The 72,089-nt window shown below is 44.0% G+C and overlaps 2 protein-coding genes across 2 annotated transcripts; one reads left to right on the top strand and one right to left on the bottom strand.

Annotated features, from left to right (window-relative positions):
* Window positions 1-1,355: 1,355 nt before the first annotated feature.
* On the top strand, window positions 1,356-3,482 carry LOC129818647 (uncharacterized). Its single transcript, XM_055874749.1, has 5 exons — window positions 1,356-1,850; window positions 2,037-2,141; window positions 2,236-2,505; window positions 2,603-2,707; window positions 2,826-3,482. Exons 1-5 carry the CDS (start codon window positions 1,835-1,837, stop codon window positions 3,209-3,211), a joined length of 882 nt encoding a protein of 293 aa, XP_055730724.1. The 5' UTR covers window positions 1,356-1,834; the 3' UTR covers window positions 3,212-3,482.
* Window positions 3,483-22,306: 18,824 nt separating this feature from the next.
* LOC129818265 (melanopsin-B-like) lies at window positions 22,307-64,016 on the bottom strand. The gene is made up of 9 exons (XM_055874018.1): window positions 63,871-64,016; window positions 41,993-42,126; window positions 41,572-41,775; window positions 41,198-41,369; window positions 39,681-39,842; window positions 35,379-35,486; window positions 33,530-33,704; window positions 27,067-27,213; window positions 22,307-26,696 (listed from the first exon to the last, which is right to left on the bottom strand). Exons 1-9 carry the CDS (start codon window positions 64,014-64,016, stop codon window positions 26,298-26,300), a joined length of 1,647 nt encoding a protein of 548 aa, XP_055729993.1. The 3' UTR covers window positions 22,307-26,297.
* Window positions 64,017-72,089: the final 8,073 nt, after the last annotated feature.

Below are 72,089 nucleotides of genomic sequence, written 5' to 3'. Positions count from 1 at the left end.
TGGGCTTCCGGTCAGGACATCCTGGCCGGGGTGGGGGTCTTTGGGGTAAGTGTCAAGCTGTCAATGTCGTAAATCAGAAAAAGATCATGATTTATGACCCTATGTAGTGATTGATGCCCCAATGGTTTGTAGAAGGGGGGCATGCCCATATTTGGGCTTCCGGTCAGGACATCCTGATGGGGGGGTGGGGGGGGGGATTTTTGGGTAAGTAAGTGACCAGGTGTCATGTCAAACTGTTCCTGGATGTCTAGTGTTGGGGGTTGTTAATGAACATTTCAAAGAGGCTGGCTTTGCAGAAGCCTTATAAAGCCCCAAAACAATGCATGTTTAAGATTGTACAAGATAAACCCCCTGAATATTAAACAAAAATGACACATATGTCAATTTATGGTATGTTATGCTCGGCTTGTCATGAACCCAGTGAACAAAGCATTGAGGAAGTTCTGTGTGAAGCTCCAGAATGTTTTAAAGGATTTTTGGGTACGAGTGAGGGCCATATGTCTTACATATTCCAGCCGGAGGATTCTACGGTAAAGATCTTCAACGCCAGTGGCCCCAAACCCGTTTATCAGGCAAAACCTGGGAGTTTTTCTCCTGCTCTGGGCATGAGAGAATGGCTAAACATCAGGCTGGCTCTTTGTAAAATTGAACAGGTCCTGAGTGGCACAGCTGTGCCAGGCTATGCGTTGGAAGAACAGGTCTTCGGACGCAGTGATCTCAAGGCTCTAAGAATTGCTTCAATGGACTATAACCCGAACAACAAAGTGACAATTTTAGCCTATGAAGTTTATGATGCGGGTAATGCTACAAAGTCTGTCAATTCTCCAGTAGCATCCAGAGCATGCAAAGATGTCAACTTTTTTATTCCTGTGTTTAGTTTTAAATGGGTGGATTATCCAATTTTCATAACACTTATGAATAAGCTGGACATTCTCTTCAAAAATCGCGAACAGTTAAGGCGCTGGCCTCGGCTTTTCTTGAGACATAGCCAGGACCAAAAGGCCCGACGTAGGATGTACCCCTGGAGTGAAAACTTACCAAGTGTTGATGAGCCTGGCAAGAGATCCCGGCATTTTGATGACCAACTGGACACTGACAATGGGGGGTGGTTGCATCAGATCCCTGGATCTGTAAGAAAGGCTTCGTAAAATACCTTAAGAATGTAACGCTATAAAATGTATGTACTAAATATTTTGAATGAAATAAATGGTTTTAAAAGCAGAATCTCACCACGTTATGAACTCTCGCGTTTGTTCACTCTTAGCGCAGTCTATCCCTGAGAAAAAAAACTTGCGCAATGTGCGCGCGTATGGGCGTGCGTATGATGTAGTGCCTGTGTGTGTGTGTGTGTGTGTTTCAAAAACAGAAAAAGGGGGCGAGGTGTTTGTTAAAAAAAATACCCTTGCATCTGCGCTCAAGGCTCTCTATGCATGGGGGGTCGTTTGAAACCAAGGTTTACACTATCTGGCAAAACAGAGGCCTAAAAGTCATTCAGCCCAGCGCTGTCGAGACCTCCCCACCCCTAGCATCTAGATGCTAGCCCCCGGAGATTTTAGAATATCAAAAGATACCTAATGTTTAGACACCACCCAATACCCTATGTTTGAACCAAATGGCGGGTGTTTGAACCACATGCCTTAGGCTTCAAAGATAACTTTGATGCGGTTTTAGCGCGAAAAAATACGACACCACGCGAGTCATACGGCTACAAAAGCTAAGCAAAACAGGTCCCCCCTGTTAGCTTCGTTTTCGCGCATTTACCCTACAGCATTCCCCCAGGAATAGTTATCGGACGGACCCCGTTAAAAAAGATCATCTGGTAAAAACCCTCCTCATGGATATTTCTCAAGGTTAGTTCTGGAAATAAATATTTACATATGCTATATATTAGATTTGTTTGTTCTTGGGAATTGTTTGAAAACGTTGTATGTTATAGAAATATTAAACAGGCCTTAGGGCCCGGATTCTTAACGTATAAAATGTCAATATTAGCTAAAATGATTAGAGCTTTAATATTATATAATGTTTTTTTTTAGATTCTCAAACCTTCACTCAGATTCTCCGAGATATAACTGAACTCGAACCGGCCGTAGGGTCTCCGGAACAAATTGCTTACATCCCAACGCCGACCCTGAATTGTAGTAAGTAAGATTCAAGAATTCCGTAAGAATATTTATACCTTAAAAACAAAAAGTGTCGGCATCTTATATTAAAAGTTATTTTATGTGTTTACAGCGGAAATACATCCTAGAACGGGTGCCATAGGGAGTCTACACGGTTTCTGTGAAGGATATGCATACGAGACAATTGTGCCCTACTCCCAGGATGTATTTACACACAAGCCGCAAACAGAGCCTTTAAACGGCCTGTCAACTCCCCTGACCCAGGACCGTTGGACGCCCCCTATTAAACACCAACGGACAATCAGGGCCCAGATCCACAGGTCCGCTTCACCCGAACAATGCTACTGGGAGGGTATTCACGAGACAGCGTTACAAGGACAAGGTATGAATCAATTATCATTTATATATATATATTTTATTTTTATGCCTGAATATGTTTAAACATGGACTAATGCTGTTTTTTTTTTTTTAAATTTCAGGCTCACAAGCTACAGACCAGGCAGATGCTATAATTAGGGTTGCCCAAAGACATGTTCCCGAGTTCTCAGAGCTTCTTCAGAACAGCCCTCTTCAAAAAAGCCGAGGTATTTAATTAATGTATTGTTAATATATAGGCTTATATCTGAAATGTATTTTACATTTTTATCAAACATATTTTAGGGTTAATAACCTATTTTTCTGTATGTATTATTTTTAATGCAGACTCCTCGCCGGCTTATAAAGACCTCCAAGAAGCTACACATCTAGATCCCGAGGAGGCGCCAAAGACCCCAGTCACCAGAACAGCGAAGCCTGATGATTTCAAAGTTTTAAATGACATTTCTGAGGTAGACGATTTGATGTTCTGTGAAGTGGCCAACCTTATTGAAGCGGCCAATTCTGGTGGGGCAAAAGCCTCTTGTGAAATAGACCAAGCCGTGCTTTTCAAGGCTTTTACACAGGGTTTAAAATCACGAAAGGCTTTACTTCAACGTCGTATGGGTATTCTATTCGAACATCAATACAATCAGGATGTGTCATTCTGGCGTAGAGAGCTTCCCCGCATGTTAAACAACAGTAGGGTTAAAACAAGCAAATACCTCCGTTAAAAAACACATATGTAAAAAAACACAAGCACACACATCCTTAAGTAGAGAAATGGCGCCCCCTATAGACCTAAGCGAGACAATTGAAACCCTCTTAGCGGAAATCCCTACAGAGCTCCAAGATATAATTAACCATATGAATGATTCTGGGCTAATTGACATAGGGGCTATAGATGAAAACCTATTATCCCAGATTCCCTCCGAACTCATTGAAATTATTACACGTATGAATGAGTCAGGGTCTGCAGATGAAAAGATACCCGATACCCGAATCACTCATATCTTTAATTACCCAGATGAACGAGAGCCCAAGGTTTAATTCTGCACCCCCTACACCTCTAAGCCATCCTTTAACACCCTTGTTCGAAGAGGAAACCCAATACGATGTTTTTGAACAGCTGAACAAATGTCTATCAAATCTGGAGCGGGAAGGTCTTGATCACAATGTACAGAACGAAAGCCCTAGGTTTAATTCTGCACCACCTACACCTCTAAGCCAGCCTTTAACACCCATGTCTGAAGAGTCTGAAACCCAATACGATGTTTTTGAACAGTTGGACAATTGTCTAGCAAATCAGGATGGGGATGGTCTTGATCGCAGTGAACATGTTTTGTATCGAAATAAATTCCACAATATTGAGGTTCGACAGTTTTTCAATTTCGCATGGGGGGGTCAGATTCGGGAATATGCTGTGTTTTACGTAATGCTTATGGACACTTTGAATGAACTGGTAGATAGAGTTAGAGCTTATAGCCAACCAAGGGATACCTTACAGTTGGAAATTTTTGGAGACAGTCTGCAGAGCCGTGTGTCGCTTATTTTAAATAGGGGTGAAGCAGATCTTGAACAATTTGTTAACCTGCTAGAACGCCTTGTTCAGTCAAATTTAAACGTGCTAGCAGATAGGACCCTCGAACTTGTAGTACAATTAGTCCGGCCACCACAAGGGGGCGGCGGGCAGAGACGTAAACTCGATAGCCTGATGCAGTCCGAAATCATAAGCAATAAAAAGGCCTACCTCATAATCGTTCACAATCATGGTAATAAGCTATGCTTTGCCATAGGTTTGGCCCACTTACTCAGCCCAGGATGTACAGAGCGCGAAGCGTTACAGAAAGCTCAAGAGCTACAAAAGGCTGTGGGTTTAGGTATACAGGAGGCTGTGGCTTTCTCAGACATAGGCAAATTTGAAAACTTTCTGAATATCAAGATTGTGGTTTTGTACCACAGCAGGGCTAATGACGCTCTCTTGAAGTTCCAAAATATACAAGAGCCACACCCTAAGACTATGTACTTTTATGTGCAAAATGAGCATTACTATGCCGTAACTAACATCACAGCATTTTTAGGCGCCCCATATGTCTGTCCAGCCTGTCATACCGGCTACACCCGCAAGGGGGGGCACTCGTGCCGTTATAACTGTTCAGTATGTCTGGATAAACATTGCCCTATGCAACAGCTAAACTTGACACCCTGTGAGGATTGTCACCGCACATGTCGTTCGGCCTACTGTTACGAAAAACACAAAACTGAAACATGGCACCCCAAGGCCTGTAAATCTGTAAGCATTTGTGACATTAACAAGAAATGTCCAAAATGTCATTGCAATTACAACCTTAAAATAGACAGCCCTAAACCCCATGTTTGTGGAATCATACATTGCCCAATCTGTAAAGGGCCCTTGAAAAGCAGAGACGCAGAAGTTGTTCAAGAAGTAACACATGAGTGTTACATTCAGCCCTTGGCTGAAGATGAACATACAGAGAAATATGTTTTTTATGATTTTGAGACAAATCAGCAATCAGGGGTTCACTTGCCTATTTTTGTATCTACCATGACTTTCACCGGTGAAAAGTGGTCGGCCGAGGGGCCCGATTGCGCCCGACTCTTTCTAAAACATTTTAGAAAGGCCCAGTACAGAAACTTCACGTTTATAGCACACAATGCGCGAGCCTATGACTCCTATCTGCTTCTGAACCCTTTGATACAGCAAGGCGTGGCGCCCAGTGTCATTGCTCAAGGGAGTAAAATCTTATGTTTTGTTGACCACGCCTTCAAACAGAGATACATTGACAGCTTAAGCTTCTTACCCATGAGATTGGCTCAAATGCCAGAGGCCTTGGGTTTTGAAAACTCGGTCAAAGGCTATTTCCCCCACTTCTTCACATCTGAGGAGAATCTACATTATATAGGAGCTTATCCAGCCCCCGAAATGTACGGTTGTGATCAAATGTCTACCAAAGAGCGTGAGAAATTCATGACGTGGTACGAGACAGTAAGACATGGAACTTTTGATTTTCATAAAGAGATGGAATCATACTGTGACAATGACGTGGTTATACTACGTGAAGGATGCCTCAGATTCAGAGAAGAGGTAATCAAAGATGCAGGCATTGACCCCTGGAGCTGTACAACTATTGCATCCGCGTGCATGAAAACCTATCGTACACACTATCTAACTCCAGCATCTATAGCTATCCCATCGCCAGACAACTACCGACGACAATTCAAGGCCTACTCTAGTGGCTCCATTCAATGGTTGGAGTACCTAGCCCAGGATAAAAATGTTTTTATCCAACATGCTTTGAATCGGGGGGAGAAGGCTTTTGGGCCTTACCATGTAGATGGATACACACAGATTGACGGTGTTGAGACAGTGTATGAGTACAACGGTTGTTTCTTCCACGGTTGTAAATTATGCTTTGTCCCCCAGGCCATGTGTGTCCTAACCCAAAAGACTTTTGGGGAAATGTACCAAGAGTTTCAAGACAAACTGAATTCTTTAAAGGCTACATACGGGTTAAAAGTTGTGGTTTTGTGGGAACACGAATGGACAGCCCTGAAAAAGGCGGATCCTCATGTTCAGGCCTTCCTTACCCAATATGACCCTCCAGAGCCCCTGGAACCGAGACAGGCCTTGTTTGGAGGCAGGACCAATGCTTTGACATTGCGTTATGTAGCTCAACCCGACGAGACAATAGGCTATGTAGATTTTACATCCCTATATCCTCATGTAATGAGTTCCTCATGCTATCCTATAGGGCATCCTGAAATTATTCACAGCGACTTTGATGAACCCCAAAATTATTTTGGTTTAATCAAAGCGACTGTCTACCCTCCTAGGGGTCTGTTTATACCTGTGCTGCCTTACAAGGGGTCTAAAGGAAAACTTTTCTTTCCCCTTTGTCGCACATGCTGTGAAAACAACAACCAGGAAAACCCATGTGATCACTCAGATCAAGAAAGAGCCCTGACAGGTGTCTGGGTCACCGCTGAATTCTCTAAGGCTTTGGAGAAGGGGTATCGTGTGGCCAAAATCTTTGAAGTGTGGAACTTTTCCAGGAAATCAGACACACTTTTTAAAGAGTACATCAAGACCTTCTTGAGATGCAAGCAGATGGCTTCAGGCTATCCAGCATCGGTCACAGATCAAGAAAGTAAAGAGAAGTACATTCAAGACTACCATGACAGAGAAGGCATACTTCTTGACCCTGACAGAATACAGGTCAACAAAACCAAAAGAAATGTTTCGAAATTGTACTTGAACTCCCTTTGGGGGAAGTTAGCGCAGAGAAGCAATATGCTAACAACTTCGATCATTAAAGACCCGGAAGAATTTTTGGAATTTGTTTTTTCGGACCAATACGAAATTTCACATTTTTCATTCTTGAGTCAAGACATTGCCTTGGTGCAATGGCGGCGCAACCCAAAGTGGGTTCTACCCCCAGGTAATGTAAATGTGTTTCTTGCAGCATTTACCACAGCCTATGCCCGACTTGAACTGTACACCCTCATGGAACAGCTTCAGCGGCGGGTTCTTTACCACGACACAGACTCTGTGGTCTATGTAAGCAAGCCGGGGGATTGGAACCCCCCACTTAGCAACTATCTTGGGGGTTTAACTAGTGAACTCGCCGAGGGTGACCATATCACAGAATGGTCCTCATGTGGGCCCAAAAGCTATGCTTTTAGGACTAAAGACAATCACGTGGTGTTGAAAGCCAAAGGCGTGACTCAAAACTACGAAAATGCCCCGCGTGTAAACTTGGAATCAATCACGCGTTTGGTCGACGGGTTCGTAAATGACAAGAATAGTGACTTGGAGATTTTGACCTCCTACAACAAAATAGTGAGGGATAAAAAGGGGTTCCATCTAAGAAACGCCCCACTCACTAAAAGATTCAGGATAGTCTATGACAAGAGACGGCTATTGCCTGACGGTACCACATTGCCCTTTGGCTACTGACTTAGGCTACAAGCCCCAGTGTGTCTTAAAGCTTAAGATATAATGAAGGCTGTCGAGGATTTTGACCCCCGTTTAAAACTGCCCTTTTCGGCCTTAATTGCAGGCCCATCAAACAGTGGTAAAACTTTTTTTGTAAAAAGTATTTTAGAGAATTCTGAACATGTGTTATCTCAAAAGCCTGACAATATTGTATGGTGTTATTCCTGTTACCAACCTCTGTATGATGAATTATTGAAGACAATAAAAATCAAGTTTGTTGAAGGAATACCCGATTCTCTGTCTGATGATCAACTTCTCCCCCCACATATACACAATCTGCTTGTTTTGGACGATATGCTATTTGCTGGTAGCGAACATCCAGAAATTGCAAGAGCTTTTACCCAATATACTCATCATAGAAACCTGTCCGTGCTTTACTTGGTCCAGAATGTGTTTCACCAAGGTAAAAATAGCCGTACCATTAGCTTGAATGCCAACTACATGGTATTGTTTAAAAATCCTAGAGACAAACTGCAAATTAGCACTCTAGCTCAGCAGATGTACCCTGGAAGGAAATCATACTTTATGGAGAGCTATGAGGACGCTACCAAAGAGCCATTTTCTTATTTAATCGTGGATTTAAAAGCAAATACTCCAGAACACCTTAGGCTACGTACAGGTCTGTTTCCGTGGGAGCGGCCTGCTGCATACCTTCCTAAAAAGTAAACGCTATGTCTCTGCGTTTAAAAAGAAACCTGCCCCTCTTGACAAGGCTAGTTGGGTCTACAGCTAAAGGACGGAAGGCCATCTTGGGTAGTTGTTCTTCAGATCTCATATTAGCCTTATGTGAGATTGCTTTGAATCTTCTCAAAGGACGCATTCCACTCACCCTGAACCAATTGAAAAAATTAAAGAAACAAAAGACCGCGATCAAACTCTTTGCCAATAAAAGGGCCAGTCTTCAAAAGAAAAGACATAGTATACAACAGTCTGGAGGTTTTCTTATACCTTTACTCAGCATAGCTGTGCCCTTCATCACCAGCCTTATTGCGGCCAGACGTGGGGGTTGAACACGCGGTGTGATGGCCACTAAAATGTACTTGGTGCCACAACAAGAGTTGGATAGACTTAAAAATCAAATGCAGGGTCCTGAAAATATCAGACAAACAGGTGAAAATGATTTGGATACGGCCATGAAGGATGTTTTGAACCGAAAAGGATTGAACCCTTATGATAAGATCCAAAAATACACAAACCTAATGCAAAGATATTTGACTCTGGTAAAGCAAGGGGAGAGAGAGACCAACCATTTAACACTTTCCCTACAGGACCCTTTAACAGATGTCGAACCTAACGATAGCCAGGCCCCGGTAAGGCCTGTACCGGCGATCTTACCTAGTGAAGATCCTATGTCTGGTGAAGCTCAAATGCCTTTTGAAGATAAAGTTATGCATGACCTACTGACCCATGTGCCTTTACGTAACCGGAAGAATCTTAAATACATTATGAACAAGATAAAAGACTCAAAGGGATTAGCTGCTTGGAACGATTCTGGAGAGTTTATACTTCAGGGCGCTGTTGTTAGGGGTTCCCATATGGTGGACTTACTTAAAAGTACCACGGCTGCCCACAAGGTTGCTGATGACCGAAGGCCTCCCGGCTGGCGTCAGTTTCTTAAGGCCCTGGCAATCCTGAACATTCCCCTCTCGGGTGTACCCAACCATAAGCTTCGTCAACAGATTCAAGCTTTAAAACAAAAGCCTTCAACGAGATACAGCACCCCTAAAGATGCCCCAACGACACCGCCCCCCTATGAAAGCGATGATGCTAACTCATTTACTCCCATGAACGTCTCAGGACCTTTTCCTAATCCCGATCTCTCGGCGTGGTTAGACTTTTGAAAATGACTTTTGAATGACTATGATTAAATTCAATAAAATGTTTTATTTGAAAAATAAGCAATTTAACATTTGTGGCATTCTTGAAACATATGACGTGAGCATACGCCTTGATTACTCGTTCTTAAACGACACACATTTGAACACTTTTGATATTTTCTAACAAAACAAGATACAAAGTTATCATTACTTCTTAAATCATCCTTATAAAGAAACATAACATCTTCAAAAGAAACTCCCCGGGCTCTTTGGCACAGGTAAAATACACAGTGGTGACCGCATGTAGTGGAAAGGTTATCTTGCACTTGTTTGATGCTGTAGTAGATCTTTGAACCGTTTAGGGTCAAAAAATCTTTAATAGATTTAGGGAAATGTGAAAAACCGGGGGGAAAGCCATAGGAATCAAAAAAAGTTGAGATTTTTCTTCCACCTTCCTGTTCTAATGTCATAGCTAGCCAATGTTCACCAGGCATGTGTTTAGGATGGGTATTGACAATAAACATTGCAGGCCTCTCAGGCCATATCTCAATAGGTAATTCATCACAAGCCATCACTCCACAAAATTGTTTTCCAATCAAGCGGCTCATGAGCCCTTCCAACTCTTGGGTATTCATGTCTTTGCTCAAAGGTCCTTAATAATAATCCACTAAGACCTGTCTTCGGGCATTCACTTCCAAGATTGAATCAGAGCATGCGTAAACAATCATGCTAACTGTACAGGTTAAAGGTGTACGGAAACGCATTTCCAGCCTGAGGTTACCTTGGGACATCACAGACAGATTTCCTGAGGTGTCATCATCAGGTGATAAATTGAAAGCATACAAAGTGTAACCCTCTGCAAAATCATTTCTGTCAATAGGCAAAGAGAGATCTTTTAGATGCCTCCCTGTGGCCAGGAATAGATTGTAAAATTCTCGCACAGATATGTTGTTGTTAAATTGGGGTTGGAAAGCCTTAGCAGGAACCTGACGTCCGTCCTGACAGAGAGCTACATACTCTGCATTGAAGTGTTGAAAATTAAAGGGGTTTTTATCTAAACTCCCCGTATTAGAGGCGTGATCAACCAGACCTATAACCACATATCTAGGTAAAGGGCCTAGAAATAGGTTTTCTTGACTGCAGATTCTACTGCCCACAGGTATGCTAAAGGTTTTCATGGTAATTCTTTGGAGAGGGTAAAGGGCATTTCCTTTCATCAAAGCATGTGAGTGACCCAGGCGTACTGCCGGAGATACAGACACTTTTTTAATAAAAAGGGTGGCCCCCAACACTTTCAAACTAAAATCCCCGTCTTGGGGAGACATCAGGCAAAACTCATCCTTGGCCCTGGTTAATTTTAATCTTAAATCAACAGAATTTAGGAGCAACCGTTCTTGAAAGAAAATGTCAGAGTGTATAGGGCCTAGCAAATGAAACTCTCGAGATTCGGCGCAGTAGCGAGCGCGTGCCGCTAGGCCTTTGTTCGCCCCCGTGGAAGGGTCTGTCGATTCCATAGAGACTCCTGCAGTATCCTTGCTAAACAACCCGGCGCTAAATTGTGTTTTGAGAGTGTCTTCGGAGTAGTTTAGCAAACACTCCATGATGGCTCTATATGGGTATGTGGCGCTGCTTTGACTGATTAGGCGTTCACCCAAAGTCACATCCACTTGGGAGAAGATGGTGGCCAAGGGGTAATTAATGAGACTCACTTTGGCATCGCCTGCAATATTAGACCCATCTCTTTTGGTCACTTTTAGACGTAAATACACCAAGGTGTTGTTGAGGTCCAGATAGTTGTCACCGTGGCCTGGTATGAAAAATTCGATAGGCCCGTTATCTGTAATAGCCGAGAGGGGGGCTATCTCCACATAACTGGACCTGTCTATTGAATGCTGCGTTAACGGTGCCGTGAAAAGATCGAGTTCTGTCTTTATAGCTTCAGAGGACATTCGGTGTAAAAGAGCCATGTCACTTATTCTTTTAGAAAATACTTCCTAGTATTCTTTTTGGTCCAGACCTCCTCACTTTACCACGTCTTTGACTTACTGAGGTTCTTTTAACAGTTAACCTCCGCTTTTTAGGTGCAGGCCTGCGTCTTAAACCTGGGGGTCTCTTTTTTGGCCTTCGAGACAATATCATAAGACCCGAGCCTTCTTGATGCTCCACCTCTGGTGACGCTCTGCGGGTCATAGCATTTGCTACAACCTCACTTACTATATTTTTAGCCGCGGATTTTAAGTGTGGTTTGGCTATGCTGAAGCCTCTCTTCATAAACGGTAAAACCATCCTAAAGAGGTTACGAAATATACCCCCTATCCCCGCACCATACATTGTCGGTGCTCCATGATATCCTGGTAGTCCATTACCAACTTGATCCACATAGTATGAAACATAACGGTTGGGGTCGAGCTGAGGGTGCTCCATAACCCTTTTATTTGGTATTATGTTTATAAATATAATACCAAATATTATATATGTAGAGAGGTTTTGGTGGGTCTAAAGTGTAGTTTTACAATCGTTTTACCATAAGTAAATTCAATGTTTTCGTTCTGATCCGTTTTAAGCTCAACCAGAATGTTTTCAATATATTTCTTGCTGACGGGTACGTAGTGCGGCTTGTCATAATTGACAGTGACGATGTCCCCATCCTTTCCGTCTATATGAACTGTTCTCAGGAGGGGCACACATGTGTCTCCGACCCTTTGATAGGTTATGATGTCGGTATACACAAATATGTTGTAAAAGCCTGCATGGATATCCGCAGGGAATGGGAATAATTTATCTTTCACATACGTCCATTTATTGGGACCCATCCCCAACATGTAGGATAAATTACCGCTGGTCTTTATACCCCCGTTAGCAGGCCCTGAGATTTGTATCCTTTTATGGATTGGATTGTAGAATAGGAATATTTCCATCTTGTTTAGGGTTAGGTGTTCATTCAACTCTGAGACGATCCTGTCGACGGTTCTATAGAAACCTTTTTTAAGCTTAATAAGTTTCGCAGGTTCCGATAACTTTTTGCAATAAAAATCACGGTCCTTATCTTTGATATTATACCAACTATGGGGGTATGTAATCTCGCTGAGACCTACTTCCCAAGCCTCGGATAACTCTATAGGCTTTGGAAAATTGGTTGTATAATTCGAACTCTGATTATTACGATATATATGTGCAGACGCATTACTGGGGAGAGTCAGGTAGAAGCCGCTGTGTTCCATGATGCACTCGTGTGTACACGAGAATGAGGAGCTAGTTATCAGGACTGTGGGTTTAAGTTAATCCCCGTTGCCTCCACCACATCATGCTCCAATACCCAACTGTTGAACTTTTGGGGCCAGTTTTTCCAGCGGACCAGCAACCATTTTTTACCCTTTTCTCTCTTCTGATCTAGAATCTCCTCCACGTGAAAGACTTTGTCTTTACCCAACTGGACCTTCTGTAATTCCTTTTCATAAAAAGATCCCTCTATAAGCTCCCCGTCATAATCTTGTAATTTGTAGACAGAGGGTATGCGTGGCAGACATTCTGTAACGGTGAACAACTCAGAGCTAAAGCCTTGTTCGTATTTTTTGTCGAAAACACCCCTCAATTTAGATATACGCACCAAGTCACCCACGTTGAATTTAAAGTTAATTTTTTTCTTACGGCGAACGGGGAACAAACCATACAGATTTTTAAAGACTTGAAAAGAGTTTTCAGAAGACACCTCCGACGGCTTCATCCTTATACTCTTATGATAATTGTTATTGTAACCCGTTACTAAATCCTGAACTATATCGAGATATCGGTGTGTGTTGTGAGCTGTAAAATATCTCCACATCCGCTCCTTCAAAGTCCTATTAAAGCGTTCCACAACCGAAGCTTTCAAATCCGAGCCTGTAGCAAAATGTATTATTTTATACTTATTCATCAGCTTCTGAAATGTTTTATTGAAGAATTCTTTTCCGCCATCAGTCTGCACTTTATTGGGTGCTCCTCCTGCCTTCAAGATCGAGTCAAAGGCCCGGGTTACCTCGGCCCCGCTCTTATTTTTTAAAACCCTTACAAAGGCTACTTTAGAGAAAATATCTATAACCGTTAGCATGTAGCGATTTCCATCATTTTTATCGGCAAGGGCCTGCATGTCGCATAGATCCGCCTGAAATTGGGATAAGGGATGCGTAGAAAAAACTCTATTTCTTGGAAAATGTTTTCTTACAGATTTATGGAGAGTATAGGCATCCTGCTCTGATAACCACTCACTCACTTTAGCATCGCTTAACAGGCTACCTGTTTCTTCGGCTATTGCTCTCTGTAAACGCTCTTTACCACCATAAGACCCGGGGTTAGCGGGATTATAATAAATGTTTTTCAACAGCTGTTCAGCCATCCTTCTTGCCTCTCTGAGGGACAATAACGTTAATGAGCCACTTTCAAATAACGACAACATTTCAGTTTGAGAATTTTTATTTTTTTAACACCAAGTATTACGTATACAACCAATTCAGGATTTGTTGCAAGATACAAATCCCAGTTTTCTCAACAATCACATCATGCAACACCCTGTATATATGGTTTAGATTTACAGGTTTGTGTCGCTGAATTTTTAAAACACACACGTCGGATATATAAGTATATAAACAACAAATATGATACACGTTCACATTAAATGGGGGTTCAAACAAATAATGCAAAATCTTAGCCAAAGTTACTTCTAGCTCTTCAGACTCATCAACAATTCTTGATACCATTTGTGTCCATTGCAAACTACCACCCGTATGTCGTACATGATTCATGATTTGTTCCATTTTCAACAAACGCTCGACATTAGCCCAGGTATTGTGTGTCGTGTAGAATGATACATTATTCACTTTATTTTCAATAATCTGATGCATAACATTTGTAAGGTCTCTCAAAAGAAAAAATGTATTTATTCGCTCCAACATCGTAGACACATAGTTACCCATAGCTCTAAATAACAAAATGTCACTCGGTCTCTTGGGATTTATTGAGCCAGAAAAGCACCACATCAGCCACCACAGCTTCCCGGTATTTGTTGTCGGTCACCAGGGTGTGTCGGATTTCTTTGAGTTTCTCGTGGATGAAAATTGCCTCCTTCAGTTCATGTAGGAAGGCCTCGGTTACCCCGTAAACTCTAGGGATAGACGGCACAAGACCCATAGACTCCAGGGCGCTGACCAGCGATGGTATAAACCTGCGGGACCACAGTCTTTTCACCAGCTCCTCAAAATGATTGAAAAAGTAGTATCTCGGAGGGTCGTATAGGCAAGGATGACGACGCTGGCTGGGGTGATTGATCTCACAGCCGATGCATTTTTCTCTTATATAGTCGCCAATCACCAAGTCTAAAAGTGTAGCTACAGAGGCCTTGATGGTATCCACAAAAATAGTACTGACCACACCATCAAACACATCCTCAGGCTGGGTACATGTAGGGGGTGTCGCGGGTCTTGCCAGGGGTGAGTAGAGTGTAGGGCTGCGAGGCATTGAGTCCTTAGTTTCAGGGCCCCATGACGTAGCGGAGTCCTCGTAGAAGGTAGGGATATCCATGGTCTATGATGAAATGAAGAACCGGCTGCTTTTGCTTTTATTGTAGAACCCCAGCATTTGGGTATCTGGGCGTGGTTAAAGACTCCCCGTACTTAGTTTTCTTCTGAAGTTGTATCTTCTTGAGGCTCTTTTGAAACGTAATCTTCAAGATTCGTATATATTATGCACTTCTTTAAATGCACAAGGCTCTGCCTCTGTTGGCTCTGTACAAAGAGATCATCCAACGCCTTCAACATGTTCAATTCCAGTACATCCCAACTTTTAAAAGGAATAAGCAGACGCAGTCTGGTATCCCCAGTATGGCCCCCCTCCCGAAGGTTTTTGGTTTCGGATTTCCTGGGTGCCGATATAGAACTCCAAGCCGCAGGGGCGTCCATTCTGTCTTTGTATTTTCACCCTGTGAAATATTCGTCCTGAGGAGTCAGGGGTACCTTCCCAACGGGTCTCGTGCCCCGTGAACACACTATACCCCTTGGTGATAAGGCGCAGTTCAGGACACACAACCTTGCGAAAAACCGACCAGTCTTCAACACCATAGTCCAAGCCTACAGTCTGGTCTGTATATTCTTCTCCTTCAGCGACCGTATAGAGGGTCACTCTACAGGCCACGTAATCAAACCGATACCCCCACAGCTGTCCATTAGACATCAACACTTGATTTTTCAGCGCATTTGATGGAGGTATTTGGCTTCTATACACATTTAAAAAAACGTTTTTTTGGAGCATCATATATTGCGGGTTGATACTTGGCCCGTGCTCTATGAACCAACCGAGGACCCGCTTCAGTTGTTACAGTCATCACCGCTTTGCCACCGATCCCAAATTCCATGGTTATTCTTAAGATCTTGTACAGTCTTAAACAGGAATTGTTCTGGGGCTTTATAAGGCTTCTGCAAAGCCAGCCTCTTTGAAATGTTCATTAACAACCCCCAAACACTAGACATCCAGGAACAGTTTGACATGACACCTGGTCACTTACCCCAAAAAGCCCAGGATCAGGATGTCCTGACCGGAAGCCCAAATATGGGCATGCCCCCCTTCTACAAACCATTGGGGCATCAATCACTACATAGGGTCATAAATCATGATCTTTTTCTGATTTACGACATTGACAGCTTGACACTTACCCCAAAGACCCCCACCCCGGCCAGGATGTCCTGACCGGAAGCCCAAATATGGGCATGCCTGCTACAACAGGACATAGGGTCATAAATCATTACATAGGGTCATAAATCAGGCTGGGGTCATAAATCATTACCGGTTGACCTGACAACTGGACCCTTACCCAAAGACCCCCACCTAACCATCAGAATGTCCTGACAGGCAGCCCCTTAGGTTCACATAGCGGTCACATAGGCTCACATAGGGTCATCCATCAAATCTTGACGTGTGACATCTACTTTAATCTCTCTGAGATGGACCTAATTTATTGGAAGAGCTCAAGGAGGATCTTCAAAGAGGCTAATGGAGTGGAGCTGGGGGTAACCTGGGGGTAGGAAGAGAGTAACAGGGGAAGTGTTTAGAGGCGATGTGCACTGAAATAGAGAATCTGCTCAGAAGTTAGAGGAAGTATCCAGAGGATCGTGTACTGTTATGAGTTGAGATTCAGGTCCTCAGCTGATAAAGTCATGCTTTCACCCGCAGGGGTGTAAAGGGCAGCTTTCTTGTATTTCGTTTCAGCTGATTGCTCCTACAGCATAACTGATCAATGACACCCAGTGGAGAGAGAAAGAGAGAGAGAGAGAGTTCACTCAATTGGTCCTGGTCCAAAACATCAGCAGACTACTGTATATGTTAAGAAAGAGATAAGTCAAAAAACCAAAAACCTCTGCTCTAAAGGAATGGATTTATAGTTCAACCTTATTGCTGGAAAAGAGAGTCATACCCTCATAACTGTCGTACTGTACCCTCATTAAAGATCTAGACAGAGATTAGCAACAGGCACACTTACTGTACAGTATAGATGCCATAGCACAGTAATATCTGAAAATAAAAGCACTGTATGATTAGTGTTACATAATTTCTATGGTAGAGCTGCATTAGCGTCAGCAATCGTTCCAAGTAGTGTTACCTAGATAAGTGTGCTTAATCCCGAAGAAGAGCAATGATTCATGTGCACACAGCTCAACATTTATTGAGTATCGCTCAGCAGGGATTAACATTTATCGAACATGATTCAGGAACAGGTGTCTATGCCACTGAATGTATACTTTAGTGAACTGAACTAACTAAGGATAACGGAAAGCACTGGTGTCTTTGAACCCAGTCAATGGACAATTTCTACCACCACAGACACTAATACATCTCCAAGATGTCACGTTCCTGACCTTATTTCCTTTATTTTGTCTTTGTTTAGTATGGTCAGGATGTGAGCTGGGTGGGCATTCTATGTTATGTGTTTCTATGTTTAGGTTCATTGTTAATTAGCCTGATATGGTTCTCAATCAGGGGCAGGTGTTTTACGTTTCCTCTGATTGAGAACCATATTAAGGTAGGCTGTTCACACCGTTTGTTTGTGGGTGATTGTTTTCCGTGTCAGTAGTTGTGCCACACGGGACTGTTTGTCGGTTAGATTCTCTTTTGTTATTTTGTTTCGTGTAGTGTTCAGTTTATTGATAATAAAACATGGACACTTTCCACTCTGCGTCTTGGTCCGATCCCTACACCTCCTCTTCAGACGAAGAGGAGGAAATCAGCCGTAACACAAGATCAGTGAACCTAATACTCAAACCAACGTGGTAATTGAAAATGATTGAGAGCATCACAACAGATCCACACTGTGCATATAGACAGACACACACACTCACACACTTTACCTTTTGAGTAATGCATGTTGTATGGTGTGCCTCCCTTAAGCTCTTTGAGTCCACTGAGGGCATCTTGCATTCTGCTGTATGACAAGGTAGAGCTTCTCATTCAGCTGCCTCTGTGCCTAAGTTGGAAGCATTGATCTGCACAAGTCTACCATGACGGGAAGCTCTCATATAATGTATGGTGTAATTACATAACTGTATAAGCTGTAAAGCACTCAGGACATTCTGGAGCAAGAAGTTCAAAGAAGTTCAGAGAATTTAGATGAGAAGGTGCCTTGCTGTGTCATGCCTCAAATCGGTTAGTCTTGTGTACCATATACTTGAAAGAATTTCAAGGAAGTAGACATGGGTGCAATTTGAGTTTATGCAGTAAAAGTATTGCCCCGTCTAAAATTGCACATATCCTATAGGTAAAGATACCCAAACAAATATCCCTTGAGTTCCCTTCCAAAATATTAATTTAAGGTTCGATCAGGGTTATTCCGGGTTTGGTATAGAAACCCCCACCCCTCTTCTAAAGTCCATATAGCAGAAGCACCATGCTCATTTGGGGGCACAGGGGCACGTGCCACCTCAGATTTGTCCTGTTTTATAAAAAATACAGTAATTGTTGTTGATTCTCTGTAGTACTATTAACCACCGAGCAGTTTTATGAAGTTGGCTTTAGCCAGCCCAGATACACTACATGGCCAAAAGTCATGACCAAACATCTCGTTCTAAAATCATGGGCATCAATATGGAGTTGGTCCCTCCTTTGCTGCTATAGTAGCCTCTACTCTTCTTGGAAAGCTTTGCACTAGATTTTGGAACATTGCTGCGGGGACTTGCTTCCATTCAGCCACATGAGCATTAGTGAGGTCGGGCACTGATGGGCGATTAGGCCTGGCTCACAGTCGGCGGTCCAATTCATCACAAAGGTGTTCGATGGGGTTTAGGTCAGGGCCCTGTGCAAGCCAGTCAAGTTCTTCCACACCGATCTCGACAAACCAGTTCTGTATGGACCTCGCTTTGTGCACGTGGGCAATGTCATGCTGAAATAGGAAAGGTCCTTCCACAAACTGTTGTTACAAAGTTGGAAGAACAGAATTGTCTAGAACGTCTTGTATGCTGTAGGGTTAAGATTTCCCTTCACTGGAACTAAGGGGCCCAGCCCAAACCATGAAAAACAGCCCCAGACCATTATTCCTCTTCCACCAAACTTTACAGTCGGCACTATGCATTCTGGCAGGTAGCATTCTCCTGGCATCCACTAAACCCAGATTCGTCTGTCGGACTGCCAGATAGTGAAGTGGGATTCATCACTCCAGAGAATGTGTTTCCACTGCTCCAGAGTTTTTTGATGAACTGACTTGTTGGAAAGGTGACATCCTATAACGGTGTAAGGACATTTTACTTGAGTAAGGCCATTCTACTACCAATGTGTCACGCCCTGACCTTAGAGATCCTTTTTATGTCTCTATTTTGGTTTGGTCAGGGCGTGAGTTGGGGTGGGTATTCCATGTTCTATGTTGTGTATTTCTTTGTGTTTGGCCGGGTGTGGTTCTCAATCAGAGGCAGCTGTCTATCGTTGTCTCTGATTGAGAACCATACTTAGGTATCCCTTTTTTCCACCTGTCTTTGTGGCAAGTGTAACGGATGTGAAATGGCTAACTAGTTAGCGGGTACGCGCTAGTAGCATTTCAATCAGTTACGTCACTTGCTCTGAGACTTAAGTAGGGTTGCCCCTTGCTCTGCAAGGGCCGCGGCTTTTGTGGAGCGATGGGTAACGACGCTTCGTGGGTGTCAGTTGTTGATGTGTGCAGAGGGTCCCAGGTTCGCGCCCGGGTCGGGGCGAGGGGACAACGTAACGTTATACTGTTACACAAGCTAACTTTGTTTGATGGCACTTAGCGTTAAGCTTGATGGTTTGTTTTTGTAGTGTTTATTGTTTTGTTCGGCGTCAGTCTTGTCTTTTTCCCTAATAAAAGAAAATGTACGCTTACCACTCTGCACCTTGGTCCTCTCCTTTCAACAGCCGTGACACAATATGTGTCTATCAAGATTACATGGCTGTGTGCTCGATTTTATACACCTGTTAGCAACGGGTGTGGCTGAAATAGAAAAATCCACTAATTTGAAGGGGTGTCCACATACTTTCGTATATGTATATAGTGTATTTTCCCAATCTCTCAACTTCATAACTAGCTACCAAGAAGCCATTTCACGCTATCAATCAAGTTAGAGTAGCTAGTGTAACGTCCTGACCAGAGTTCTTATGTGTTTTGCTTGTTTAGTGTTGGTCAGGACGTGAGCTGGGTGGGAATTCTATGTTGTGTGTCTAGTTTGTCTGTTTCTGTGTTCAGCCTAATATGGTTCTCAATCAGAGGCAGCTGTCAATCGTTGTCCCTGATTGAGAATCATATATAGGTGGCTTGTTTTGTGTTGGGGATTGTGGGTGGTTGTCTTCTGTCTTTGTGTTCTGCACCAGATAGGACTGTTTTCGGTTTTCACATTTATTGTTTTGTTGTTTGTAGTGTTCACATATTCTTTATTAATCGCATCGAGAGTCCAGTGTGCCCTGTTCCTGCTCCCCGCACTAGCCTTGAGGTGCGTGTCTCCAGTCCGGTACCACCAGTTCCGGCACCACGCACCAAGCCTACTGTGCGCCTCAGCAGGTCAGAGTCGGCCGTCTGCCCAACGCCGACTGCACTGCTCGTCTGCCCAATGCCGTCTGAGCTGCCTGCCTGCCAAGCACCATCTGAGCCATCCGTCTGCCCAGCGCCGTCTGAGCCATCCGTCTGCCCAGCGCCATCTGAGCCATCCGTCTGCCCAGCGCCATCTGAGCCATCCGTCTGCCCAGCGCCGTCTGAGCCATCCGTCTGCTCAGCGCCGTCTGAGCCATCCGTCTGCCCAGCGCCATCTGAGCCATCTGTCTGCCCAGCGCCTTCAGAGCCGCCCGTCTGCCACGAGCCTTCAGAGCCGCCCGTCTGTCCCGAGCCATTAGAGCCGTCCGTCAGTCAGGAGCCGCAAGAGCCGTCCGTCAGTCAGGAGCCGCCAGAGCCGCCAGCCAGTCAGGAGCCGCCAGAGCCGCCAGCCAGTCAGGAGCTGCCAGAGCCGCCAGCCAGTCAGGAGCTGCCAGAGCCGCCAGCCAGTCAGGAGCTGCCAGAGCCGCCCGCCAGTCAGGAGCTGCCAGAGCTGCCTTCCAGTCATGAGCTGCCCTACAGTCATGAGCTGCCCTACAGTCATGAGCTGCCCTACAGTCATGAGCAGCCTTCCAGTCATGAGCTGCCTTCCAGTCATGAGCTGCCCTACAGTCATGAGCTGCCCTACAGTCATGAGCTGCCTTACAGTCATGAGCTGCCCTACAGTCATGAGCTGCCCTACAGTCATGAGCTGCACTACAGTCATGAGCTGCCCTACAGTCCGGAGCTGCCACTCAGTCCGGAGCTGCCACTCAGTCCGGAGCTGCCATTAGTCCTGAGCTACCCCTCTGTCCTGAGCTACCTCTCTGTCCTGAGCTACCTCTCTGTCCTGAGCTACCTCCTAAATCATGTGGGGGCCTTGGGGAGGATTCTGCCTTCCAGTCATGAGCAGCCTTCCAGTCATGAGCTGCCTTCCAGTCATGAGCTGCCTTCCAGTCATGAGCTGCCCTACAGTCACGAGCTGCCCTACAGTCATGAGCTGCCCTACAGTCATGAGCTGCCCTACAGTCATGAGCTGCCCTACAGTCATGAGCTGCCCTACAGTCATGAGCTGCCCTACAGTCCGGAGCTGCCCTACCGTCATGACCTGCCCTACAGTCATGAGCTGCCCTACAGTCCGGAGCTGCCCTACAGTCCGGAGCTGCCCTACAGTCCGGAGCTGCCCTACAGTCCGGAGCTGCCACTCAGTCCGGAGCTGCCACTCAGTCCGGAGCTACCTCTCTGTCCTGAGCTACCTCTCTGTCCTGAGCTACCTCCTAAATCATGTGGGGGCCTTGGGGAGGATTCTTAGGCCAAGGTCGTGGGTGAGGGTCGACCACTCAAAGGACGCTAAGGAGGGGGACAAAGACAGTGGTGGAGTGGTGTCCTCGTCCTCGTTCTTATGTGTTTTGCTTGTTTAGTGTTGGTCAGGACGTGAGCTGGGTGGGAATTCTATGTTGTGTGTCTAGTTTGTCTGTTTCTGTGTTCAGCCTAATATGGTTCTCAATCAGAGGCAGCTGTCAATCGTTGTCCCTGATTGAGAATCATATATAGGTGGCTTGTTTTGTGTTGGGGATTGTGGGTGGTTGTCTTCTGTCTTTGTGTTCTGCACCAGATAGGACTGTTTTCGGTTTTCACATTTATTGTTTTGTTGTTTGTAGTGTTCACATTCTTTATGAAATTATGTTGAACACTAGCCGCGCTGCGTCTTGGTCCTCTCCTTCATCCCACGAAGATGGCAAGGTTGGTAGACTTTAGAAAAGCAAGCAATTACTAAACTGAATAAGACTCACATTTCTTTCAATCTTGTACCCAGATTTTAGCAGAGAAGCATATTTAGTTTCTTTAATAAAAAAATAAACACCAGTCAGGAGGATACAGACAGCTCAAGAGGTATGCTTAGATAAAAAATAAACATATATATATATATATATATATATTTTACATAGAATTAAGCATAGTGATTATGGCTCTAGATTGTAAAATTCTCCAATTTGGGACCCACCCCCCAGCCATCATTATGTCATTTGTCCCCCTCAGATTTTTGGGGTTTATGATACCCAAACCATGTAGTAAACTCAGCAAAAAAAGAAACGTCCCTTTTTCAGGACCCTGTCTTTCAAAGATAATTCGTAAAAATCTAAATAACTTTGCAGCTCTTCATTGTAAAGGGTTTAAACACTGTTTCCCATGCTTGTTCAATGAACCATAAAAATGAATGAACATGCACCTATGGAACGGTAGTTATTAAGACACTAACAGCTTACAGACGGTAGGCAATTAAGTTCACAGTTATGAAAACTTAGGACACTAAAGAGGCCTTTCTACTGACTCTGAAAAACACCAAAAGAAAGATGCCCAGGGTCCCTGCTCATCTGCGTGAACGTGCCTTAAGCATGCTGCAAGGAGGCATGAGGACTGCAGATGTGGCCAGGGCAATAAATTGCAATGTCCGTACTGTGAGATGCCTAAGACAGCACTACAGGGAGACAGGATGGACAGCTGATTGTCCTCGCAGTGGCAGACCACGTGTAACAACACCTGCACAGGATCAGTACATCCGAACATCACACCTGCGGGACAGGTACAGGATGGCAACAACAACTGCACGAGTTACACCAGGAACGCACATTCCCTCCATCAGTGCTCAGACTGTCCGCAATAGGCTGAGAAAGGCTGGACTGAGGGTTTGTAGGCCTGTTGTAAGGCAGGTCCTCACCAGACATCACCTGCAACAACACAAACCCCCCGTCGCTGAACCAGACAGGACTGACTCGTCTTCACTGACGAGTCACGGTTTTGTCTCACCAGGGGTAATGGTCGGATTCGCCATTGCAGGCAATCTCAGGCAATCTCAGGCAATCTCAACGCTGTGCGTTACAGGGAAGACATCCTCCTCCCTCATGTGGTACCCTTCCTGCAGGCTCATCCTGACATGACCCTTCAGCATGACAATGCCACCAGCCATACTGCTCGTTCTGTGCGTTATTTCCTGCAAGACAGAAATGTCAGTGTTCTGCCATGGCCAGCAAAGAGCCCGGATCTCAATCCCATTGAGCACGTCTGGGACCTGTTGGATCGGAGGGTGAGGGCTAGGGCCATTCCCCCCAGAAATGTCTGGGAACTTGCAGGTTCCTTGGTGGAAGAGGGGGGTAACGTCTCACAGCAAGAACTGGCAAATCTGGTGCAGTCCATGAGGAGGAGATGCACTGCAGTACTTAATGCAGCTGGTGGCCACACCAGATACTGACTGTTTTTGACCCTCCCTTTGTTCAGGGACACATTATTCCATTTACGTTCGTCACATGGCTGTGGAACTTGTTCAGTTTATGTTTCAGTTGTTGAATCTTGTTATGTTCATACAAATATTTACACATGTTAAGTATGCTGAAAATAAATGCAGTTGACAGTGAGAGAACCTTTCTTTTTTTGCTGAGTTTATAAACCCGTCATGTAATAGGACTCTCTTACCTACAGGAAATACAAGATTATGTGCACATACAACAGAACATACATTACTTGTGACAGATGATGAAGACATTCTCTACAGTCCATGGGGGCTTACAAACCCAGTTGTAGACTGTTGGGGGGAAAAAGGAAGCATTAATTAAAGAATAGTCTATTCACGCACAAAATACAACCTAAACATTTCAATAATTATTGTTTTTTTCCCAAAGGTTAAATCACAGGAAATTACTAAATGTTACACAGTACATGAAATGTCACCCTAAGTGAAGTATACCATATGTAAAGTAACAGTGCTTGAGTCTAGATTATTTGGATTGGGCAGCATCATTTGGTTTGAATCAAGTTTGTCTTTTGGCTTATTGATTTCTGATGAATCAGTTGGCCCTCTACTGATGTGCTGGTTGTTTTTAGAATGTGCACATTCAGAATGACACTGGGTTGGGCACCAAAAAGCAAGTCCATCCCAGTCTTTACAGTGTCTGTCTGTATGTCCTAGTCTGGTGATGGTAGCTACTACTTAGGCTATAGCAGATAAAGCACAAGCTACTCAGTGGCCTGCTGTAGGAGACACAATTATTTGTTTGTCATAAGACATAAGATCATACATAAGACAAACACATGTACTTGGATAGAAGTGTGTCAAGATCATACAATAAATCGCACATCCTCTGAAAGTTGTGAAAAAGTTAGTAGCTGATTGGCTACACATAAAGACCAGATGATTGGCTAGCTACCAGTGGTGTAAATAAGTAAAAAAGACTTTAAAGTACTACTTAAGTCCTTTTTTGTGTTATCTGGACTTTACTTTACTATTCATATTTTTGATAACTTATACTTCTACTTCACCACATTCCTAAAGAAAATAATGTACATTTTACTCCATACATTTTCCCTGAATGCTCAAAAGGGTCCAATTCACTCATACACTTATCAAGAGAACATCCTTGGTCATCTCTACTGCCTCTGATCTGCTTCCTTTGTAAATTATGTCAGAGTGTATGAGTGTGCCCCTGGTTATACATACATTAAACAAGAAAATGGTGCTATCTGGTTTGCTTTATATAAGGAATTTGAAATGATCTATACTTGTACTTTTGATACTTAAGTATATTTTAGCAATTACATTTACTTTTGATACTTAAGTATATTTAAAACCAAATACTTTTACTTTTACTCAAGTAGTATTTTACTGGATGATTTTCACTTTAACTTTAGTCATTTTCTATTAAGGTATCTTTACTTTTACTCAAGTATAACAATTGTGTACTTTTCCCACTACTGCTGGCTACACACAGTTGCGACTGCGAGAACAGTAGTGATTACAGCACTCGCTGTTTACTATATATGCATAGTCACTTCACCCCCTTATTGCTATTATAAACTGGTTGCCAACGTAATTAGAGCAGTAAAAATAAATGTTTTTTTCATAACCGTGGTATATGGTCTGATATACCATGGCTGTCAGCCAATCAGCATTCAGGGATCGAACCACCCAGTTTATAATAATAAATATTTGGTGTTTTAAATTACTTGCACTTCTGGAGGCCTTAACAAAGGCAGCAACTACAGGGCAAAACAGACCAAAAGGACATGGCAAAATGCTCAGCCATCTAAGGTTTAAAGACGCACTATGCAGAAATCGCACCGCCATTTCCTGGTTGCAAAAATTCTAATAGTTTGCCTAATTTCAGTTTATATGACAAAACAAACAAGTATAGTGTATATAGAATCATTGTACCATCTAAACTGCTGTGAAATATATTTTCCATAACCAAAACTATTGTATTTTCAGCTGTTTGAAGCTGGTATACAAAACCGAAAGTAAAAGATTCAAAAACACAACTTATGAACAGGAAGCATATAAATAACACGCATATAACAGATCTACCACTTCTTAGACATGCTTTCAATGAGAATGACAAATCTATAACTCACATTTATATGTGAATTTGGTCAGGTTGCCCAAAAAGTTACATATTGCAGCTATAATCTGGCCCCTGTACAAATTGTTGGGACACTTAACCACATATGAGTTAAATTGGTGCAGCATTCTCACTCCCGGGTGCAATAAAAATATCTTCTTACCACACCACAAAATATGTTAATGAGACAGAAACTACAATGCCGTGCACCCACTAGTGGTCAAAAGGTTTTTGTACAGATAGAATGCTCCAAAGATACTGTATTCTGTGGGGTGGAATTACAGTACCATTCGAAATACAGCAACTCTTTCCCTGCCCACAAAATTTTCCCACAATGCACCACAATTTATAGTATGCTGCAGAAAAATGTTTCAGATTATTTTACTTTTGATAATACCCAAAATGTGCGTATAATTGACCGTTTTCAGTTACAGTGTATGTATAACCTCCTTGGACTATAACAATCCTCACTTGCTCTCGATTGTCTGTATTGTACAGTAATGTGACAGTAACACATCCACACATCATGCACACACCACAAAACCTTCAGACAGACTCAACAGGGGTGTTTCAGGAGAGGAATTTCTCTACCGACTCCAGCAGTTCAGTGGAGCAGTTTAAACTCTGCAGGCCCAGTAGCAAGTTCTTCTCACGGATCTGCGCTCCGTGCTCCTCCCCCTTATAGTCCCCCGTCGTCTCTGACAAGGGGATGATGATGATCTGGGAAACCTCAGAGTGTCTGTGTTTGTTGTGGATCAGGGTCCTGGGGGACCTGGGGGGTGAGGCTGGGGGTGGAGGGGCCTCCACCTCAAGGGCTGACTGGAGGACTCTGTCCTGGGTCTTCTCCTTGTCCTCCCCCTGCCACCCCTCTCCAGCCTCCTCTCTGGTCATAAGGAGGGGCACGGTGGCCATGTTGACAGATTCAGACACCAGGTCGTGGTCACAGCAGCTCAGTGAGCCCCTCTCACACTATGAGAGCACCAAAATAAATGGGTTGGGAATTACATTTATACCATCCTCATAATTTTCAAGTAGTGACTTCTCAACTATTTCATATTTTGAAAAACTCCTGTCTATGCCTCTGTTCCATTGCAAATGATTGCAAATTGCGTAAATAATGTATAAATAAATCAATTATGTTAAAGCACCTGTGAACCTGAGTATACCAGGTACCAGCTGTTATTTACATTTTGGATTACGCTGTCAGCCTGACAGATTCGTTTCATGTTCAGAAAAGCATTACAGTGCCCCCCAAACGTGTGTTTGAGTGACAGTTCGCCATAGAAACCGTGCAAAGTTCTACCCAGCCACCAACTCCTAGCTGGAACTCCAACCTTACCTTTTCCTGGCTGTTGCTGTTCCTTATCTTGGCCCGCTGCTGGGATGACTGTCTGCACTCCTTCACTCTCAGAGCTCCAGAGGAGTGGCTGATTCTCAGAGACTGGCCCTGCTTGTCCATGGGGTCCAGCTCGACATCACTCCTCATCTGCTGTGGAGGTTACACACAATACGGGTCCAGGTCAGCCAGGTCCAAGTCAACCAAGTCATCCAGGTCCAAGTCAACCAAGTCATCCAGGTCCAAGTCAACCAGGTCAGCCAGGTCCAAGTCATCCAGGTCCAAGTAATCCAGGTCCAAGTCAACCAGGTCAGCCAGGTCCAAGTCATCCTGGTCAGCCAGGTCCAAGTCATCCAGGTCCAAGTCATCCAGGTCCAGGTCAGCCAGGTCCAAGTCAACCAGGTCAGCCAGGTCCAAGTCATCCTGGTCCAAGTCAACCAGGTCAGCCAGGTCCAAGTCAACCAGGTCAGCCAGGTCCAATCAACCAGGTCAGCCAGGTCCAAGTAATCCAGGTCCAAGTCAGCCAGGTCCAAGTCATCCAGGTCCAAGTTATCCAGGTCCAAGTTATCCAGGTTCAAGTCAACCAGGTCAGCCAGGTCCAAGTCATCCAGGTCCAAGTTATCCAGGTCCAAGTTATCCAGGTCCAAGTCAACCAGGTCAGCCAGGTCCAAGTCATCCAGGTCCAAGTCATCCTGGTCAGCCAGGTCCAAGTCATCCAGGTCCAAGTCAACCAAGCCATCCAGGTCCAAGTCAACCAGGTCAGCCAGGTCCAAGCCATCCAGGTCCAAGTCAACCAAGCCATCCAGGTCCAAGTCAACCAGGTCAGCCAGGTCCAAGTCAACCAGGTCCAAGTCAACCAGGTCATCCAGGTCCAAGTCAACCAGGTCAGCCTGGTCCAAGTCAACCAAGTCAGCCTGGTCCAAGTCAACCAGGTCAGCCTGGTCCAAGTCAACCAAGTCAGCCAGGTCCAAGCCAGCCAGGTCCAAGTCAACTAAGTCAGCCAGGTCCAAGTCAACCAGGTCCAAGCCAACCAAGTCAGCCAGGACACAAGTCAGCCAGGTCAGCCAAGTCCAAGTCAGCCACTGCTCAGTATACTGTATGTACTGTAAATTCAGTTTCAAGAAAGTATGCATATATAACTCAAACTCTAAAATATGAACTTTTTTTTTTGGGGGGGGGGGGTCCAGTAGGTCCATATGTAGGAGGTCCAGGATATATACCTCCTGCTGTTCAGCTGTGATTGTGCAGAGTTAGCATTTCCAGACGGTCTAAAGTGGAACCGGCAGGTACAGTAGTGCTGAATCTGCCCAAGGCACCCTCCCCAGACCAGTGGACCACTGGACACACAGCTCTGAAGGGGCTCAGAAGGACACTCGTTTCCCCTACAGACCTCTCCCCATGGGTCCACAACATCAAACACACACAGCATCAGAGCATCAGACCCAGAGCTCCTGGTGTGCTGCTGGATGCATGTGTGTGTTAGCCAGTTAGTCAAGAGCCCTGGGGTGTGTCAGGAAGTTGTCTTGGCACCTAGAAGGATTTTGGTCTTTGTCCTCACTCAGCAGCTGAGCTCTAATTCAGCATGTAAACACAAAGTAAAGTTATTGTGTGTTACGCCAACGACGCATAAGACACGTCATAATGCTGGAATCCATAGCGGTGAAACGGCCACGTCTGTTTGCTACACTACAACAACAAAGTCGTTTCTTCAAACTAAAGCACTGTTTTTCTCCTCAGACATCATTACACGCGAGAAAGAACAGCAGACTGTACAACCTTTTTTTTTTACCATGAAGCAGGATGTTCATCTCAAAACAAAAACAATAACAAATGTGTCAGCCAGTGGCGCTGTTTCACCTTTCGCAGCTTTAATCAGTTTAAGAGATTACATCTTCATACTGCTCCATTATATCGTATTTGTCTTGTGATATTGTTTATATAGTAACATAGTGAAAAGATCTCACACATGTGATGGTTTAGTCCAGTTATCTCTAGAGCAGGTATTCCCAAACTGGGGAATGCATACCCCCAGGGGTACGCGCAATGCCGTCGGAGGTACACCAAATAAAAATGTGAAAGATTTTTTCCTTTTTTTTCCTTCACTTTTTCAAACAGTACATTTGTATTTTCCACAGCTGGATGAATCAACAGACGCGGCGGGCCTGGCACAGCTCCTGGTGTATATCCGTTACGTTTATGGGGGGTCAATTATGGAAGACATCCTCTTCTGGAAATATTTTTTTAAAGTACTGGACAGCTTTGTGACATCAAATGGACTTTGGTGGTCAAGATGTGTTGGTATCTAGTGATGGTGCAAAAGCCATGACAGGGAGACAAAGTGGAGTGGTAACATGCAAGCAGTTGCTCCCGACGCCACTTGGGTACACTGCAGCATCCACCAAGAGGTTCTTGCTGCCAAGGGAATGCATGACAGCTTGAAAGACGTTTTGGACACTACAGTGGAAATGGTTAACTTTGTTAAAGCAAGGCACAAGAACTCTTGTGTATTTTCTGCATTATGCAATGATATGGGCAGCGACCATGTAACACTTTTACAACATACAGAAAGAAGTGTGCTGGTTAGAGAGGCAAAGTATTGACAATTTTTTTTTTTTATTGAGAGACGAGCTTAAAGTTTTCTTTACTGACCATCATTTTTACTTGTCTGACTGCTTGAACGATGATGGGTTTCTCACACAACTGGCCTATCTGGGTGATGTTTTTTCTCGACTGAATGATCTGAATCTAGGATTACAGGGACTCCACAACTATATTCAACATGAGGGACAAAATTGAGGCTTTGATTAAGAAGTTGAAGCTGTTCTCTGTCTGCATTAACAAGGACAACTCAAAGGGCTTTCCATCATTGTATGATTTTTTGTGTGCAAATGAACAAGCTTATGGACAATGTCAAATGTGATATACACTGCAGCGAAGCACCCGAGTGAGCTGGGTGTGCAATTACGCAGGTACTTTCCCGAAACAGATGACACAAACAATTGGATTCGTTATCCGTTTCATGCCCTGCCTCCAGTCCACATCTGAACAAGAGTGCCTCATCAAAATTGCAACAAGCGGTTCTGTGGAAATGTAATTTAATTAGAAGCCACTGCCAGATTTCTGGATATGGCTGCGCTCAGAGTTTCTTGCCTTGGCAAATTGTGCTGTTAAGACACTGATGCCCTTTGCAACCATGTACCTATGTGAGTCTCGATTCTCGGCCCTCACTAACATGAATACTAAATACAGGCACAGACTGTGTGTGAAAAATTATAAAAGACAGACTCTCTCCAATACAACCCAACATTGCAGAGTTATGTGCATCCTTTCAAGCACACCCTTCTCATTAACCTGTGGTGAGTTATTCACCATTTTTGATGAACAAATAAGGTTTTATATGTAAGATGGCTAAGTAAAGAGCAAAATTATTGATTATTATTATGTTATTATTTGTGCCCTGGTCCTAGAAGAGCTCTTTATCACTTCCCATGAGCCAGGTTGTGACAAAAACTCTTATTCTTATGTTTAATAAATGTATCGTATAGTGTGTTTGTGGAAGGCTTACAATGATGGCAAAAAACAACATTTGAAAGTGCGTTGACCCTGGTGCTAGAGGGGGTACGCAGCTGACCCTGATGTTAGAGGGGGTACGCAGCTGACCCTGATGTTAGAGGGGGTACGCAGCTGACCCTGATGCTAGAGGGGGTACGCAGCTGACCCTGATGTTAGATGGGGTACGCAGCTGACCCTGGTGCTAGAGGGGGTACGCAGCTGACCCTGGTGCTAGAGGGGGTACACAGCTGACCCTGGTGCTAGAGGGGGTATGCAGCTGACCCTGGTGCTAGAGGGGGTACGCAGCTGACCCTGGTGCTAGAGGGGGTACGCAGCTGACCCTGGTGCTAGAGGGGGTACGCAGCTGACCCTGGTGCTAGAGGGGGTACGCAGCTGACCCTGATGTTAGAGGGGGTACGCAGCTGACCCTGATGCTAGAGGGGGTACGCAGCTGACCCTGGTGCTAGAGGGGGTACGCAGCTGACCCTGATGTTAGAGGAGGTACGCAGCTGACCCTGATGTTAGAGGAGGTACGCAGCTGACCCTGATGCTAGAGGGGGTACGCAGCTGACCCTGATGCTAGAGGGGGTACACAGCTGACCCTGATGTTAGAGGGGGTACGCAGCTGACCCTGGTGCTAGAGGGGGTACGCAGCTGATCCTGGTGCTAGAGGGGGTACGCAGCTGACCCTGGTGCTAGAGGGGTACGCAGCTGACCCTGGTGCTAGAGGGGGTACGCAGCTGACCCTGGTGCTAGAGGGGGTACGCAGCTGACCCTGGTGCTAGAGGGGGTACGCAGCTGACCCTGATGCTAGAGGGGGTACGCAGCTGCTTCTGATGCTAGAGGGGGTACGCAGCTGCTTCTGATGCTAGAGGGGGTACGCAGCTGACCCTGATGCTAGAGGGGGTACGCAGCTGACCCTGATGCTAGAGGGGGTACGCAGCTGGAGGTTGAATGTTTTAAGGGGTACGAGACTATACAAACTTTGGGAACCACTGCTGTAGAGCACTGTGCTTTACAATGTTTTTATTTATTTTAATACATTTTCTCAGAAACATACTTACAAAATAACGATTCCAGCCTTTGTGTATGCCTGGCAACATGAGACATCTATCCTGTGCAGCATCTACCCCTCTACCCCTACTCTCCAAACCCTCTACTTCTACCTCTACCCTCCACCCCTCTACCTCTACCTCTACCCTCACTCCTCTAACTCTACCCTAAACCACTCTACCTCTACCCTCCACCACTCTACCTCTACCCCCAACCCCTCTACCTCTACCCTACACTCCTCTACCCTCAACCCCTCTAACCCTACCCTCCACCCCTACCCTCCACACTCTCTACCCGACTCTCCAAACCCTCTACCTCTACCCTCCACCCCTCTACCTCTACCCTATACCCCACTAACTCTACCCTTAACCACTCTAACTCTACCCCCCACCCCTCTACCTCTACCCTACACTCCTCTACCCTACACCCCTCTACCTCTACCCTACACTCCTCTAACTCTACCCTAAACCACTCTACCCCTACCCTCCACCCCTCTACCCTACACCTCTACCCTACACTCCTCTACCTCTACCCTACACTCCTCTACCTCTACCCTCCACCCTCTACCCCTACCCTCCACCCTCTACCCCTACCCTCTACCCCTACCCTCCACCCCTCTACCCATACCCTCTACCCCTACCCTCCACCCCTCCCTCCCTACCCTAAACCACTCTACCCCTACCCCTACCCTACAGCCCACTACCCCTACAGCCCACTACCCCTACCACCCTACCCTCCACCTCTCTAGCCCTACCCTCCACCTCTCTACCCCTACCCCACACCACTCTAACGGTGTGTAACCCCATTCTGTACAAATGTGCGCAACCACGACATTCAAACGAGGCTACAAAGAAAACGAATGGGACTGTAGCGACTGTGTTGACTTCAAAATCGGGGGTTTGAACTAGGTTTCTATTTAAGCATTGATTGACATGGTAATGGCTCTATGGTATTGGAGAAAAGTTGAAAAAACGGACCCCTCTGACGCTGTACGTTACATCGTGATGTGTCATGGCGTAATGTACAGTACGCATAAAGCAACTAATTCTGTCTTAAAGCCTCTCTCCACCAGGTGTAGCACTTCTCTCACCGTTTAAAAACAAGAAAAGGACAAGGACAGGGTAAGGGGATACCTAGTCATTTTTTGCATCATCACTGCAAGCTATCATGACTCTCAACAGCTGTTGTTTACTTCTGAAGATCCCTTTAGCACCGCCCTAAAAACCTGATTCAAATCCGACACAAACCTTAAATAGGTATATAATGACACATTATATCAACTCTTTATAGTGTTTTATTTACATTTTAGAGGTGATAAGGTGATAAATTGGACAGATCGAGTGAAAAAAGACGTTTCCCCACACGACATCTTTCTTTCTCACTATCACGCAGTAGGTTTCGCTTCCCCACCCGCCATTTTTAAAAAGACCCGACGGAGCTCATTGTCTTCTTTAATCATGCAGAGATGGGCATCATGAAGGGCTCGTCATTGATTTTGTTGGAAAGGGGAGAAATTGTGCTTTACAATGGTATTGATATTACAGTTGATCTGGAAGTATTATGTATTTTGGCCGTTACCCCTACCCTCAACCCCTCCACTCCTACCACCCATTCCTCTACCTCTACCCTCCACTCCTCTACACTAAACCACTCTACCTCTACCCTCCACCCCTCTCCTACACCCCTCTAACCCTACCCTCCACCCCTCTCCCACACTCCTCTACCCCTACCCAACTGTCCTACACTCCTCTACCCTCCACCCCTACCCTCCACCCCTCTACCCCTACCCTCCACCCTCTACCCCTACCACCCCTCTACCCCCAACCCTACCCTCCAAACCCACAGAAGCACACTAACTCACTGTGTCTCCGGTGGACATAGAGGACACTCTATGGAACTTGGTCTTGGAGGTGGAGGACTGTCTGCTGAGCATGGAGTCCCTGAAGGAGGACTCACTGTTGGACACATAGATAAAGTCCTTCCTAGGGGTCTGGGCCAGGCAGTGCAGACAGGGAACCTTCTCTGCCAGAGTGTCTCTGTATGGGAGAGTCAACAAAAAAGAAAGGAAAGTAGATGGTAAAAGGATGAGAGTGGCAAGAGGAAGGATGGATACAACATCAAGCATATAGTACACCAAATCATCCCTATTGTCATCACCTAAGTCAGATGTAACAAGTCAGTTATACAGTGCATTCGGAAAGTATTCAGACCCCTTGACTTTTGCCACATTTTGTTACATCACAGCCTTATTCCAAAATGGATTACATAAATGTTTTTCCTCATTAATCTACACACAATACCACATAATGACAAAGCAAAAACAGGTTTTTAGAAATTGTTGCAAATGAAGAAAAAAAAACGAAAACAGAAATACCTTATTTATGTAAGTTTTCAGACCCTTTGCTATGAGACTTGAAATTGAGCTCAGGTGCATCCTGTTTCCATTGATCATCCTTGAGATGTTTCTATAACTTGATTGAGGTCCATCTGTGGTAAATTCAGTTGATTGGACATGATTTGGAAAGGCACACACCTGTCTATATAAGGTCCCACAGTTGACAGTGCATGTCAGAGCAAAAACCAAGCCATGAGGTCGAAGGAATTGTCCTTAGAGCTCAGAGACAGGATTGTGTCGAGGCACAGATCTGGGGAAGGGTACCAAAACATTTCTGCAGTATTGAAGGTCCCAAAGAACCCAGTGGCCTCCATCATTCTTAAATGGAAGAAGATTGGAACCACGAAGACTCTTCCTAGAGCTGGCCGCCTTGCCAAACTGAGCAATCAGGGGAGAAGGGCTTTGGTCAGGGACGTGACCAAGATCCCGATGGTCACTCTAACAGAGCTACTCTGTGGAGGAGGGAGAACCTTCCAAAAGGACAACCAACTCTGCAGCACTCCAACAATCAGGCTTTTATGCTAGAGTGGCCAGATGGATGAAACCAAGATTGAGCCATCCCTACGGTGAAGCATGGTGGAGGCAGCATCATGCTGTGGGGATGTTTTTCAGTGGCAGGGACTGGGAGACCAGTCAGGATCGAGGGAACCATGAACAGAGCAAAGTACAGAGATCCTTGATGAAAACCTGCTCCAGAGCGCTCAGGACCTCAGACTGGGGCGATGGCTCACCTTCCAACCGTTCAGCAACCCTAAGCACACAGCCAAGACAATGCAGGAGTAGCTTCGGGACGAGTCTCTGAATGTCCTCTGAGTGGCCCATTCAGAGCCCGGACTTGAACCCGATCTGCAGAAAAGAATGGGAGAATCTCCCCAAATACAGGTGTGCCGAGCTTGTAGCATCATACCCAAGAAGAATCGAGGCTGTAATCGCTGCCAAAGGTGCTTCAACAAAGTACTGATTAAAGGGTCTGAATACTTATGTAAATGTGATATTTCAGTTTACTTTTTTTAGCCTGTTTTTGCTTTGTCATTATGAGGTGTTGTGTGTAGGTTAATGAGGGTGGGGGGGGACTATTTAATCCAGTTTAGAATAAGGCTGTAACGTAACAAAATGTGGGAAAAGTCGTAGGGGTATGAGTACTTTCATAATGCCCTGTAGGAGTCAAATCTGGACGGCCAAGCCCAATCACACCAAAGGATCCCTAGGGCAACTTGCCAAAACAACCTTAGGTTATGAAAGGTTAGGACAGTACATAAAATGGTGTTTTGAGTTATGCCCTAGGGGAGGCACACATTAAGATGACTATACTCACCTATATTTGGAGTGGATGATGGCATAGATGAAGGGGTTATAGATGGCTGAGGCTTTGGCTATGACAGCAGGGACTGCCTTGGAGTAGGGGCTGAGGGTACTTCCATAGCTGAAAGGAGAGGTAACATTTATAGGACACTACAAGCCTCACAGATAAAGTAATCTGACTTCCTCAGGTTTTACTGACATACGGCAGTAACTTGTTCTGCTCTGCTTCCAGCCTCTAAAAATAAGATTGGAGTCTGAACTCTGTGTTTGTTCAGTATGTCAGTGGATGGTCAGTCATGCGTCAGTCCGTGCCCGTCTGTGCCTTGGTCAGTCAGTGGGTGTCTGTTTGCACTGCCTGCCTAGTTGGCTCCTGTGCAGCCTGTTTGTATGGCTCGGCAGTGACCCAAAGGTGTTGTGGAGTGAGCAGAAGGAATCATATGCTTGATTATCCCTCCTCTCCGACAGACTGCACTCCATCACTTCACATTCACTCTCTTCACCTCTACTCTCGCTGCAGTACGTACAGTACCTTCCCCACACAAAACTAAAAAAAAAAACTGTTTAAACTGTCTCTGACCCTGATAGCATTTAAACCCATAGGTGCCTGCCATTCCGAACCAAGCCAAGCCTCACTTTAAAATGATTTGTGGAATTTGGAAAGAATGTATTCCATATTTTTCTGCATTAACCAAAGATCTGCAGGAACTACAGTAAAATCTGAATCAACAGTCAGAATTTTTTTTCAAGACCCCTGATCCTTCATAATATCCAGATCACATGCCCTCTAACTACTGCTGAAGCATCTCAACAACTAGATCTGGGCTTGTATTCATAAAGCATCTCAACAACTAGATCTGGGCTTGTATTCATAAAGCATCTCAACAACTAGATCTGGGCTTGTATTCATAAAGCATCTAACAACTAGATCTGGGCTTGTATTCATAAAGCATCTCAACAACTAGATCTGGGCTTGTATTCATAAAGCATCTCAACAACTAGATCTGGGCTTGTATTCATAAAGCATCTAACAACTAGATCTGGGCTTGTATTCATAAAGCATCTCAACAACTAGATCTGGGCTTGTATTCATAAAGCATCTAACAACTAGATCTGGGCTTGTATTCATAAAGGATCTCAGAGTAGAAGTGCTGATGTAGGATCAAGTTTCAAGTTTTAATTCACACATTCATTAGCTATTTAGCGGTCTTTTGGCATGAGGATAGAAGCTGTTCAGAAGCCTGTTGGTGTCAGGCTTGATGCACCGGTACTGCTTGCCATGAGGAAGCAGAGCGAACAGTCTATGGCTTGGTTGGTTGGAGTCTAACGATTTTTGGCTGTCCGCACCACCCTCTGTAGGGCCATGCGATCGAGGGCGGTGCTTTTGCCATACCAAGCAGTGATGCAGCCAGTCAAGATTACCTCAATGGAACAGCTGTATAACTTTTTGAGTATTTGAGGGCCCATGCCAAACCTTTTCAAACTCCTGAGGGGGAAGAGGCACTGTCACACCTTTTTCCCGACTGTGCGCGTGTGTGTGGACCATTTTAAGTTCTTAGTGATTTGAACACCCGGGAACTTGAAGCTCTCGACCCGCTCCACTGCAGCCCCATCGATGTGGATGGGGGCTTGCTCGCCCCCTCGTTTCCTGTAGTCCACGATCAGCTCCTTGGTCTGACTGACGTTGAGGAAGAGGTTGTGGTTCCCGGGCCCACACTTCCAGGTCAGTGACGTCCCTTTAGGCTGTCTCATCGTCGCTGATGATCAGGCCTACCACCGTTGTGTCGCCAGCAAACTTGATGATGGTATAACTCGAGTCGTGCATCGCTACGCAGTCGTGAGTAAACAGGGAGTACAGGAAGGGACTAAGCACACACCTCTGTGGGGCCCCCGTGTTGAGGGTTAGCGTGGAGGAGGGGATTTTTGCCTACCCTCACCACCTTCCTCCAGAAAGTCCAGGATCCAGTTGCAGGCAGAGGGAGAATGTTCAGTCCCAGGGACCTAAACTTGGTGACAAGCTTGGAGAGGACAATGGTGTTGAACGCTGAGCTGTAGTCAATGGATAGCATTCTCACATACGTATTCCTCTTATCTAGGTGGGTGAGGGTAGTGTGGAGTGCAATTGAGATTGCGTCGTCTATGGATCTGTTGGGGCGATATGCAAATTAAGTGGGTCTAGGAATGATGGTGGTCATGGGGATTACAGACTGGGACAAGGAGAGGTTGAAAATTGCTGTGAATATACTTGCCAGCTGTTCTGCGTATGGTCTGAGAACGAACCCTGGAATACCATAGGGCCCGCAGCCTTGCGGGTATAGACCTGAAAAAAGACTTTACTCACGTCGGCCTCAGAGAGCAAGATCACCCTATCTTCTGGGTTGGTGGTGGCTCTCACACCCGACACATGTTATTGTCAAAGGGTGCATAAGTTTGTCTGGTAGAGCGGCATCGTTGGGCAGATCATGGCTGGGTCTTCCTTTGTAATCCATAATGGACTGTAGTCCCTGCCACATTCGACGGGTGTCGGAGCCTGTGTAATATGATTCCACATTATTCCTATATTGTCATTTTGCTCGTTTGAAGACTCTGCCGTAGCCTCAGGGTTGTCTGCCGTAGCCTCAGGGTTGTCTGCCGTAGCCTCAGGGTTGTCTGCCGTAGCCTCAGGGTTGTCTGCGATAGCCTCAGGGTTGTCTGCCGTAGCCTCAGGGTTGTCTGCCGTAGCCTCAGGGTTGTCTGCCGTAGCCTCAGGGTTGTCTGCCGTAGCCTCAGGGTTGTCTGCAATAGCCTCAGGGTTGTCTGCCGTAGCCTCAGGGTTGTCTGCAATAGCCTCAGGGTTGTCTGCCGTAGCCTCAGGGTTGTCTGCCGTAGCCTCAGGGTTGTCTGCCGTAGCCTCAGGGTTGTCTGCCGTAGCCTCAGGGTTGTCTGCCGTAGCCTCAGGGTTGTCTGCCGTAGCCTCAGGGTTGTCTGCCGTAGCCTCAGGGTTGTCTGCCGTAGCCTCAGGGTTGTCTGCCGTAGCCTCAGGGTTGTCTGCCGTAGCCTCAGGATTGTCTGCGATAGCCTCAGGGTTGTCTGCCGTAGCCTCAGGGTTGTCTGCCGTAGCCTCAGGGTTGTCTGCCGTAGCCTCAGGGTTGTCTGCCGTAGCCTCAGGGTTGTCTGCCGTAGCCTCGTGGTTGTCTGCGATAGTCCTGTGCTCGGTAGCCCTATACTTTATTTTAGCTCCAACCTCAGTGTTAATCCAGAGCTTTTGATTGGGTAAGCTGCAAACCTTAACTGTGGGGACAACGTCGCTTATGCATTTTCTAATGAAGCTGGTGATGGAGGTGGTTAGCTCATTGACGTGATTAAGTAATTCCTTTTTGAGATTCTGCTTGCAGACAGGAAGCAGGAGTACAGAGTCAATATCTGATTTGCCGAATGGTGGACAAGAGAGGGCCTTGTATGCTTGCTTGTGGGTAGAATAACAGTGGTCTAGGACTTTATTGCCGCTAGTGGTGAGGGAGACGTGTTGATGGAAGTTGGGCATCACAGTGGTGGAGTCTTAAGGACACGGAATTAATATCACCCATAACCAGAAAAGCAGCTTCTGGATGTTTTCCTGCTTGGTTATACTGTAACCTCGTACAGTTTATTAAGTGCCAGCACACCAGTCGAGTCAGCACACCAGTTGTTGTTGATAAATAGGCAAACCCCTCCCCCCTCGATTTCCCTGACTCCTCTTCCTGTCGGCACGGTAAATGGAGAATCCATCGAGTTGGATAGCCATGGGGGGTGTCCGAGAGCCACGTTTCAGAAAAGCAGAGAACCCTTGGTAGCAAATCCGCGTTTGGAGGTTATCTTGTTATCAAGTGACTGTTTATTGGCCAGTAGAATGGGCGGAAGAGGTGGCCAGTTCACCCTTCACCTTAATCTCTCCAGGATCTGCAGGATCCCCCCTCTTGCCTCTGTAACGTCAGCGTTTCCTCTTGGCCCGTAAATTGGGTCGGAATTAAAGAAAGAGCCAGGGTAGATGAGTTGAAGTTGAAGCCGGAATTGAGGTAAGTAACTGCAGAGCTGATGTTCAAAAGTTCTTGTCGGTCGTAAGAAATGAACAAATTAAGTGAAAATTAACAACAAAAGAATCACAAAATAGCAAAGTTGTATTGCCGCTTGCAAAACGGCCACCATCCAGTACAGCGCCATCTTTCATCAGATACCCCCGTCCATATTCATAATTATTGAAAAACAGGCAAAACTGATCCTAGATCAGCCCTCCTACTGAGACGATTTGTGAATATGGGAACTGAACCCCATTCAAATTCATATGTAACACCATAGTTACCCAGCCCAGGCGATGAGGGTGACGCAGGCGTAGGGAGACCAGGACATCACATACACGATGATGACTACAAAGGCAATCTTGGCCAGCTTCCACTCAGTCTTGATGGACTGCTGCTGGATCAGGGTGGACTTCCTTACCTGACTGCCCAGCTTCTCCATGTCTCTGTGGGCATCGGAGAGGGGATGTTCGGGGTGTCAGAGGAAGATAGACAACCAAAGGGCACCATCATCTGGATCTGTATTTTGATGGTGTGTGTGTCAGCGTGCTTGTGTGCGTGCGTGTGTGTGTGTGTGTGTATATATAAGTACAGTATACAGTTGAAGTCGGAAGTTTACATGCACCTTAGTCAAATACATTTAAACTCAGTTTCTCACAATTCCTGACATTTAATCCGAGTAACGATTCCCTGTCTTTAACTTCCTGACTGATGTCTTGAGATGTTATTTCAATATATCCACATAGTCCACATAGTTTTCCATCCTCATGATGCCATCTATTTGGTGAAGTGCACCAGTCCCTCCTGCAGCAAAGCACCCCCACAACATGATGCTGCCACACCCGTGCTTCACGGTTGGGATGGTGTTCTTCCGCTTGCAAGCCTCCCCCTTTTTCCTCCAGACATAAGGATGATCATTATGGCCAAACAGTTCTATTTTTGTTTCATCAGACCAGAGGACATTTCTCCAAAAAGTGTGATATTTGTCCCCATGTGCAGTTGCAAACCGTAATCTGGCTTTTTTAATGGCGGTTTTGGAGCAGTGGCAACTTCCTTGCTAAACTGCCTTTCAGATTATGTCGATATAGGACTCGTTTTACTGTGGATATAGATACTTTTGTACCTGTTTCCTCCAGCATCTTCACAAGGTCCTTTGCTGTTGTTCTGGGATTGATTTGCACTTTTCGCACCAAAGTATGTTCATCTCTAGGAGACAGAACGCGTCTCCTTCCTGAGCGGTATGACGGCTGCGTGGTCCCATGGTGTTTATACTTGCGTACTATTGTTTGTACAGATGAACGTGGTACCTTCAGGCGATTGGAAATTACTCCCAAGGATGAACCAGACTTGTGGAGGTCTAAAAAAAATTCTGAGGTCTTGGCTGATTTCTTTTGGTTTCCCCATGATGTCAAGCAAAGAGGCACTGAGTTTGAAGGTAGGCCTTGAAATACATCCACAGGTACACCTCCAATTGACTCTTCTTCTGAAATTTTCCAAGCTGTGTAAAGACACAGTCAACTTAGTGTATGTACATTTCTGACCCACTGGAATTGTGATACAGTGAATTATAAGTGAAGTAATCTGTCTGTAAACAATTGTTGGAAATATTACTTGTGTCATGCACAAATTAGATGTCCTAACCGACTTGCCAAAACTATAGTTTGTTAACAAGACATTTGTGAAGTGGTTGAAAAACTAGTTTAATTGACTCCAACCTAAGTGTATGTAAACCTCCGACTTCAACTGTATGTCTATGTGTGTATGCACACAGAGGCATGGCTGTGTGAATGTACCAACTCACCTACTACCGGTGCGTATGGCCAGGAACATGCATAGGTAGCAGTAAGAGATGATGCCCAGAGGGATGAAGAACACAAAGACGCATAGCATTAGAGTGTAGCTCCTATTGGCTGGTGTGGAGGTCACATAATCCCACGTACAGGATGTCATCAGGCCCTCCGGGATATAGGAACCTGGATAGGAACAATGGTTTAGATTGAAAGATAAGATAAAAGGTTGCTAGCCTGGTCCCAGATCTGTTTGGGCTCTTGCCAACTCCATTGGTGTCATTGTCTAGCAAAACATGGCATGACAATTCCATAAGGAGTTGGCAAGAGAGTAGAAACAGTCAGAAAACTGGCACCCAAAAGGACGGTGTTAGTGGAGGGAACTCACTCCAGCCCAGGAGAGGCGCCAGGCTCCAAGCCAACGAGTAGAGCCAGACCATGACGATGACGACGGAGGTGCGGCGTTTAGAGGTCCAGTGCAGGGCCTGCAGGGGCTTGGTGATGACGATGTAACGGTCAATGGAGATAGCCAGCAGATTGATCATGGAGGTGATTCCAAATAAGGCCCCACAGAAGGCGTACATCTTACAGCCTGAACATAAATAATTTCACAGAGACAGATAACAGACGTTTCACAATCTGAGTAAGCTCAGAGATGGAATTTCCACAGAGTAACTTTGATGAGTATTTTTTGTTCAGTGTGAACAGCATAATTCATCTCAAAATACCAAAGTAGCTGAAGCTTTCAATTATGACAATTGATCTGATGCGGTTATTTTACCAACTTTATGGAATGAAGGTAAAAGTACCTGTTTCTCCAAACACCCACTCCTTGTAGAGACAGTTGACAAAGAAGATGGGGGACTGTGTGATGGCCATGAGGAAGTCACTCACTGCCAGGTTCATGATGAAATAGTTGGGAGGAGTCCGAAGCTTCTTGTTACTGAAATATAGAACAAATATACATATGCAGTGTTTGTTTAAAAAATGTTTTAGTCATTGTTATTAGTTTACAGCTCATTTAAGCTTTTACCTTTCACTTTATCACTAAAGCTTAATCATTATCAAAGAATAGTTTCTATCCTGATAATGAGATAAAGATCAGGTCAGAAGGCAACGATGTGATGCTGTACTTCACGTTAGTTAAAAGTGAAAACACTGGAATTACCCTGTCTCAGGATAGTAGGTTGGTGGTTGAAGATATCCCTCTAGTGGTGTGGGGTCTGTGCTTTGGCAAAGTGGGTGTGGTTATATCCTGCCTGTTTGGCCCTGTCCGGGGGTATCACCAGACGGGGCTCCAGTGTCTCCCGACCCCTCCTGTCTCAGCCTACAGTATTTATGCTATAGTTTATGTGTCGGGGGACTAGGGTCAGTCTATTATAGCTGGAACATTTCTCCTGTCTTCATAACATATATATATACACTGCTCAAAAAAATCAAGGGAACACTTAAACAACACAATGTAACGCCAAGTCAATCACACTTCTGTGAAATCAAACTGTCCACTTAGGAAGCAACACTGATTGACAATAAATTTCACATGCTGTTGTGCAAATGGAATAGACAAAAGGTGGAAATTATAGGCAATTAGCAAGACACCCCCAATAAAGGAGTGGTTCTGCAGGTGGTGACCACAGACCACTTCTCAGTTCCTATGCTTCCTGGCTGATGTTTTGGTCACTTTTGAATGCTGGCGGTGCTTTCACTCTAGTGGTAGCATAAGACGGAGTCTACAACCCACACAAGTGGCTCAGGTAGTACAGCTCATCCAGGATGGCACGTCAATGCGAGCTGTGGCAAGAAGGTTTGCTGTGTCTGTCAGCGTAGTGTCCAGAGCATGGAGGCGCTACCAGGAGACAGGCCAGTACATCAGGAGACGTGGAGGAGGCCGTAGGAGGGCAACAACCCAGCAGCAGGACCGCTACCTCCGCCTTTGTGCAAGGAGGAGCACTGCCAGAGCCCTGCAAAATTACCTCCAGCAGGCCACAAATGTGCATGTGTCTGCTCAAACAGTCAGAAACAGACTCCATGAGGGTGGTATGAGGGCCCGACGTCCACAGGTGGGGGTTGTGCTTACAGCCCAACACCGTGCAGGACGTTTGGCATTTGCCAGAGAACACCAAGATTGGCAAATTCGCCACTGGCGCCCTGTGCTCTTCACAGATGAAAGCAGGTTCACACTGAGCACGTGACAGACGTGACAGAGTCTGGAGACGCCGTGTAGAACATTCTGCTGCCTGCAACATCCTCCAGCATGACCGATTTGGCGGTGGGTCAGTCATGGTGTGGGGTGGCATTTCTTTGGGGGCCGCACAGCCCTCCATGTGCTCGCCAGAGGTAGCCTGACTGCCATTAGGTACCGAGATGAGATCCTCAGACCCCTTGTGAGACCATATCCTGGTGCGGTTGGCCCTGGGTTCCTCCTAATGCAAGACAATGATAGACCTCATGTGGCTGGAGTGTGTCAGCAGTTCCTGCAAGAGGAAGGCATTGATGCTATGGACTGGCCCGCCCATTCCCCAGACCTGAATCCAATTGAGTACATGTGGGACATCATGTCTCGCTCCATCCACCAACGCCACGTTGCACCACAGACTGTCCAGGAGTTGGCGGATGCTTTAGTCCAGGTCTGGGAGGAGATCCCTCAGGAGACCATCCGCCACCTCATCAGGAGCATGCCCAGACGTTGGGAGGTCATATAGGCACGTGGAGGCCACACACACTACTGAGCCTTATTTTGACTTGTTTTAAGGACATTACATCAAAGTTGGATCAGCCTGTAGTGTGGTTTTTCACTTTAATTTTGAGTGTGACTCCAAATCCAGACCTCCATGGGTTGATAAATTTGATTTTCATTGATCATTTTTGTGTGATTTTGTTGTCAGCACATTCAACTATGTAAAGAAAAAAGTATTTAATAAGAATCTCTCTCTCTCTCTCTCTCTCTCTCTCTCTCTCTCTCTCTCTCTCTCTGTCTGTCTGTCTGTCTGTCTGTCTGTCTGTCTGTCTGTCTGTCTGTCTGTCTGTCTGTCTGTCTGTCTGTCTGTCTGTCTGTGCAGGTTTTTCTAAGGTTTTGATCAGTAACCGTGGTCAAATATTTAGCCACAGTGTACTGTCGATTTAGGGCCAGATAGCACTTCATTTTGCTTTGTGTTTGTGCTTGTGTTTCCCAATACGCAATATAGTTTTGTTTTGACTGTGTTGTAATTTGGTTTATCCTGATTGATTGGATGTTCTGGTCCTGAGGCTTCAGTGTGTTAGTAGAACAGGTTTGTGAACTCAGCCCCAGGACAAGCTGGATGAGGGGACTCTTTTCTTTGCTCAGCTCTTGGCATTGCAGGGCTTGGTAGTGATATGAGAGGGGGTCACTGTATTTTAGATGTTTCCAAAACTTAATTGCTCTTTATTGAATTTTTATTATTAGTGGATATTTGCCTAATTCTGCCCTGCATGCATTGATTGTAGTTTTCCTCTGGACATGTAGGATAATCTTACAGAACTCTGCATGCACGGTTTCAATGGGGTGTTTGTCCCATTTGATGAAATCGTGTGTTGCAAGTGGACCCCACACCTCGCTGCCATAAAGTGCAATTGGTTCAATGACATATTCAATTAGTTTTAGCCAAATTTGAATAGGTATTTCAATTTGAATTTGCTTTTTAATGGCGTAGAATGCCCTGCGTGCTTTCTCTCTCAGTACATTCACTGCCTCATTAAGGTGTCCAGTTGAGCTTATTTTTAAACCTAAGTAATTGTAGTGTGTGCAGTACTCTATTCCCTGAGATCTGGATCTTCTCTGGAAAATCATTATTTTAGTATTTTTGGGGTTTACTGCCAGGGCCCAGGTCTGGCAGTACTGCTCAATCAGGTCCAGGTTCTGCTGTAGGCCATGTGCTGTGGGTGACAGCAGGCATAGGTCATCTGCGAAGAGTAGGCATTTAACCTCTGAATTGTGGAGACTAACACCAGGGCCTGAGGATTTTTCTAGAATAGTGACCAATTCGTTGATGTAAATAAGGAAGAGTGCAGGGCTCAGATTACAACCCTGACGAAGGTCCTGCCCCTGGTTAAAGAATTCTGTTATTTTCTTGACAATTTTAATGCTGCACGTATTGCCAGTATACATTGATTTAATTATGTCATATGTTTTACCCCCTACACCACTTTCAATAACTTTGTAGAACAGTCCTGTATGCCAAATAGAATCAAATGCTTTTTGGAAGTCAATAAAGCAAGCATATATTTTGGTATTATTTTGGTGGACATATGAATCTATTTATCTATCATGTTTATTCATCTATCTCTCTCTCTCTCTCCTCCCCCTGACCTGTTCACCGGACGTGCTACCTGTCCCAGACCTGCTGTTTTCAACTCTCTAGAGACAGCAGGAGCGGTAGAGATACTCTGAATGATCGGCTATGAAAAGCCAACTGACATTTACTCCTGAGGTGCTGAGCTGTTGCACCCTCTACAACCACTGTGATTATTATTTGGCCCTGCTGGTCATCTATGAATATTTGAACATCCTGGCCATGTTCTGTTATAATCTCCACCCGACACAGCCAGAAGAGGACTGGCCACCCCTCATAGCCTGGTTCCTCTCTAGGTTTCCTTCTAGGTTCCGGCCTTTCTAGGGAGTTTTTCCTAGCCACCATGCTTCTACACTTGCATTGCTTGCTGTTTGGGGTTTTAGGCTGGGTTTCTGTACAGCACTTTGTGACATCAGCTGATGTTTTATAACTTTATAAATTCATTTGATTGATTGATTGATACTCTCACTTTGCTAGCTACCTCTCCGAAACCAATGTTTCCCACTTTCTGCCAACCATTGTAATTCAGGATGTAGAGTCTGAGTGGGTGAATTATCATTACATGCATGCGTGACTGTTATTTTGATTACAGTTTCCCATTAATCCCACCACAAACACAATTAGGCATAAGTGATGTTCAGCGATCAGCCATCACCTGCTGACAGCCAGCCCCCTCCTCCTCCCTACCAGACCAATCCCGCTCTCGCCTTGCCTCGCTCAGAGTCCATGCATTCACTATTATCCCGTCCTAGCAGCATGGGTCACCCCCTACCTAGAAATACCTCCCATTTTCCACGAATCTAGACAGGCTCACAGCATGAGGGGAAATCAGACCGGTCAGCCCAATACAAATACAGAGGGTCAATCAAAGAGAGTATTTCAAGAAATGTCCCATGGCATTAAAAAGATTCCCTGATTTGGCTTGAGAATGTTTGAATGGGTGAGTGAGTGCCCTCAGCCCTCAGCCCTCTGCCCTCCTCACTGTGAACATGGCCTTATTTTGTACAAATCAAAGAGGAGATGTGATCCAATCATCTCAATGGTCTCCAGCCATCTCTCTCACAAAGGAACCCACGGCCTGTCGGTCAATCACACGTTACTAACAGAGAGGACTTTGGTGTTTGGTGTAATAAAAAAGTTTTAAAAAAAAAGTAAAAGTAATAAAAGTAATAATGCTGTCAAGCCTACTCCTGCTCCCTCTCTCCAGCGCTCGACGTCGCCGGTCTACTAACCACCGGCCATGGCAACCCACATTGCGCACACCTGGTAACCATCATTGCGCACACCTGCTCCCTATTGTTAAGCACACCTGGACTTCATCACCAAACTGATTACTCTCCCTTCCTATAGCCCTCACCAACCTCAGTCATCAGGCAGTATTGGTTCTGTTATCATGTCCAGACACTGCGCTTGTTTTGTAACGCGTCGGGTTTGTTATTATTAAACTCACCAGCTGCAGCTGCTTCTTGACTCCTTGCGTCTTCGTTACAGAATACTGCCTCAGAAATTATGGAAGCAGCAGATAATTACACCATCTTCCAGACGGTCGAGGAACAGGGTCATCTAGTCCACCAACACCTTGAGTACAGTGCTCTCTCTATTTTTTCCTATCAGACGGGAGCCCCCACTACCTAGAGGTCCAAGGTTGCCCCAATCATTTCCCTGCTGTAGAGTAGGCTACATCCGCCTGGGAGAGAGGAGAGAAGGAACTGGGTTCCTATGAGATGTTCTGTTCAGGGCGGTCTTCGACCATCCTCCAGAGGGCAGAGAGGGAGGTGAGCAACTTTTCCAACTCCAGCAGGGTGCCCAGACGGCTGCAGTGTATGCCATCACCTTTCAGACTGTGGCAGCCTTCAGCTGATGGAATGAGCCGGCTCTCCAAACTCTATTCCGGAGTTGACTGCACGAAGAGGTCCAGACGGAGTTGGGATGACAACATATCCTTGGATGCTCTCATAGCGATGGCCATCCGTCTGGATAACCTTCTTCGGGAGCGTCGGTGTCCCCCTTGCCACTCACCTCCCTCCTTTGGCTGTCCTGAGGCAGAGCCTGAACCCATGGAGGTAGGGGCCACACACCTCTATGCGGCAGAGTGGCATCACCGGAGACAGCTGGGGCTTTGTCCCTATTCCGACCAGGAGCACCAGCTTCAGTGGTGTCCAGTGCGTCCTAACCCTGGGTCCACTAGAGCAGAGGGGTGACCCCGTGACCTTCCGTCTCCCAAGGTAGGCGTGAGTATTACATTATCATCGTTTTACGCCAAACCATTTCTGGTTCCCTAGCTGGCTGTCCCTCAAGTGTTGTCTCTACAACTCTAGTGGACTCTGGTGCCGCGGGGAACTTTATCAACCAGGCCCTCGCCTCCTCCCTGAACTTAACCTCATACCTTCTCTCCTCTCCTTTTCCTATCCAAGCTCTGGATATGCGACCATTGGGATCCGGCACAATTACTCACATCACAACACCACTCACCCTCACCGTGGGTCCCAAACACCATGAAAGCCTTACCTTCTTCATCATCACCACACCCGTACACAAAGTCATCCTCGGCCTCCCGTGGCTCCAACTCCAAAACTCCACCATCTCCTGGACAAAGATGAGAATCACCGCATGGGGACCAGAATGCCGGCGGATCTACTTTCCTGCACCCTGTGGTTCCACGTTGGTGGAGAATCCTGTGGGTGTCCTCCAGCCCATCAAGCGGTCCTCCCATATCGTTTGCTCTGTGTTTTGGGACGTAGATGTGGACATCCGCCAGGCTCTGGAGAAAGAACCCGCTCCTGCCATCTGCCCTCCAGAGCACATCTACGTCCCCAATGGGTTGAGTTATCGGCTGTTGACCTGGGCGTTCACAAAACCCCTGCCGCTGGACACACAGGTATCACCCGCACCATCCAATCCCTCTCCGATAAATACTGGTGGCCCACCTTGGCGCAGGACGCCACCCACTATGTCAACTCATGTTCGGTATGTACTTAATCCAAATCTCCCTGGCACACTCCAGCAGGTAAACTACTTCCCGTTCCGGTGTCTCAGCGGCGTTGGTCACATCTGTCCATAGACTTTGTAACGGATCTCCCACTTAGCGGGATTTCTTATAAGCGTCCGGATTAGTGTTCCGCTCCATGAAAGTGGCAGCGCTTGCCTTTGGCTCAGTGTGGATGTTGTTTGTAATCCACAGCTTTCGGTTGGGATATGTAGTTACAGTCACTGTGGGGATGACGTCGTCGATGCACTTATTAATGAAGCCAGTGACTGATGTGGTAAACTCATCAATGCCAACAGATGAATCCCGGAATATATTCCAGTCTGTGCTAGCAAAACAGTCCTGTAGCTTAGCATCCGCTTTATTGGACCACTTTCATACTGAGCGTGTCACTGGTACTTTCCTGTTTGAGTCAGGAGGATAGAGTTATGGTCTGATTTTTCATCTCTAGTTGCACAGGTGACATGCATGTAGAAATGAGGTAAGACTGAGTTCAGTTTTCCTGCATTAAAATCACAAGCGACTAGGAGCGCCGCCTTTGGATGAGCATTTTCTGTTTGCTTATGGCCTTATACACACCTCATTGAGTCTGGTCTTAGTGCCAGCAATGGTTTAGACAGCTATGAAAAATATAGATGACAAGTCTCTCTGTAAATAGTATGGTCTACAGCTTATCATGAAGTATTCTAACTCAGGCGAGCAGAACCTTGAGACTTAATATTAGAGATCGCACACTAGCTGTTGCTGACAGACTCCCACCATTCTTACCTACCGATGCATAGAAAAACCAGATGGCTGACGTTTCACGTGCTCCTAACTTTTTTACTTATTTTGGACATAATGTTGCTGCTACTGTCTCTTATGACCGAAAATAACTCCTGAACATTATAACAGCGATTACTCACCACGGACTGGCAGAAGCTTTTTTTTTCCTTTAACAAGTCCGACGAGCCCGAAGTGAAGGACATACTCCTTTCCCGGGAACAGGCCCAAATCCCCGTCATTTGTGTGAAGAGAAGACGGAGAAAAAGAGGACGGAGGTCGGGCTGACTTTGAGAATTCGTAGGCGATTGAATAAACCTCCACTGCCTTCCCTTCTACTAGCTAACATGCAATCATTGGACAATAAAATCCACAACCTACGAGGAAGATTATACTACCAACGGGACATTCAAAACGGAAATATCTTATGCTTCACGGAGTTGTGGCTGAACGACGACATTATCAACATACAGCTGGCTGGTTATACGCTGTGTCGGCAGGATAGATCAGTGGCGTCTGGTAAGACAAGGAGGGTGGACTATGTATATTTGTAAACAACAGCTGGTGTTCAATATCTAAGGAAGTCTCAAGGTTTTGCTCGCCTGAGGTAGAGTATCTCATGATTAGGTAGATAGTGTGGTCTACATCTTGAGTTTTCATTTTTTTTTTTGTAGCTGTCTACATACCGACGCAGACCAATGCTGGCACTAAAACCCCACTCAATGAGCTGTATTCCGCCATGAGCAAACAGGAAAACGCTCATCCAGAGGCAGCGATCCTAGTGGCCAGAGGACTGTCACGCCCTGACCTTAGAGATCCTTTTTATGTCTATTTTGGTTGGTCAGGGCGTGAGTTGGGGTGGGCATTCTATGTTGTGTTCTATGTTGTCTAGTTCTATGTGTTTGGCCGGGTGTGGTTCTCAATCAGAGGCAGCTGTCTATCGATGTCTCTGATTGAGAACCATACTTAGGTAGCCTTTTCCCACCTGTGTTTGAGGGTAGTTGTTTTCTGTTTTGTGTGTTACCTGACAGAACTGTTTCGTTTTCGTTCTTCCTCGTTTTTATTTTGTATAGTGTTCAGTTTTGATAAAATTTATAACATGAACAATTACCACGCTGCGTTTTGGTCACCTTCTTCCCAGGACGATCATTACAAGGACTTCAATGCAGGCAAACTTAAATCCGTTTTACCAAATTTCAATCAGCATAGACCACCTTTAATTCACACACAGAGACACGTACAAAGCTCTCCCTCGCCCTCCATTTGGCAAATCTGACCATAATTCTATCCTCCTGATTCCGGCTTACAAGTAAAAATGAAAGCAGGAAGCACCAGTGACTGGGTCAATAAAAGTGGTCAGATGAAGCAGATGCTAAACTACAGGACTGTTTTGCTAGAAAATGTTCCAGGAATCTTCCGATGACATTGAGGAGTACACCACATCAGTCATTGGCTTCACCAATAAGTGCATCGATGACGTCATCCCCACAGTGACTATGTACATACCCCAACCAGAAGCCATGGATTACAGGCAACAGCCACACTAAAGGGTAGAGCTTTGTCTTTAAAGGAGCAGGACTTTAACACGGAAGCTTATAAGAAATCCCGCTATGCCCTTCCAACCATCAAACCGGCAAAGCGTCAATACAGGACTAAGATTGAATCGTACTACACCGGCTCTGACGCTCGTCGGATGTGGCAGACTACAAATGGAAGCACAGCCGAGAGCTGACCAGTGAGACAAGCCTACCAGATGAGCTAAAGTACTTCTATGCTCGCTTCGAGGCAAGCAACAATGAAACATGCATGAGAGCACCAGCTGTTCCGGACGACTGTGTGATCACGCTCTCCACAGCAGATGTGAGTAAGACCTTTAAACAGGTCAATATTCAGACGGATTACCAGGACGTGTATTGCGAGCATGCGCTGACCATCTGGCAGTGTCTTCACTGACATTTTCAACCTCTCCCTGTCCGAGTCTATAATACCAACATGTTTTAAGCAGACCACCACTGTCCCTGTGCCCAAGAACACTAAGGTAACCTGCCTAAAATGTCTACAGACCCTTAGCACTCACGTCTGTAGCCATGAAGTGCTTTGAAAAGCTGGTCATGGCTCACATCAACACTATTATCTCAGAAACCCTATACCCACTCCAATTTGCATACCGCCCTAACAGATCCACAGATGATGCCGTCTCGATTGCACTCCACACTGCCCTTTCCCACCTGGACAAAAGGAACACCTACAATTGAAGTCGGAAGTTTACATACACTTAGGTTGGCGTCATTAAAACAAATTTTTCAACCACTTCACAAATTTCTTGTTAACAAACTATAGTTCTGGCAAGTCGGTTAGGACATCTACTTTGTGCATGACACAAGTCATTTTTCCAACAATTGTTTAGACAGATTATTTCACTTATAAGTCACTGTATCACAATTCCAGTGGGTCAGAAGTTTACATACACTAAGTTGACTGTGCCTTTAAACAGCTTGGAAAATTCCAGAAAATTATGTCATGGCTTTAGAAGCTTCTGACAGGCTAATTGACATCACTTGAGTCAATTGGAGGTGTACCTGTGGATGTATTTCAAGGCCTAACTTCAAACTCAGTGCCTCTTTGCTTGACATCATGGGTAAACCAAAAGAAATCAGCCAAGAATAATTGTAGACCTCCGCAAGTCTGGTGCATCCTTGGGAGCAATTTCCAAATGCCTGAAGGTATCATGTTCATCTGTACAAACACAAGTATGCAAGTATAAACACCATGGGACCACGCAGCCGTCATACCACTCAGGAAGGAGATGCGTTCTGTCTCCTAGAGATGAACATACTTTGGTGCGAAAAGTGCAAATCAATCCCAGAACAACAGCAAAGGACCTTGTGAAGATGCTGGAGGAAACAGGTACAAAAGTATCTATATCCACAGTAAAACGAGTCCTATGTCGACATAATCTGAAAGGCCGCTCAGCAAGGAAGAAGCCACTGCTCGAAAACCACCATTTAAAAAAGCCAGACTATGGTTTGCAACTGCACATGGGGACAAAGATCGTACTTTTTGGAGAAATGTCCTCTGGTCTGATGAAACAAAAATAGAACTCTTTTGCCATAATGATCATCCTTATGTTTGGAGGGAAAAGGGGGATGCTTGCAAGCCGAAGAACACCCTCCCAACCGTACAGCATCATGTTGTGGGGGTGCTTTGCTGCAGGAGGGGATGGTGCACTTCACAAAATAGATGGCATCATGAGGGAAGAAAATGATGTGGATATATTGAAGCAACATCTCAAGAAATCAGTCAGGAAGTTAAAGCTTGGTCGCAAATGGGTCTTCCAAATGGACAATGACCCCAAGCATACTTCCAAAGTTGTGGCAAAATGGCTTAAGGACAACAAAGTCAAGGTATTGGAGTGGCCATCACAAAGCCCTGACCTCAATTCCATAGAAAATTTGTGGACAGAACTGAAAAAGTGTGTGCGTGCAAGGAGGCCTGCAAACCTGACTCAGTTACACAAGCTTTGTCAGGAGGAATGGGCCAAAATTCACCCAACTTATTGTGGGAAGCTTGTGGAAGGCTACCTGTAACGTTTGATCCAAGTTAAACAATTTAAAGGGAATGCTACCAAATACTAATTGAGTGTATGTAAACTTCTGACCCACTGGGAATGTGATGAAAGAAATAAAAGCTGAAATAAATCATTCTCTACTATTATTCTGACATTTCACATTTTCCAAATAAAGTGGTGATCCTATTTGACCTGACAATTTTGCTAAGATTAAATGTCAGGAATTGCGAAAAACTTTGTTTAAATGGATTTGGCTAAGGTGTATGCAAACTTCCGACTTCAACTGTATGTGAGAATGCTATTCATTGACTTCAGCTCAGCGTTCAACACCATACTGCACTCAAAGCTCATCAATAAGCTAAGGACCCTGGGACTAAACACCTCCCTCTGCAACTGGATCCTGGACTTCCTGATGTGCCAGCCCCCATGTGGTAAGGGTAGGTAACATCACATCCTGTACATAGTCTCGCTATTATTATTTTACTGCTGCTCCTAATTTACTTGATACTTTTATTTCTTATCCGTATTTTTTTCAACTGTATTGTTGGGTAGGGGCTCGTAAGTAAGCATTTCACTGTTGTATTCGGAGCATGTGATTAATCCGATTTGATAGAAATATTGTCCTTGTTCAGCCAGACAGTATATTACAGTTCTTCAGGTCCCGTTGATAGGACGGTTTCTAGTTTTTTCTCACGTGATTTTACGTTCGCTAATAAATCGCTGGGTGGAGGTGGTTTATGTTCTCGTCATTGTAGTTTGTCAGTGTGCCAGCAAGTCGCCTTTTTCTTTTCCTAGTCTCTGAGATTAGGGCCTAGTCTGAGGTGAGCAGTATGTCCTGCGCCTCCGACTCGTTGAAGTAGAAATCTTCATCCACATAGATGTTAGTGATCACTGTTCTGATATCCAGAAGCTGTTTTCCGTCATTGGATGCGAAACATTATGTAAAAAAAAAGACACAAAATAGCAGAATTGATCAGGAGCCCGTAAAACAGCAGCTATCCATTCCAGCGCCATTCTGTCTGGAAAAGGAGGAAACGACGAGGTAAATCCCCCAAGGGTCCCAGCAACAATCTTTAACAACAACCAAGGAAAAAATGTAATCAAAACATTTACATCATGATTAGGATGTTGGGGCCCTTTGAAATTAAAAAAATAACACATTCTTAAACCAATTTTGATGTCCTGTCCCCAGCAAACGGGACATCTGGAGAACATTTCCATTAGGTCCCTTAAGGGTTTCGGCGCACCGTTGCGTGATCGTCCCAAGGGCACGTTCTCTGGGGGCCCTTTGTCTAGTTCCCAGGACGTCATAGAGGACCATGTATGGATCTTTTTAGGATGTTAATTTTACTAGTCCTTAGGACATCGCATTATGGTCCCAAGGGAACGTTCTCTGGGGGACTTTTTTCTAGTTCCTGGTTTTGGGCAAATCCAATAAAACACATGACTGAGTACCATGCTCCATATTTTCAAGTATAGAGGTGGCTGCATCGTGTTATGAGTATGCTTGTAATTGTTAAGCGTCTGGGGAGCGCTCAGGTAGAAATAGAAAACATATTAGAATGGGATATCACTAGAGCTATCAACCAAACAAAGTGGATCACACATTTTTTAAGCATTCAAATAAGTAGTCTGTGCATATGACTATCATAGGTATGCCATACCTAAGTGGAAGAGAAAAGATATCTGCACTCTTAGATCAGATGCAAAGTTCTGTAATTTAAATTGGAGAACCATTTAAATTCTATTTTTTTTATTCGGTAAATGGGAATTTAACTGCAAAAGTACATTTTTATGCGCACTACGGTATCACGCAGAGCTTTTTATCCAAAACAAGTAAATTTGATGGAAGCACATCTCTTGTGGGAAAATGCGAATATTGTTTTTATGCAGCTTTTTGAATATTTGCACAAAAATCTGTCTGCAAATGTAATTCCAACCCAGCTATAGACATTTAAGTCATCCTTGAAAAAAAGTGAAAGTTTAAGTTTGTTCCACGTGAGCGAGTCTGACCAAAAGTCAGAGACCACTAGGATGTAGACCAAATACGTTTATTGGATCCTTTTTGTCTTGTTCTGATGAAGGGGAAAGGGGAAAGTAATCAGATTAGTTACGTAACTGATTACAATTTCAGACAGTCCGCTGTGCCAATCGGGAGTTACCTAAGGCACTGCAGGTCAGTGCACGAGGCATCACTACAGACCCTGATTCGATTCCAGGCTGTATCACAACAATTTGCTCAGCTCCGTCCGGGTTAGGGTTTGGCCGGGTTAGTCATTGTAAATAAGAATTTGTTCTTAACTGACTTCCCTAGTTAAATAAAGGTATAAAATAAAAATGACTATAACCAATGACATTTAGAAAGTAACCGACCCAACCCTGCTACCCAGACTCATTGCTCCAGCCAAACGCCACACCACGCCCTCAAACCTTTATTTCTTCTCCGCAATGAGTCTGGATTTTACTTCCTCCCCGATCCTTCTAGAATTAGAACACATTCGGATCGTCTGATTAGTCCCAGAACCTGATGGGTTGGGACAGAGCCAGAACACACGTGGGTAAAGCGACGTTTTGAAAATTACCGGAAAGAAAGCATGTGATGCGACTTCCACTTTTGGACATTAAAACCTCTTCTCAATAGGGGGTGCTGTTTGCACTTTGTAATAATTTCGTTCCCAAATTAAACTGCCTCGTACTCAATTATTGCTGGTACAATATGCATATTATTACTACTATTGGATAGAAAACACTCTCTAGTTTCTAAAACCGTTTGAATTATATCTGTGAGTAAAACAGAACTCGAGTTGGAGCAATTTCCCTATGAGGAAGTGAGAAATCTGAAATCTGCAGGCTGTTCCGAGGTCGGTTTATTAATTTGCCTGTCTTCTATTGGTTGAGATGCACTGCATACGCCTTCCCCTGGATGTCAACGAATAGTGAGAATTGAAATGGAGTTGCTAGGCAGATCTGAGGCCTTATAAACGGGCTGGCAACGTGGGGTTCTCCCTTTCTTCTCTTCGCCATGACGCAAAAAGGACCTCAGGATGTCGTTCTAGAAAGCTCCCGTTATAGCCCTTAGATATATCCGGCTCTGTTTTTATTCGATAGGGGAAAGTAATCAGATTAGGTGTTAATAATATAGGTGTTAAAGACATCATAATGTTGTTATTTTAAACCGAGTTATATCAGTTTATATCAGTATATTGCGATTTTCGGGTATTTATTTGTGCTGCGTTCTAGGGACTTGGGCACGTCTGGCCCACATGGCTAATGTTTACTGCTAATTCCAACGTTGAAGGCGACAATCTACAACCGAGCAACGATTATTTTGGAAAAAGGACAACTTGCCCAAGATTCTGATGGGAGCTCATCAAAAAGTAAGAACTATTTATGAAGTTAATTCGTTGTTCTGTTGAAAAATGTAAAACTCATATTCCGCCATTAATTTCGGTGCGGTCTCGCTTTAACGCACGCTGTATGTCGTAGTAACGTTAATTTAAAAAATCTAACATAGCGATTGCATTAAGAACTAATGTATCTTTCATTTGCTGTCCAACCTGTATTTTTTAGTCAAGTTTAGGATTAGTTACTGATTAGATTAGGTGCCTCTCCCAAGATTTCTCCCGACATATTGTTGGCAGCTTGGCTACTATTCTCATTGTATAACCACGATTTGTACCGCTAAATATGCACATTTTCGAACAAACTCTATATGTATTGTGTAATATGATGTTATAGGACTGTCATCTGAAGAAGTTTGAGAAGGTTAGTGAAAAAATTTATATATTTTGCTGGTTTATTCATTATCGCTATTGTTGGCCTGAATCAATGCTGTTGTGTGGTTGGCTATTGTAGTAAGCTAATATAATGCTATATTGTGTTTTCGCTGTAAAACACTTAAAAAATCTGAAATATTGGCTGGATTCACAAGATCTTTGTCTTTCATTTGCTGTACGCTGTGTATTTTTCAGAAATGTTTTATGATGAGTATTTAGGTAATTCACGTTGGTCTCTGTAGTTATTCTAGTTGCTTTGGTGAGAGTTGTGATGGTGGCTGCAATGGTAAACTATGATTTATAACTGAAATATGCACATTTTTCTAACAAAACATATGCTATACAATAAATATGTTATCAGACTGACAAGTTGTTTCTTGGTTAGTGGCTATTTATATCTTTATTTGGTCGAAATTGTGATAGCTACCTATGCAGGAAAAAAATGGTGGAAAAAAAAGTTGTGTCTTTTGCTATCGTGGTTAGCTAATAGATTTACATATTGTGTCTCCCCTGTAAAACATTTTAAAAATCTGAAATGATGGCTGGATTCACAAGATGTGTATCTTTCATCTGGTGTCTTGGATTTGTGATTTAATGATATTTAGATGCTAGTATTTACGTGACGCTATGCTAGGCTATGCTAGTCAGCTTTTTTACTGATGGGGGTGCTCCCGGATCCGGGATAGAAGTTAACAAGGCTGCATTAAGACATTAACTCCTCCTCCACATTTCCTGGATTGGTTGAACAGTACAGAAAACATCCTCGGACAGTTACATTTTTTCTTGTCAGGACTAGGAAGAAAAAAACGCCTGCTACATTAGGTTAATTCGATTCCCAAACCTAATAAGGATAGTCTTTACATAGACAACTGGAGACCCATTAGTCTGTTGAATAATGATGGGAAATTCTTTGCCCTTGTATTTGCTAAGAGGTTGAAACAAGGCTTGCATCATATCATTGATGAAGAACAATCTGGTTTTATGCATGGTCGACACATTAGTAATAACATCAGGTTGATCTTAGATATGATTGACTATAATGACCTCATCTTTGATGATAGTTTTCTTATGTTTGTTGATTTATTTTTTTGTTTTTTTTGCCAGTGTTTTATAGTAGAATGTTTTTGGGATTGACATACATCATTTTGTTACAAAAAATATAGGAGCGGTTGTACAATTTAATGGCTTTGATATAATGATCTACTTCAGAAATTCTGACATTGATAAAGATGTAATATATTTAATTCAACTGCAAATAATACTAGATACATTTGCATATTCACAAATGCAAATGGTCTAAAACAAAACTTAACTTTCTTCACTTTATAAATGAATTTAAACAATATGGCACTACTTTAACTAAAATGAAAAACAAAGGCAGTGTAAATGTAAATGTTTGTTTAGAATTCCTGGCAATGTAAATAGTTTGCATGTGACTAATCCTCTTTTGTTTGTTGATGTTTGTTAATAAAAAATACATGTTTGGGTTAATTCCTCAATGGCTTTGTCATACTCTGATTGGTTATAGATGATCCAATCGCTGATGACTTTGTTTTGTACAATTCCTCTCATCACCACAAATGACTTAAAAGATGGCAGATTCAGACTGAAGTGTGTAGCGATCGATAGAGCAGCGGAAGAATTCCGTGTGAGTCGTCAGGCAAGTATGAATCCACACCAGTTATAAAACACTTCCTGATTTGAGTTTAGGGATAAGAACTAGCAGGACAATGCGTGCCCACTGTCTGTCACCCATCATTAGCACGCTTCGTTCTGTCGCTCCTAGCACCAGCGAAAATAAGTATTGGTGTCAGAACAATACTATGTCAAAACACGTAACACTCAAGAGCACACCACCACCACTCTTCATATTGTTCAATCAAACATGAAAAAACAACACCTGTCACCCTGCTGCAAGCGTTGAGATTCACTTTCACTCAGTTGGCCAATGATGAACCAGGTCCAGTGATTTATGAAAAGTGACTACTCTATTAGAGGGGAATTCAGACCCATGTTACACACGTGTAAATGGTAGTCAATTCCCTTTTTATTGGGCTCCCGAGTGGCACAGCGGTCTGCATCTCAGTGCTAGAGGCCCATAGGGCAGCGCACAATTGGCCCAGCGTCGTCCGGGTTTGGCCAGGGTAGGCTGTCATTGTAAATAAGAATTTGTTCTTAATATTTTTTTTAAAAGCACACTTTTTTACATTTTTTCGCCTAAAATAACATACCCAAATCGAACTGCCTGTAGCTCAGGCCCTGAAGCAAGGAAATGCATATTCTTGGTACGATTTGAAAGCAAACACTTTGAAGTTTGTAGAAATGTGAATTGAATGTAGGAGAGTATAACACAATAGATCTGGTAGAAGAAAATACAAAGAAAAAAACAACCAGTCTTTTTCTATCCCCATCTTTGAAATGCAAGGGAAAGGTCATAGTTCTAGCTATCACTCTGGTTGTAATTCCGATAGTGTCCACAAGATGGCATCAGTGTATGTGCAAAGTTTCAGATGGATAACTTGAAGAATGATTGACCTACAAGACTTTTAGTGTCAAGTCCCCAGGGACATTTGGGCAAATCGTGAAGGAGACATTCGCATTCATATTCCATTTTCTGCAAGAATATCGTCAAATCTGTACACTTGGTTCTTTGATTTAGCACTCCAAGTATTAGTAACCATATTATAAGTTCAACATTTGCGAAACAACCAGTTTTCATCACTTCATAACTCTGAATATTCTTATAATTTTTGTCCAAAATGAAAAGGCATGCTGTCGTACAAGGTTAGTACCTACATTTTACAACATATACATGGTTTCCAGATACTTCCGTAAAGCCCAGTTCATTGGCTATCTAGCTAGCTTTGTTTGACCATGATTGGTGCTTATACAAAGATACAGCCGTTCAAGTGATGGCCGCCCGCGTCATCGTCGTGCCATTAAGTCGTCGCTCTCTGATCAAATATGGTGTCTTATAGGCTATACTACATCCCTAAGGAAATAGTGAAGTCTTGTTACCTTCTAGGATCCATGAGGAATAGATACGAATGTGATTTGACTCATTCAAACAACGCTTAGGGTGAGATTTTCACAGATTCCTTTCTTTACAAATTGAACGAGTGGAAATACAAAATCAAAATACATAATTTGAGAATGTAAGTACACATTTATCATACCTTTCGCGTTGAATAAAGGGTTTTGTTGTTAGGAGCTCTCCTCAAACAATAGCATGGCATTGTTTTTGCAGTAATGGCTACTGTAAATTGAACAGTGCAGTTATATTAACAAGAATTTAAGCTTTCAGCTGATATAAGACACTTATATGTACCGACGTGTTGTTTCTCTAAAATCTGCCATCTTGAAAATAACACGCTGCATGATTTACAACTGTCCCGTTGACGGAACGCCGATCCTTGACTTGCATAGTTAATACAAATAAATATAAACTTTCTCTCGGTGCATATTCTGACCTTGAATGTAAGCATGAGGAAATGTATGTGCCATACATTTGGAGTGGAGATCACAGAAATGTAGGTGTGGCAGAGGTGTCTACAGATAGGCGTATTTGGCCTTTAACTTAATTCCCTCATAATTACACCACCGTTACAAGGAAAACATGAATAAGGTCGAGCAACCTATCAGTTCCAAGTGGACAAACATAAACTAGATTTTTTCTGATAAAAATAACACCATTCTCCATGCACCGTATTTTGTAAATTTGTAACAGCTATTGATAAAAGCTAGGTAAATAAGTCATCTGTTTGGATAAGGGGATTGTACACTGAACAAAAATATTAACGCAACATGCAACAATTTCAAAGATTTTACTGAGTTACAGTTCATTTAAGGAAATCAGTCAATTGAAATAAATGCATTAGACCCTAAACGATGGACTTCACATGACTGGGAATACAGATATGTATCTGTTGGTCACAGATACCTTTTAAAAAAAGTAGTGGCGTGGATCAGAAAACCAGTCAGTATCTGGTGTGACCACCATTTGCCTCATGCAGTGCAACACATCTCCTTCGCAGAGAGTTGATCAGGCTGTTGGTTTTTTGCCTGTGGAATGTTGCCCCACTCCTCTTCAATGGCTGTGCGAAGTTGCTGGATATTAGCGGGAACTAGAACATGCTGTCGTACATGTTGATCCAGAGCATCCCAAACATGCTCAATGGGTGAAATATCTTGTGAGTATTCAGGCCATGGAAGAACTGGGACATTTTCAGCTTCCAGGAATTGTGTACAGATCCTTGCAACATTGTGCATTATCCTGCTGAAACATGAGGTCATGGCAGTGGATGAATGGCATGACAATGGGCCTCAGGATCTTGTCACGGTATCTCTGTGCATTCAAATTGCCCTTGATAAAATGCAATTGATCGTTGTCCATAGCTCATGCCTGCCTATGCCATAACCCAACCGCCACCATGGGGCACTCTGTTCACAATTCTGACATCAGCAAACCACTTGCGCACGCGACGCCATACATGCTGTCCTCAGTTGAAACCGGGATTCATCTGTGAAGAGCAAACTTCTCCAGCGTGCCAGTGGCCATCGAAGGTGAATATTTTCCCTCTGAAGTCGGTTACGATGCAGAACTGCAGTCAGGTCAAGACCCTGGTGAGGACGACGAGCACACGGATGAGCTTCACTGAGATGGTTTCTGACAGTTTGTGCAGAAATTCTTCAGTTCTGCTAACCCACAGTTTCATCAGCTGTCCGGGTGGTTGGTCTCAGACAATCTTGCAGGTAAGAAGCCGGATGTGGAGGTCCTGGGCTGGCGTGGTTACACGTGGCCTGCGGTTGTGAGGCCGTTGGACGTACTGCTAAATTCTCTAAAATGACATTGGAGGCAGCTTACGGTAGATAAATTAACATTTAATTATCTGGCAACAGCTCTGGTGGACATTCCTGCAGTCAGCAAGCAAGTTGCACGCTCCCGCAAAATCTGTGGCATTGTGTTGTGTGACAAAACTGCACATTTTAGAGTGGCCTTTAATTTTCCCCAGCACAAGGTGCACCTGTGTAAGTATCATGCTGTTTAATCAGCTTCTTGATATGCTACACATGTCAGTCGGATGGATTATCTTGGCAAAGGAGAAATGCCCACTAACAGTAATTTTAACAAATTTGTGCTCAATTTTTGAGAAATTAGCTCTTCTTTTTTTTTAAACTCATGAAACAAACACTTTACATGTTGAGCTTATATTTTTGTTCAGTATAAATATACAGTACCAGTCAAAAGTTTGGACACACCTATTCATTCAAGGGTTTTTCTTTTTTCTTACTATGTTCTACATTGTAGAATAATAGTGAAGACAACAAAACTATAACATAAAACATATGGAATCATGTAGTAACCAAAAAAGTGTTAAATATATAAAAATATATTTTATATTTGAGATTCTTCAAAGTAGTCACCCTTTACCTTGATGACAGCTTTGCACTCTCTTGGCATTCTCTCACCCAGCTTCATGAGGTAGTCACCTGGAATACACTATCCAGAACTCACATCGGAATCGGCCTGAGCTCAATAGTGCCTAAGGCGTCCCAGACTCGGTGCACATGACGTCGGCCGAGTCTGACTCTCAGCCGAGTGCCCCGACTCTCAGCCGGAATCGGCCCAGATCCACTGTGCTAGCTGGGGTCCGTGTGGTTGTTCGTCAGAGTCGCTAGTAATAGTGGATCATATTAGGTTAACGTTTGGGACATGTAGCCTATTTGAGTCATTATGGAACCAAGACCACACACAGCAGTTTAAACCTGTAGCCTAGTGCACAGTTCACAACGACTGGACCCTTGTCATCACAGTTCCATGATTATTGAGGATTATTAGGGTACATTTATAGATGGGTTGGCTGACAACGTCACGAAAGCAATGAGTTCCCTTCTATGGAGCAGAAGTCCACAAGTTGTTGTGATTCTGGATAGTCAAATAGCTAGCAACAATGACAAGAAACTGCCATGTGGGGAATTGCAAGTGACTCGTTTCAGCTGGTTTCATCTTGTTCTTGATACCATGTCTTGTTTTGAGGTGTTTTGACTGATTTCATGTCAATGCTAATATGGCCAAAAATGTGCTAGCTATCTAACCAACAGCAGTAATGATGTATTTGAGAGACAAGTACTCATTGTGGAAATATATTTATGTTTTCAATAAACATTGGAGATGAAATATAGTTTACCTGTTGTCAACAAATCTAAGCCAACCCCGTCTATTTTGCTCCATGGTTGCACTCGCATCGGTTTTGTTGCCAAAAAACCAACCCGTCTGTAGGACTATTATTCAACCTCTACTGTACACTTTTCTCATCGTCCAATGTTTAATGGGTTGAACAGTTGAATATGGCAACTTTCAGGATGAATCAAACCACCATGTTTTTGATTAACCAATATATTTCACGAGCAAAGGCTCTCCAACCCTACTTTGCATGATTCATAAATACTTTCCTTACCCTAAATAATGTACAAGATCAGAGTATTTTTAAATGTAGAAATTGGTGCTGAAAAGGAGACAAATATGAATGTCTTTAGATGGCTTTATTTCATTGATCCCTAATATTCTGAACCCATTCTCTCCATATACGGTATTCTAATGAGTCTGTCAAATTCAAATTAAATGTACACCGTATTTAAAGGGATGGATTTAGATAAATGTACTGGAGACCCTATTGAATGAAAACTCCACCAGAAAATCTGTTGGCCAGCAAGTGGGAGGATTTTCAGCAGTTGAATTCCATTTATTCAGTGCATGCAAGGGAGCCACACCTGCACAGCCCATAACGTACTTGTATAAGGTAAGTCTGAGTACCAACTACTGAGAAGTGCTTAAATCAAAATGGTAAAAAAGGCATCGATTTCCTACGTCTGAATCGGCCCCTTACTGAAGAGCTGAACACAAACAGTATTGAGGAATGGAAACGGACAGGATTGAAGAACAGGCATGTGAGGACAACTCTGAGAGCTAAAACCAAAGGGTGTGAAAATCTGCGATGATGCCCATTCTCATGCCTGTTCCGACAAAAGATCTTCAAATGTTCAAATATCCTCTTTAAATACCTTGCATGGTCAAATCTATCCTGTAATAAACACTTCGTAATTACTTTGGTGAATCAAATAAGAACAGGTTTAGAGGAGAAAAATGTAAATACTTCAGCCTGGGTGCCAGTCTGGAAGAGGGCAGAAACAGACTGGTACCCAGACTAGAAACACTTGCTCTCTCCCCTCCAACAGGTGATATTCCCTCCTTCATTCCCCTCTTCCCTCAGGTACTGTGGCCTACCTGAAGAAGGCGTACATCACCAGGGCGTTCCCACCGACCCCTACCGCTCCAATCACCACGACAAAGCAGGCCACGATGTAATGAGCGTGGTCTGGCACATCCACCTTCCGGAAGAAACCTCGGTCCATGTTGTCTATGCCTGACATGCCTGGGACAAAAGAGAGAAGCAGACCTGACTCAGTCCATATGAACCACATAATGGACAATACAACACTTTCACTAAACCACTTTCACCACAGAGCTCTCCCTCTCTTTCACAACATCTCTGTCTCTGTCTCTCTCTGTCTCTCTCTGTCTCTCGCTCTGTCTGTCTGTTTATCACATAACTGTCTTCCATGGTTTGTCTTGGCTCTATGATATCAGTAGTAAACATTGACTGTTTTCCATCCGATAGAGGATGGAACAAGGTAGTAAGACAACAGCTCTCAGAATGAATCCAAACATCATATCTGACGTCCCATCATCCTCCAGGTGAAATGTGTCCTGTGGTTCAGATATTGATCCCTTCCAGATAGAGCCTTGTGGCTGAGCTGCTGAGGTGTAGTCAACATACTGTAGCTCTGCCCAGACAGAGGTTCCTTACTCATTGGTGTGAATGCATTGATCGGCCGCAAGCCACTGCACAACAATAACAATCAAAAACCTTTAGTTATCATGGATCTAAGTGCTTGTGACAAGCAACCATTTGGAAAGAGAATTTAGGAGAGACTGCACATACTATGAACAAAACTTCATGTTTGGACATTTTTATCTTATAAAAGTGTGTTACTTTTGGCGATAAAATTATACAATATGTGAAATCATAGACTCATGAAGTCATGAAGTTTACTTTAATGCAGCATTTTTGTCACTGTTAATAAATTATAATATTAATCACTGGGTTATGTCCATCCATAAAGGTAATGATTAAAGGAAGTGATTAAGCGGTGGCATTTTGTGATGATGACTTGGCTCTGGTTGACCGCAACCCCATTGAGGTACTGATTATAAGAGGATTTGTTTATTTATGTTAATGTGATCAAATCAAGAATGCCCAAAGAGTCACGCAATGTAAAGCCATGCCCAGGGTTGGGGAGTAACGGATTACATGTAAGGGATTACAAAAAATAGTAACTGTATGTTACCAGCAAAAAAATATTTTTGCAGAGTACAGATACTTTTGAAAAACTAGATGATTACTTCGAGGATTACTTTTAAATTCAGAAAGGATGTTAGCGAGAGAGAAAAAATAATTGACACTTATCTGTTTTCTCAATGACATTCAAATCACCATTGAAAACTTTAAATGTATACCACCTGAGCGAGTCTGACCACAAGCCATAGACCACTATGATGACACCAATGTGTTTGATGGATCGCGCGAAAAGAGCAAGCTTCAGTCCAAGATATGTCTTCCAATGGTGCGACTGCTGTCGGCATCCAAAGATTATCCAACTTTACTAAACACTTGGAGGTAAGGATGACAGCAGTGGTGTGGTCTACGGCGATACGGATATCACTTATTATTAATATCTACATAGCGCATTGATGTGAATCACACTGCTGCTCTTTCATTTAGCTATCTGCTCCTTACGGATTGTGGTTGTTGTGGTTGGCTGTTAACAAATCTAAATGTGTATTTGAACCCAATAATGGTTGAATTCAAGAAGTTTAAACTGCCTATCAATCATTGTTTTTGAAACCAGTGGACAGCCAGTGAAAAATGTGCTCTTGCAACAGCTGCATAGTGTGGATCCCAGCCTATGGAATCAAAGTGGGGTGTTCAATCTAATTCATGCTGATAAAAAAAAAATCCATAGGCCTAATGGACACATGCTCAAACTAGCACACTTATGATAGACTTAGAGGGGTAATCTGTAGTTGCTACACACATTTTTGGACTCATAAATTATACATATATATCCAATGATTCTTAAAAGAATTGAACTTATGCCTCATGAGCTTAGTTCAACTTTTGTACCCCATCAGAACCCAGAATATACGCTTGTTTTTCTCCAAAGTTTGTAAACATTCTAAATGTAAACAAACACTGTATAGCCTCATAACATGGTTCAAACAATAATGTTGATACCATGGATGGTTAGTCATTGCATCCATAGCTCTGTCTATTCATCTGAGAGTGGTTACATTTCTCCAGGCCCATCCCTAAGCTTTTTACCAAAACAGAGGAGGGGAGACGGTTTTAACCTACCCAACCCTGGCCATGCCCCTTCCCTTAATGTGTAGCTTTTCAGCTTCGATCTGTGAAATACATCAGAGTAGAGCAAAGTGGTGTGGGTGGGGGCCATCCAACTGCTATTTATCTGACTGACTGACTGAAGCCCCCTCATCAGTGTGGCTGTCCAAGAGTGTTTCACAGTAATCTCAAGAGGCAATGCTTATTTTACTAATAGCGTATTCGGCACCTTTTGTTTGTGTTTCAGAAGCCATGTGTTTCAGAAGCTCTCTAAAGATGTGTGTGTTGGGGGAGGTGGGCAGATACGTCATGCCTATGGGGACACAGGGGCACACGCCCCGTCAGATTTGTCCTGTTTTATAAAAAATATTTTTGTTGTTGTTTCTCTGTAATATTACTAGCCACCTAGCAATTTTATGAAGTTGGCTTTAGTTAGCCCAGATAGGTTCCCAATCTCCCAACCTCATAACTTACTACCAAGAAGCTATTTGAGGCTGTCAAATTAGAGTAGATAGCTTGGCTAACTAGCTTAGCTGGCATGCCTGCTGGCAAGGTTGGTAGCAAGCAATTACTAAACAATTAGTAACCAGATACCTCACAAGTCCTCAACTGGCAGCTTCATTAAATAGTACCTGCATATAAACAGTCTCAACGTCAACAGTGAAGAGGCGACTCCGGGATGCTGGCCTTCTAAGCAGAGTTGCAAAGAAAAAAACATATCTCAGACTGGCCAATAAAAATAGAAGATTAAGATGAGCAAAAGAACACAGACACTGGACAGAGGAATTCTGCCTAAAAGGCCAGCATCCAGGAGTCACCTCTTCACTGTTGACGTTGAGATGGGTGTTTTGCGGGTACTATTTAATGACGCTGCCAGTTGAGGACTTGTGAGGTGTATGTTTCTCAAACTAGACACTCTAATGTACTTGCTCTCTTGCTCAGTTGTGCACCAGGGCCTCACACTCCTCTTTTTATTCTGGTTAGAGCCAGTTTATGCTGTTCTGTGAAGGGAGTAGTACACAGCGTTGCACAAGATCTTCAGTTTCTTGGCAATTTCTCGCATGGAATAGCATTCATTTCTCAGAACAAGAATAGACTGATGAGTTTCAGAAGAAAGTTATTTGTTTCTGGCCAATTTGAGCCTGTAATTGAACCCACAAATAATGATGATCCAGATACTCAACTAGTCTAAAGAAGGCCAGTTTTATTGCTTCTTTAATCAGGACAACAGTATTCAGCTCTGCTAACATAATTGCAAAAGGGTTTTCTAATGATCAATTAGCCTTTTAAAATTATAAACTTGGATTAGCTAACACAACATGCCATTGGAACACAGAAGTGTTGGTTGCTGATAATGGGCCTCTGTACGCCTATGTAGATATTCGATTAAAAATCTGCCGTTTCCAGCTACAATAGTAATTTACAACATTAACAATGTCTACATTGTATTTCTGATCAATTTGATGTTATTTTAATGGACAAAAAAATTGCTTTTCTTTCAAAAACAAGGACATTTCTAAGTGACCCCAAACTTTTGCATGGTAGTGTGTGTATATATACACAATACCAGTCAAACGTTTGGACACACCTACTCATTCAAGGCTTTTCTTTATATTGACTCTTTTCTACATTGTAGAATAATAGTGAAGACATCAAAACTATGAAATAACATATGGAATCATGTAGTATCGAAGAAAAGTGTTAAACAAATCAAAGTAAGTAATTAAGATGGCGCTAGAGAAGAAGGCAGACGTTTTACGTGCCCCCAGCCGATTGTTTTTTTTGTTAATTTATTTGCAACTTATTTTTTAACTTATTTTGTACATAATGTTGCCGCTACCGTCTCTTATGACCGAAATGAAGGTCTAGACATCAGGACTGAATATGTCCGTAAACACATCAGCCAGTTGGTCTGCGCATGCTTTGAGGACGCGGCTAGGGATGCCATCTGGGCTGGCAGCCCTGCGAGGGTTAACACGTTTAAATGTTTTACTCACGTAGGCTGCGGTGAAGGAGAGCCCGCAGATTTTGGTAGCGGGCCGTGTCAGTGGCACTGTATTGTCCTCAAAACAAGCAAATAAGTTGTTTAGTCTGTCTGGGAGCAAGACGTCGGTCTCCGCGATGGGGCAGGTTTTCTTTTTGTAATCCGTGATTGACTGTAGACCCTGCCACATACGTCTCATGTCTGAGCCGTTGAATTGCGACTCTACTTTGTCTCTATACTGATGCTTAGCTTGTTTGATTTTCCTTGCGGAAGGAATAACTACACTGTTTGTATTCGGTCATGTTTCCGGTCGTGATTGCCATGATTAAAAGCAGTGGTTTGCGCTTTCAGTTTTACGTGAATGCTGCCATCAATCCAGGGTTTCTGGTTGGGGAAGGTTTTAATATTCACTGTGGGTACAACATCACCGATGCACTTGCTAATAAACTCGCTCACCGAATCAGCGTGTACATCAATGTTGTTGTCTGAGGCTATCCGGAACATATCCCAGTCCACGTGATCGAAGCAATCTTGAAGCATGGAATCAGATTGGTTGGACCAGCGTTAAACAGACCTGAGCACGGGCGTTTCCTGTTTTAGTTTCTATCTATAGGCTGGGAGCAACAAAATGGAGTTGTAGTCAGATTTGCCGAAAGGAGGGCGAGGGAGGGCTTTGTATGCGTCGCGGAAGTTAGAGCAGCAATGACCCATAATGCTGCCAGCCCGCGATATGCTGATACAATTTTGTGAGCCTTGTTTTCAGATTAGCCTTGTTAAAATCCCCAACTACAATAAATGCAGCCTCAGCAAATGTGGTTTCCAGTTTACATAGAGTCCAGTGAAGTTCTTTCAGGGCCGTCGAGGTGTCTGCTTGGGGGGGATATACACGGCTGTGATTATAATCGAAGAGAATTCTCTTGGTAGATAATGCGGTCGGCATTTGATTGTAAGGAAGTCTAGGTCAGGTGAACAGAAGGACTTGAGTTCCTGTATGTTGTTATGATCACACCACGACTCGTTAATCATAAGGCATACACCCCCGCCCTTCTTCTTACCAGAGAAATGTTTATTTTTGTCGGCGCGATGCGTGAAGAAACCGGGTGACTGTACCGACTCTGATAACGTATCCCGAGTGAGCCATGTTTCCGTGAAACAGAATGTTACAATCTCTGATGTCTCTCTGGAAGGCAACCCTTGCTCGAATTTTGGCTACCTTGTTGTCAAGAGACTGGACATTGGCGAGTAGTATACTCGGGAGCGGTGAGCGATGTGCCCGTCTATGGAGCCTGACCAGAAGACCGCTCCGTCTGCCCCTTCTGCGGTGCCGTTGTTTTGGGTTGCCTACTGGGATCCGATCCACTGTCCTGGGTGGTGGTCAAAACAGAGGATCCGCTTCGGGAAAGTTGTATTCCTGGTCGTAATGCTGGTAAATTGACGTTGCTCTTATATCCAGTAGTTCTTCCCGGCTGTATGTAATAAGACTTAAGATTTCCTGGGGTAACAGTGTAAGAAATAATATATAAAAAACAAAATACTGCATAGTTTCGTAAGAATGCTAAGCGAGGCAACCATCTCTGTCGGCGCCATTCTATTTGGGTAGAGGACTACTGAAAAAAACAAGGCTCTGCTGATATCCAGGTGTAGCGGTGGTAAGGATTCACTCCATGGTGCTGAAAAGAAAGCTCTGCTGTTGGGACAGCTTTATACCGTTATTTGTCTGTTTGTGGCCTGCCTGTTAGCTGGTACGATTCTTGCCATTTTTCTTCAACCACAGGACTGCTGCTGACTGGATGTCTTTTTCACACCATTCTCAGTAAACTGTAGACACTGTCGTGCGTGAAAAGCCCAGGAGGGGAGCCATTTCTGAGGTATTGAATCTGGCACGCCTGGCACTGACGATCATACTACGCTCAAAGTCACTTGTTTTTCCCATTCTAACATTCAATCGAACAGTAAGTGAATGCCACGATGCCTGTCTGCCTGCCTTATATAGCAAGCCACGGCCACGTGACTCACTGTCTTTAGCAGCGATCCATTTTCGTGAACGGGGTGGTGTACCTAATAACCTGTCCAGTGAGTTTTGGTAAACCAAAACATAAATATAGAAAAAAGGAGTTGCCTGGTAATGTGTATGTAAAATAGAAATTGTTTGAGCAATAATATCAGTGAGGACCACCACCTCTTCCAGGGAAATAGGAGACACCACATTTCTCTCAGCCAGAATAATTATGTCTAAACCAATTATGGATGGGGTGAAATGCTAGTGCCTGGGAATACAGTTTAAAGTTTGGTATGAATAGTCCTCCTATTTCTTTCATTCTTTGTAAGTATGTTAATTTTATCCGGGATCGTTTACCTTGCTATACACATTGAAACCGCACTATACATGTTATCCCAGTAGCCAGAAGGGGGAGCCATGGGAAGCATTGAACTACAGAAATTAAGCTGTGGCAATATATACATTTTGACAATAGATATTCTTCTTATGAATGCAGCTGGGATATTATTCCATCTACTGAGGTCAGATTTCATTGATTTGAGCATTCTGTTAAAGTTTCTGCCAATGGTTTTATCTCAGGAAGGAAATAACGTACATCTACTCCCAAACATTTAAATTGGGAAACGATTGGGATTCCATAAGTAGAGATGGAATCCACCATTGGGGTCTTGAGATGCATAGGGCTGATTTGGTTGAATCAATTTTAAACGTTTAGATATCTATGATCCTTAATGCGTTTGGGAGCAATTGAGATACATTGTCTAGATATAGCAAAATATTGTCTGTGTACAAATAATGAGATTAAGTAGATTTTAAGGAAGTTTGTGTTATTTCCTTCGATTCATGAATTGCCTGGGCCAGGGGTTCCATGGAGTATATATAAACAGAAACATATTCAAATTACAAGTAAACTGACCATTTTTTTATATTTACAATCAGCCACTTGCTGCTATTTCTTATTTGTAAAGTGTTGCTATTTCTATATCAGCCCACATTGACCGAAACACATAACATATTACAAAACCCCATCTGTTACAACACTGAACACAGTGAGTGATGGTCTGACTCAAGTGTGTCACATCAATTCAGTGCTCCATGCTGTGCTCATTGATGTTGCAGCACATCTCTACACTCAGGTTGACGTCAGAGACACTTTCTATCACCTTGACACCTTCCGATTAGCAAGCCAATCTCAAACCCAGGTTAAAGGTAAACCAACTAAATTTGCAAGCCAGTCTAAAAACCCATGCTAAAGGTAAAACCAAAACATTTAGCAAGCCAGTCTCAAACCCATGCTAAAGATAAAACCCCAAAATTTAGCGAGCCAGTCTATAACCCAGGCTAAAGGTAAACCAAAACATTTAGCAAGCCAGTCTAAAACCCAGGCTAAAGCTAAAACCAAAACATTTAGCAAGCCAGTCTAAAACCCAGGCTAAAGGTAAACCAAAACATTTAGCGAGCCAGTCTATAACCCAGGCTAAAGCTAAAACCAAAACATTTAGCAAGCCAGTCTAAAACCCAGGCTAAAGGTAAACCAAAACATTTAGCGAGCCAGTCTAAAACCCAGGCTAAAGGTAAACCAAAACATTTAGCGAGCCAGTCTATAACCCAGGCTAAAGCTAAAACCAAAACATTTAGCAAGCCAGTCTAAAACCCAGGCTAAAGGTAAACCAAAACATTTAGCGAGCCAGTCTATAACCCAGGCTAAAGCTAAAACCAAAACATTTAGCAAGCCAGTCTAAAACCCAGGCTAAAGGTAAACCAAAACATTTAGCGAGCCAGTCTAAAACCCAGGCTAAAGGTAAACCAAAATATTTATCAAGCCAGTCTAAAACCCAGGCTAAAGGTGAACCAAAACATTTAGCGAGCCAGTCTAAAACCCAGGCTAAAAGTAAACAACAACAATTGAGTACTTCTTTGAAAGAAAGTCTGTATTTGTTTGAAGAAAATATTCACATGTAAAAGTTTCAATCTGTTTCAATTGAATTGTGTTATAAAACATATTTTACGAACTTTCAGTTGCATGACAGTGGGAAGAGTATGTGTATTCTCACTGAAAG

This window comes from Salvelinus fontinalis, chromosome 21, assembly GCF_029448725.1.
Source record: "Salvelinus fontinalis isolate EN_2023a chromosome 21, ASM2944872v1, whole genome shotgun sequence".
NCBI classification, from domain to species: domain Eukaryota; kingdom Metazoa; phylum Chordata; class Actinopteri; order Salmoniformes; family Salmonidae; genus Salvelinus; species Salvelinus fontinalis.
This window is presented reverse-complemented; position numbering and strand designations above follow the sequence as displayed.

Coding starts and splice junctions, on each gene's coding strand:
- LOC129818265 (XM_055874018.1), bottom strand. CDS start 64,016: ATGTCAGGCATAGACAACATGGACCGAGGTTTCTTCCGGAAGGTGGAT. Junction 41,370..41,571: donor GGCGCCTCTCCTGGGCTGGA/GTGAGTTCCCTC, acceptor GTTCCTATCCAG/GTTCCTATATCCCGGAGGGC. Junction 27,214..33,529: donor CTATGTCCACCGGAGACACA/GTGAGTTAGTGT, acceptor CCTCCACAGCAG/ATGAGGAGTGATGTCGAGCT.
- LOC129818647 (XM_055874749.1), top strand. Junction 2,506..2,602: donor GACAGCGTTACAAGGACAAG/GTATGAATCAAT, acceptor TTTAAATTTCAG/GCTCACAAGCTACAGACCAG. Junction 2,708..2,825: donor CCCTCTTCAAAAAAGCCGAG/GTATTTAATTAA, acceptor TTTTTAATGCAG/ACTCCTCGCCGGCTTATAAA.